This window comes from Podarcis gaigeae (assembly GCF_964106915.1).
Source record: "Podarcis gaigeae genome assembly, chromosome: 2".
Lineage (NCBI taxonomy): Eukaryota > Metazoa > Chordata > Lepidosauria > Squamata > Lacertidae > Podarcis > Podarcis gaigeae.
Genome location: NC_139679.1, coordinates 125144622 through 125215413, shown reverse-complemented (window position 1 = coordinate 125215413; position 70792 = coordinate 125144622). Strand labels below are relative to the sequence as shown.

The 70792-nt window shown below is 47.0% G+C and overlaps 3 protein-coding genes and 1 long non-coding RNA gene across 8 annotated transcripts in view; all 4 read left to right on the top strand.

The window, feature by feature from the left end:
* LOC310837570 (uncharacterized protein) overlaps positions 1 to 10881 on the top strand; it is a 47215-nt gene extending 36334 nt beyond the window's left edge. Inside the window, exons 1-3 of one of the 2 annotated variants that reach the window (XR_014560579.1) lie at positions 6731 to 6858; positions 8847 to 8916; positions 10627 to 10881. The gene's annotated coding sequence lies outside the window, so the exon portion shown is untranslated. Of the gene's footprint in view, positions 1 to 6730; positions 6859 to 8846; positions 8917 to 10626 lie in introns of those variants that run through there. The other variant, XR_014560580.1, reaches the window with a different exon arrangement.
* Positions 10882 to 21834: 10953 nt separating this feature from the next.
* Positions 21835 to 28921, top strand: LOC310837970 (uncharacterized protein). Its single transcript, XM_083725246.1, has 2 exons — positions 21835 to 22128; positions 27850 to 28921. The coding sequence occupies exon 2, from the start codon at positions 27881 to 27883 to the stop codon at positions 28622 to 28624; it is 744 nt and encodes a 247-aa protein (XP_083581372.1). The 5' UTR covers positions 21835 to 22128; positions 27850 to 27880; the 3' UTR covers positions 28625 to 28921.
* A 6620-nt stretch (positions 28922 to 35541) lies between these two features.
* On the top strand, positions 35542 to 61889 carry LOC310837277 (uncharacterized protein). Of its 4 annotated transcripts, none has more exons than XM_083723578.1 (6): positions 35542 to 36047; positions 38048 to 38747; positions 39842 to 39956; positions 40103 to 40182; positions 41455 to 41581; positions 43129 to 45110. In XM_083723578.1, the coding sequence occupies exons 2-6, from the start codon at positions 38265 to 38267 to the stop codon at positions 44331 to 44333; spliced, it is 2010 nt and encodes a 669-aa protein (XP_083579704.1). In that variant the 5' UTR covers positions 35542 to 36047; positions 38048 to 38264; the 3' UTR covers positions 44334 to 45110. The 4 variants fall into 4 exon arrangements, with proteins under 4 accessions (XP_083579704.1, XP_083579703.1, XP_083579702.1 ...); XM_083723577.1 differs by lacking the exon at positions 35542 to 36047 and adding an exon at positions 36784 to 37060; XM_083723576.1 differs by lacking the exons at positions 35542 to 36047; positions 39842 to 39956; positions 40103 to 40182; positions 41455 to 41581; positions 43129 to 45110 and adding exons at positions 36821 to 37060; positions 57993 to 58430; positions 59095 to 59221; positions 60168 to 61888.
* On the top strand, positions 47674 to 48070 carry LOC310836237. The gene is made up of 2 exons (XR_014559949.1): positions 47674 to 47841; positions 47950 to 48070. It is a non-coding gene; the product is annotated as an uncharacterized lncRNA (long non-coding RNA).
* Positions 61890 to 70792: the final 8903 nt, after the last annotated feature.

Here is a 70792-nt window from a genome sequence, read left to right as displayed (position 1 = left end):
ATTGGTTAAGAAAGTGAAATAGTTAGGGGTTAATATGACAGCTAAAAATGTGAATTCAAGGATAACTATGAAAAATGTTGGACGGAAGTGAAAAAGGATTTAGAAATATGGTCAAATTGAAGTTATCAATGCTGGGCCGAATTGCTGCGATAAAAATGAATGTATTGCCTAGAATGCTGTTTTTGTTTCAAGCATTGCAAATTATTGATAAAATGGATTGTTTCAAGAAGTGGCAGAGAGATATTTCTAGATTTGTCTGGCAGGGCAAGAAACCTCAAATAAAATTTAAGATATTAACAGATGCTAAAGAAAGAGGTGGATTTGCCCTGCCAGACTTTAAACTTTATTATGAATCAGCCGCTTTTTGCTGGCTGGGAGAATGGTTGCTTCTTGAAAACACTGACGTGCTGGGCTTAGAAGGTTTCAATAATGTATTTGGATGGCATGCATATTTGTGGTATGATAAAGTCAAAGCACATAAAGCATTTAAAAATCATATTGTCAGGAAAGCTTTGTTTAATGTTTGGACAAGATATAAGGATTTGCTTGAAAATAAAACTCCAAGGTGGCTGTCTCCAATGGAAGCGAAGGCTCAGAAAAAACTCAATATGGAGGCCGAATGGTTAAAATATTGGGAAATATTGGAACAAGAGGGAGATAGATTGAAACTACAGAGTTTTGAAAAACTAAAAAACAAAGTGTGTGATTGGCTCCATTATTATCAAATAATGGAGGCATATAATCTGGATAAAAAAATTGGTTTTCAGGTGGAAAAATCAAAATTGGAAACACAGCTGTTAGACCCCAAAAGTAAGAATTTGTCAAGAATGTATAACTTGCTGTTGAAATGGAACACCCAGGATGAGACGGTGAAATCAGCTATGATTAAATGGGCACAGGATGTTGGACATAATATTATGATGGCTGACTGGGAACAGTTATGTAACACAGGTATCAAATTCACGGCATGTAATGCCTTAAGAGAGAATATAATGAAAATGATCTATAGGTAGTACATGACACCAGTCAAGCTTGCAAAAATTTACCACTTGCCTGATAATAAATGTTGGAAATGTAAAGAGACTGAAGGTACATTCTTTCACCTTTGGTGGACATGCCCAAGGACCAAGACCTTCTGGGAAATGATCTATAATGAAATAAAAAAAGGTATTTAAATATACTTTTCTAAAGAAACCAGAGGCCTTCCTCCTGGGCATGGTCGGCCAATTGGTGCCAAAGAAGGACAGAACTTTCTTTATGTATGCCACAACAGCAGCAAGAATACTCATCACAAAGTATTGGAAGACACAAGATCTACCCACTCGGGAAGAATGGCAGATGAAGGTGATGGACCTCATGGAAATGGCGGAAATGACTGGCAGAATCTGAGACCAGGGAGAAGAGTTGGTGGAAGAAATTTAAAGTTTATTTACAGAAATATAGTAAAATTAAGGAATGTTAGAAGGAGGCTGGAATGAAGTTATGTGACTTTAGCAGAATATTAGAAAGGATTTAAGTAAAAATAGATTGTTGAAGGAAAGAAGGAAAGGTAAAGTTATATTATGTTAAGATAAATTAATGGAAAAAAATATGGGAAAGATGGAAAGGATTTGCTGAAATAGCTAATTGAAGTAGAATACAAAAAAGGGAGGTGTGAGGAGGTCAAAGAAACAAGTAAATGAAAGTTAAGTTATGGAAGGTTTGTTGTATTTTTTTTTGTGTGTGTATTTTTTGTCTAATTGTTTTTATTTTTTCTGTTTTTCTGTTGTTGTTGTCTCTTTTCTCTATTGTATTGTTTAAAACTTTAACAATTTTTTTTTAAAAGAGGAAATGTTCATGTTTGAATTTGGGATGTGAGAGTTGTGAAAAGTGGAGTGTGAGACTTTTTGTGTTGCTTGGGATGTACAATTGTTTAATATATGAAGAGTCGCATCACTCCCATTCTTATAATTGCAATAAAGGAACAATTAAGACACAGAAATCTGAAAGCATCTTTTTACATGCAGATGGTAGTCTTGAAACCCTTGTATATAGTTCATATTGTACGAATTAAATGTGTTACTGCCCTCTCTCATTTTTGGCTACGTCAAGGGTGAAGTGTTGAAATAAAACATGATCTCTGGTGGCATCATATAGCTTGTAGTTGGGACCCAGATACGAAGGCTGCTTGCACCCGTGACTGGAACAAAGTGGTAGTCTAAATGTGGTTTGCCTTTTTAGTTTTATAAGATATGAAACTCGCTTATGCTTGCAATTGGAACCCATAGTGGTTAACACACAAAACTAGTCAAAACAAAAAAAATCCTTCCAGTAGCACCTTAAAGACCAACTAAGTCAGTTGTTGGTATGAGCTTTCGTGTGCATGCACACTTCTTCAGATACACATACCAAGAACTGACTTAGCTCATACCAAAAACTGGCTTAGTTGGTCTTTAAGGTGCTACTGGAAGGATTTTTTTTGTTTTGACTATGGCAGACCAACACGGCTACCTATCTGTAACACAAAACTAGGGCAGCTTTCGGTGTGCTGCTTTTGTCAATAGGTAAATTCTGGGGGTGGGACTTGGACCAAATAAGGGCAATAAGGAATGGGCATCGGGATCCTGGGAAATGAGTATAATCGGGCGGTCTGATAGGCTGTAACCTCTGCGCTGCCCTCCAGCCAATTGGAGGACAGAGGAGGGACATTTGCCCCCGGGGGGGAGGATAAACGCCTGTGTTGTTCTGACCTGGGTGTGCCTGAATAGCTCCCCCATGCTTGCAGAGATGCTTTTCTTTAAATAAACTTTGCTACTTCACCAATGGGCTCAGAATTCATATGAAAGGCTTCTAGGGCTTTCAGCTTTAGGAGCCAGTGTTTTATTCCTCAGAGCAGAGAGTGGGCACTGCCAGAGCCTCTGGCAGCAATGTCCCCGGCGGTGGCACAGGTGTGTGTTAAATGCTTCACTGTAAGCTCCTAGCCAATTATCCCCCAAATAAGAGACACAGGGGAGAAACCATACGGATGATTATAATGTGGAAAGGTGTTCAGGCAGGTCCCAAACTTGGAATGCTAAGGGACAATTGTGGGAATGTTAAGGATAGTAGGAAAGGATATATTGAATAAACGATATTCTTCCTTCACTCACGCTAGTGAATGATGCAGCAGAGCAGTTTCCCCTCAATATAGCAGGAAGATAGTTTGCAGATTCGTTGGAATCTCTTGAGTTAAGTCATCAAATCTGGCTTGCCCAGATGGATTATTCCTTGTGTCCCTTTTTGGTTAAAATAATATTTATTAAAGTTTCAAAAAAGTTACAAGAATAAGAGGGAAAAAAGAAAAAAATGAGAAAAAATACAGAAAAGTAAAAACAATTAAAAACAAATCCACCTTTCCATGTCTTCTAGTTCAATTAGTTATTTCAGCAAGTCCTCCCCATTTTTACTTTTATCTTAGTAGTTTATCTTAATCTACTATAACTTTACTGTAACATTACTGCTAAAACCACATAACTTCATCCCAACATCCTTCTAACATTCCTTAATATTGCAATATTTCTGTAGATAGTCTTTAAACTTCTTCCAATCTTCTTCTACTGACTCTTCTCCCAGGTCTCAGATTCTGCCAGTCATTTCCGCCAGTTCCATGTACTCCATCACCTTCATCTGCCATTCTTCCCGGGTGGGTAGATCTTGTGTCTTCCAATACTTTGCAATAAGTATTCTTGCTGCTGTTTATTCCTCGTGTCCCCTTTTATCCCTCTTAAAAGACACAAGAGTCTTTTCTTAAACAAAATTTTTACTCACATTCCAGTTTACAATTTGATCCCTGAAAGGCCGGCTTTACTTTAGCGTTAACATTAAGCATTAACATTAAGCGTTGTTAGGTGTCAGCTTCGTTCTGGAGCTGACAGAGGCTGGGAATCTAAAGCAGGCAAAGAGAGATAAGGACACTGTAATGCGAGTTGGAATGGGAGGGGGAGGAGGGGCAGCAGAGTGGCATAGCTTCAGAGAACAGAGAGCAAGCAGCAGATACCAATCTTAGCTCAGAGACAGAAGGAGAGAGGCCAGGAATGTTGTTGATGTTTAGTCGTTTAGTCGTGTCCGACTCTTCGTGACCCCATGGACCAGAGCACGCCAGGCACTCCTGTCTTCCGCTGCCTCCTGCAGTTTGGTCAAACTCATGCTGGTAGCTTCGAGAACACTGTCCAGCCATCTCGTCCTCTGTCGTCCCCTTCTCCTTGTGCCCTCCACCTTCCCCACCATCAGGGTCTTTTCCAGGGAGTCTTCTCTTCTCATGAGGTGGCCAAAGTCTTGGAGTCTCAGCTTCAAGATCTGTCCTTCCAGTGAGCACTCAGGGCTGATTTCCTTCAGAATGGATAGGTTTGATCTTGCAGTCCATATGACTCGCAAGAGTCTCCTCCAGCACCATAATTCAATTCTTGGGCAATCAGCCTTCTTTATGGTCCAGCTCTCACTTCCATACATCACTACTGGGAAAACCATAGCTTTTACTATACAGACCTTTGTTGGCAAGGTGATGTCTCTGCTTTTTAAGATGCTGTCCAGGTTTGTCATTACTTTTCTCCCAAGAAGCAGGCGTCTTTTAATTTTGTGGCTGCTGTCACCATCTGCAGTGATCATGGAGCCCAAGAAAGTAAAATCTCTCACTGCCTCCATTTCTTCCCCTTCTATTTCCCAGGGGGTTATGGGACCAGTGGTCATGATCTTTGTTTTTTTGATGTTGAGCTTCAGACCATATTTTTGCGCTCTCCTCTTTCACCCGCAATAAAAAGTTCTGCTGGATTTCTCAGAGGCCTTTAATACCACGTGTAGAGAAGCTGGGACCTGGCGGCACTGTTATGCAGTGGGTCCGCTCCTTTCTCCTGGCTCGTATCCAAAAGGTGGTGTTGGGGGATGAGTGTTGGACCCCTGGGCTCTCACTTGTGGGGTGCCACAGGGTTCCATCCTCTTCCACATGCTGCTGGGAGAGATCTTCAAGGGGGTGGGGTGGGTGTTCATAAATATGTGGATGATACCCAGTTCTACCTCTCTTTCAAATCGGAACCAGTGAAGGTGGTGAAAGTCCTGTGTGAGTGTCTGGAGGCAGTTGCAGGATATATAGCGGATAACGGATTGAGGTTGAATCCTGACAAGACAGATTTCCTGTTTTGGGGATGGGGCAGGCAAGATTGGAGAATTCCTGATCCTGAAAGGGGTAACTGTGCCCCTGAAGGACCAGGTGTGCAGCCTGGGAGTCATTTTGGACTCACAGCTGTGCATGGAGGCACAGGTCAATTCTGTGTCCATGGCAGTGTCTACCAGCTGCCTCTGGTATGCAGGCTCAGACCCTACCTGCCCGCAGACTGTCGCTCCAGAGTGGTGCATGCTCTAGTTATCTCCTGCTTGGACTACTGCAATGCATTCTACATGGGGCTACCTTTGAAGGTGACCTGGAAACGACAACTAATCCAGAATGCGGCAGCTAGACAGGTGACTGGGAGCGGCCAAGACCACATAACAACACCAGTCTTGAAAGACCTACACTGGCTCCCAGTATGTTTTTGAGCACAATTCACAGTGTTGGTGCTGACCTTTAAACCCTTAAAGGCCTCAGCCCAGTAGACCTGAAGGAGCATCTCCACCCCCATCTTTTGCCTGGACAATGAGGTCCAGCTCCGAGGGCCTTCTGGCGGTTCCCTCCCTGCGAGAAGAGAAGTTACAGGGAATCAGGCAGAGGGCTGTCTCAGTAGTGGCGCCCGCTCTGTGGAAAGCCCTCCCATCATATATCAAAGAAATAAACAACTATCTGACGTTTAGAAGACATCTGAAGGCAGCTCTGTTTAAGGAAGGTTTTAATGATTGATGTTTGCATGTATTTTTTAAATATTCTGTTGGAAGCCACCCAGAATGGCTGGGGTTAATAATAATAATAATAATAATAATTTTGAACTAATTCTTCAGTCATGCTTCTGGGGAGTCTTCCTGCAAGCAGACCACTGCGTACACAAGGGTTTCACAAACCTGGGTTTCCATCTCTTTTTGGAAGATAACTGCTAAAGACATAGGAAAAACAAACATTGGAAAACAAACAAACAAACAAACAAATTTATTTATTTATTTAAATATATATTTATGAAGACAACCCAGTTTAGGGAAGTTTTTTATGTTGATGTTTCATCGTGTAAATAAATAATAATAGTCACACATACGTATATACGTATATTATTTAAACTACACAAATAATTGTAATAAATCAGCACGGCCCCTGCGTCTTATGACTGCCTCCTTATTACCTAACCCAGTCTTAAGCAGACATGGATTATGTCCTTCTTCTTCTTCTGGCCTTTTTGGGGAGCCAGGAAGAGTCTCCGTAAGACCCCCAACTTAACTCTATTAAAATGATACAATAACAAAAGTAAATAAGGAAAAATAAGTGTGCAGCTGCCACCCTGCTGTGGAGGGAAACGTAAATCCATCAGCTCATACACAACTAGGAAGCCCCCCACTCCCGTCCCCATTTCCACTCTCCGCTGGGGGGAGAGAGAGGCGACTTGGGGGCAGGTGGGGCCAAGAGCAGGAGGCCAGAGGCAGCGCCATCTCTTCCTGTTTCCATCCCAACACAGGCAAGGGCTGCTCTGCGAACGTAGCTCTAGAGGCGCGCGCCTTCGACAAGGAACCCGAAGTGTCTGTAGGTCGGAAGTTTCCAGGGGGCCCAAAGAACCCCTGGGAAAGTGGGAGGTATTCCGAAGGGGAGGAGGGGTGTGGGTTGACTCGTTCCCCTCACCCCCTACATAACACCCCTATTCCGCTTTATTTTGGGGGGAAGGACACCGGAACAGCGAGCAAGGGAGGCGGAGGTCCAGAGAGGACAAAGAGGTAAGGAGGCTGCGTGGGGAAAGGGGGCGATTTAGGGGGAAGGGAAAGAGGAAAAGACAGAGACCCCTCCCGGGAACAGAGCCATAGCTATGGGGGTGGCCAGCCGGGGGTGGTGGTTGTTTTTTGCACCAGGTGACGCCTCCAGCAGGGCGCCGTTGAGGATGTCTTTGTGGGGACGCAAATATCCCCAATTTGGTCTTTGACTCGGGGGAAATCCAGCCTAGTTTCACTCCTGCATGCAAAAAAGCCCCTCTCCTGGCACTCATAAGCAGGGGCTCCGATCCCCGCAATCCTGCTGCGAAGTGGGGGCCCAACACCTGCAGGGATTGCGTGGCAGGATCTCCTTTGGAGCCCCCCCAACCCATGTTTCTTTTTCCTGGGGGTCCAGGAGGTGCTCAAGGCCCCCGATCCATGCACTCCAGCTGCCATCTCCTTTACAGCGCCCTCCCCTCCACACGCGTCTCTTTTTCCCGGGGGCTCAAGCGATGCTGAACTGCCCCGCACCCCCTGGGCTCTCTTGCCTGAACTGAAACGTGATGCCCACCAAGGGGGTCCCTACGAGGACCTCCTATCCCCAAGCAGCCCTGGATTTGATCCCAGGACCCAAACATGACGCCCTCTGCCGTTCCCCCCTGGCAGGAATCCCTCGAAGTACTCCTGCGCCTTGAGGGAGAGACGGAGTCCACGAAAGGGTTAAAGGAAGTGAAATAGGGCTGGATAGAGACCCCCCTCCCTCTCCCGCCTCCCTGCCCGTCTTGCAAGGTCCCTCCGGATGGAGAGGTTGGTGCGCAGAGGGCGAGGGGTGAGCGGTGCCAAGGGGAGACTGTGGGACGGAGGGAGGAGGGCAGAGGAAGTTGGGGGGCTGAGGGAGGAATGGCAGCATCCCTGGGAGATAGAAGGCCAGCAGAGCAGGGAGGGAGGGAGGGAGAGTCTTCCTTTTGGAGAGATGTCTCCATCTTTGGGCGCTGGAGGAGGAATCTCCGGTGGTGGGTCTGCCTTGGCTTCTCCATCCTGCCCAGGAATCTGCCACTCCTTCAAGTCAACCGGAGAGAGAGAGTTTTCCCTGATGGTGGGGTTTTTTCCACTGATCCCCCCCCCCCATTTCCCCCATGGAAGCTCCATCCTCTCCCCACTGATCCTGGAAAGCTACTGCATGGCTGGCTGTGGGCTGCCTTATACCAAGTCAAACCCTTGGTCCACCTTGGAGAGCAGAAGAGAGAAAAAGCTGGAAGGTCCTGAGAGGCAGGAGGGAGGCCTTCTCCAAAGCAGCTCTTTGCTTCTGGAAGCCCCGCCCAGGAAGTAGCCAGAGACCTCTTCCTCTCTCAGGCTCCCATCCTTAAGTGTTTCCACTGCATGGTTCATCAGTGGTGCTGGTGCTGATGATGTATATATACCAATTCAACAATGTGGGAGAAGGATGCTATAGAAAGGCTTTCAGGGTTTATATATAAGTACATCCAGAAGGCATTTCTTATTAGTTTTATTTATTGTAGGCAATGTCAGAGTGAGATACGATCTGTCAGCATCCAAAGATCCATAATCCGTCCCAGTCTGGGGCATTTCCATGATAGACGATATCTGTGGCTGGAGGCTCTACACTCAGGGCTGTACATCTGCAGGCCTGGAATTGCCAGTATTATAGGAAAGGGTTGGGAACTTGCCAAATTTACAGACTGTATGTGAGTTTGTGTGTGGGGTGATAGTTTACAGCAAGCGTGTAAGTTTCTCCATCTGTAACTTTTCATGAACCGATAATGCGGTAGGAATTCCAAAATAACTACGCAAAATCGACAAAGAGACTCTGAGGATAATGGAGATTGCGAGTCTTCCTGGTCCACAGTTCAGCCCACACATGCTGAGCTCATAAACGTTTTATTAGCCCTTAACGGGACACCAGCTACTTTGTTATACTTTCTTCAACACATGAATATTTTTGAATACTTTTCCAGTGACGTAAATAGCACTTCCGTTTTACTTGTTCCGCACAGGAGAGAATCTGATCTGCAAGTCTGAGCTCAACTCCTTCCTTGAAACAGAAAAATACAGAGACTTTGAGAGGTAAGTCCTTCCTCTTGCCTGGGAGACTGTACCTTTGTAGGTCTCGTTTCAGTTTGTGGGAACATGAGAAAAGTCCTGCTGGATCAGGGCCCACCTCATCCAGCATCCTCTTCTCACAAGGACCAGCCAAGGAGAACTCCCCCCCCCCCCAGCACGGCCAACAGCTGTCTCCCCACTCAGGATTCCCAGCCCCTAGGATTCAGATGAATAATTCCTCCGTAGGGGGAGGGGGACTAATAGTTGGGAACTGAAGGACTGCTACTGAAATGGTGGGTGGACACAATGAGAAGGAGGACACAATGGAGCTGCCTCAGGAAGTAAATGGTGCAGGATTAGGGAATGTGTGCAGTTGCTTGGAGTATATCAGGAAGATGTTAGACATCACGGAGGAAGGAGGGAACAATACATCTGGAGGGCCAGAGGTGTCCCACCTCAGCATAGATGGTTCCTCTAGGAGCTCAGACTCACTTGGGAGGTCCAGGTGGGTATAGATACCAAGGGTTACTGAGACACATTTTCAGGGATTATGTTTGATGCCTAGGCTCCAAATCCAAGGTGCCCACACTAAATGAAGGTCTGGATGATACCCTCAAAGAGGTCTGGTTTATATTCCAGAAGACGGCCAACCAGGGAATAGATGTGAAGGTTCTGAACTGAGTTACAATCGAGATTCTGAGTTACAGTTCAGGCTGAGAAATGGAGGCAGGGATCCTAAATGGTGGTTTTCCCCCTCACGCTCTCTTCTGGCAGAAGCATCTCTGACTGCACCTCCTTTCTCTAAAGTCAGATTCTTTCCTTCCACCCCCTTTTGTTGACATCCATCTGCCTCGAGACACAATGTAGAGTCTCCATGAGGTTGAAGTGAAACAGGGGTGTTAGAAGCACAGACGTGACCCCCGCACAATACAAGCCTGGGCAGTGTGTGTGGAGGTCCTGGGCTGCCTACACGACAAGGCCATCGTCTCCAGCAGGGTGGCCCCGTTTAAAAATGCAAAAATCTGGACAGAGTTGTTGAGCTTTTTAAAAATACAAATTCTCCCCAAAAGAAGCAGCTTTTGAGATTTCCTGATGTTTCCCACCAAAAAAAGGGTGGACCTTTTGCCAATCTTGTGAAAATCCTCCTCGATTCCTGGGGGGGGGGATGGAACAGACCTATGGCAGCCCTACCTTCTCAATCTTCTTGATATGGTCCAAAGGGAAGCAGAGCAATATTTTTGGCCCCAGCTTGGCCCCAGGAGTTACCGGAAGGAGGCGTACAAGGACTCCACCCAACATGTTGCAATGTATTTGGACCGATAGACGCTCCATATAAAGCACTCAGGAGTCCAGCTGTGTTGCAAGGAGGGCTTTATTCCAGCTGCAGTCCTGCACAATCATAAAGTACCATAAATCAGCCTTCCTACATACAGGGGAGAAGCCAGTGTGGAGAAGTCAAGCATACCTCTGTATACTAGCTGGCTATAGATCTATTATGCAGCATCCCATCTCTTGGGATGCTGACTCACCACATGAAACTGAGTCAGCATTTCCACTTAGCATAGTGTTAACTCCTTGATACCCACAACACTCCAACACAATCGTCTTAAGGACTCCACTCCCGATTCGTGTAGGGTTTACTGCTTAGCCTCTTCTTTTCCTGAAGATACTCACGCAAGGCTGCAGAGGTTTAGGATCAGAGTTCTTCGTCTGCTTCTTGGCCTCCCTTCCCAGGTTGATGAGCCCCTCCCTTCCCTCTACGGCACTTGCATAAAACACATGCTTGACTGTTGGAGTCACTGTTGGTCTCGTCTGCTCAATGTGCCAGAGCCTGTCATCGCATGCAATGAAAGTCCCTGACTCACCAAGGGATTGAGACCCATCAATTATCCTCAACTGGTTTAGTTGGCCTGTCGAAGCTTTTCCTGGGTTGTGTGTGCTGTTGCATGATGACAGCTTCTAGGACCCACAGGTGAGAGTACAGGTTGGGGATTAATGGTGGACCAATCACCCCAGAAGGAGCCCCAAATTGTCTCCCACGAGAGGTACTATCACAGCTGCAACACCCCATGACATAATACTATTAATGTATTTGATGTCTCAGAAATAAATTTATGTCTCCAGCAATAAACCTAACAGCTTCATCCTATGAATGAAATCAGTGCTAAATATCCAAGGCTGAAGTTTCCATTAAGTACAGTTATATATTGATGTTTAATATGGAGCTTCTTCAGTGTGACACAGATTCCACATTGAAATAGAGGAGGTACGTCCAGGAGTGAGGCAAATGGAGAAAGGACAGTGAGAGAGGCCTGGGCAGAGAATTTACACTAGGATAGTCCTGTGTCAGAAAACGGGAACGAGGTCAGGTGGCACATCATAATTATAAATACTAATTGGGATGAGTGCCAATTGAACTTGATGTGTGTCATATTCCTTTGTTCTCTCCCTTGCAACACCAACAGGATTTTGTCTCCCTGCACTCTGAAGCAGACGATGGAGAAGACAGGCAAGAATTCTGGGGGGCCATCTGTAAATTCAAAAGGAATAACGAAGAAACCATTTGAATGTATAGAATGTGGAAAGAGCTTCTCTCATAGTGGGAAACTTCAACGACATCATCTAACTCACACAGGGGAGAAACCATTCAGATGCATAGAGTGTGGAAAGAGCTTCAGTGATAGTGGGAAACTTCAACTACATCATCGAACTCACACAGGGGAGAAACCATTTGAATGTATAGGGTGTGGAAAGAGCTTCAGTCAAAGGGGACACTTAAGACAACATCAACGAACTCACACAGGGGAAAAACCATTTGAATGTATAGAGTGTGGAGAGAGCTTCAGTCAAAGGGGAAACCTTAGAAAACATCAGCAAACTCACACAGGGGAGAAACCATTCATATGTATAGAGTGTGGAAAGAGCTTCTCTAATAGTTGGAAACTTCGACTACATCATCTAACTCACACAGGGGAGAAACCATTCAGATGCATGGAGTGTGGAAAGAGCTTCAGTGATAGTGGACACTTAAGACAACATCAACGAACTCACACAGGGGAAAAACCATTTGAATGTATAGAGTGTGGAAAGAGATTCAATCATAGTGGACACTGTAAACGACATCAACAAACACACGGGAAAAACCATTTGACTGCATAGACTGTGGAAAGAGCTTCAGTTGAAGTGAAAACTGTTGCTTATTTGCTGTTTAGTAGCGCTGCAGAGAGCTTGCTGGGGAGACCATGCATTAAAAAGGGACTAAAAAATAAATTAAACAAGGTTTTAATAACAAAAACAAAAACTCCTCATACACTAAATACATCAATAACAAACCAGACCCAACCACCAACCTATCCCCCAGGGTATTGAGGGAGCTAGTTGCTGCTCATTATATACTATGCCCAAATGCTGACACAGCTTGATTAACACAACTCAGCAGCACCTGCTGTGTTTCACAGCTGTAAGACTGGGTCTCGTTATTTGCCCTGGCTCAGGCCCTTAAAGACATACACAACTTGTGAAACAATAATGAACTTTCACATTTTGAAGTGACCATTCAACATTTCCCCTGCGTTTCATTATGGTGGAACAAAAACATAAAGCATATTTTGTACATGTCTTTCATGTGTAACCTTTGCAAGAGCGTTAGTAAAAATGTCTGCAATTTGATTGTCACCTGGAACATATTGAAATACAATCGTTTCATCAGCAATTAGTTTTTTTGCAAACTGTAAACGTATCCTTCAGACTCTAGTGCGCTGTGTATTGTGGAGTGTGGAAAGAGCTTCAGTCAAAGTGAGAAACTTCGACGACATCATCTAACACACAGGGGAGAAACCATTTAAATGTATAGAGTGTGAAAAGAGCTTCAGTGATAGTGGACACTATAGAGTACATCATCAAACTCACACAGGGGAAAAACCATTTGAATGCATTGAGTGTGGAAAGAGCTTCAGTCATAGTCAAACTCTTAAAATGCATCATTGAACTCACACAGGGGAAAAACCATTTAAATGTATAGAGTGTGAAAAGAGCTTCAGTGATAGTGGACACGATAGAGTACATCATCAAACTCACACAGGGGGGAAACCATTTGAATGCATTGAGTGTGGAAAGAGCTTCAGTCGAAGTGGACAATATAGACAACATCAACGAACTCACACAGGGGAAAAACCATTTGATTGTATAGAGTGTGGAAAGAGATTGTCAAAGTGGACACTGTAAAAGACATCAACGAACACACACGGGAAAAACCATTTGAATGTATAGTGTGGAAAGAGCTTCAGTTGAAGTGAAAACCTTATAATACATCATCAAACTCACACAGGGGAGAAACCATTTGAATGTACAGAGTGTGGAAAGAGCTTCAGTCGAAGTGGACACTATAAAATTCATCTACAAATTCACATGGGTGAAACGCTTTAAATGTAAGGAGTACGGAAAGTAATGCGGGTAACATCTTAAAATAGTAGAATACAAGATGCAGTGTAATGTTAGGGAGGGGTGTGTCATCTGAAGAGCTGGTGGTGAATAATGGTGGGCTGAGTGTCACATGGTTTTTGGTCTTTGGTGGAGAGATTGGAAATGTTCATGTTTGAGGTTGGGATGTGAGAGTTGTGAAAAGTGGAGTGTGAGACTTTTTGTGTTGCTTTGGATGTGCAGTTGTTTAATATACGAAGAGGCGCATCACTCCCATTCTTATAATTGCAATAAAGGAACAATTAAGATACAGAAATCTGAAAGCTTCTTCCTACATGCAGACGGTAGTCTTGAAACCCTTGTATCGCTGCTGCTGCTGCACTGTGAGTTGGGAAGGCCGCTCCCTCCTCAGGCTAATTCCACCTGGCCCAGGGGGCGGGGCCTAGACTGACTCCAACCGCCATAGCTTACTTACCCTCCTCTGGCAATCTGCACAGAATTTTGCTTATTGGTTGCCATAAATTTGATTTTAATTAATTTTTATAATGAAATGTTTTTAGAATCATTGGATTATTTTGATTGTTGTTAGCCGCCCTGAGCCCAGCTTCGGCTGGGGAGGGCGGGATATAAATAAATTTTATTATTATTGTTGTTGTTGTTGTTGTTGTTGTTGTTGTTGTATATAGTTTATATTGTACGAATTAAATGTGTTACTGCCCTCTCTCATTTTTGGCTACGTCAAGCGTGAAGTGTTGAAATAAAACATGATCTCTGGTGGCATCATATAGCTTGTAGCTGGGACCCAGATACGAAGGCTGCTTGCACCCGTGACTGGAACAAAGTGGTAGTCTAAATGTGGTTTGCCTTTTTAGTTTTATAAGATATGAAACTCGCTTATGCTTGCAATTGGAACCCATAGTGGTTAACACACAAAACTAGGGCAGCTTTCGGTGTGCTGCTTTTGTCAATAGGTAAATTCTGGGGGTGGGGCTTTGACCAAATAAGGGCAATAAGGAATGGGCATCGGGATCCTGGGAAATGAGTATAATCGGGCGGTCTGATAGGCTGTAACCTTTCTTTAAATAAACTTTGCTACTTCACCAGTGGGCTCAGAATTTATATGAAAGGCTTCTAGGGCTTTCAGCTTTAGTGTTTTATTCCTCACACAGAGCAGAGAGTGGGCACCGCCAGAGCCTCTGGCAGCAATGTGCCCGGCGGTGGCACAGGTGTGTGTTAAATGCTTCACTGTAAGCTCCTAGCCAATTATCCCCCAAATAAGAGACACAGGGGAGAAACCATACGGATGATTATAATGTGGAAAGATGTTCGGGCAGGTCCCAAACTTGGAATGCTAAGGGACAATTGTGGGAATGTTAAGGATAGTAGGAAAGGATATGTTGAATAAGTGATATTCTTCCTTCACTCACGCTAGTGAATGATGCAGCAGAGCAGTTTCCCCTCAATATAGCAGGAAGATAGTTTTCAGATTCGTTTGAATCTCTTTAGTTAAGTCATCCAATCTGGCTTGCCCAGCTGGATTATTCCTCGTGTCCCCTTTTATCCCTCCTAAAAGACACAAGAGTCTTTCCTTTAAAAGTAACAAAATTTTTACTCACATTCCAGTTCACAATTTGATCCCTGAAAGGCCCGCTTTACTTTAGCGTTAACATTAAGCATTAACATTAAGCGTTGTTAGGTGTCAGCTTCGTTCCGGAGCTGACAGAGGCTGGGAATCTACAGCAGGCAAAGGGAGATAAGGACACGAATGCGAGCTGGAATGGGAGAGGGAGGGGGGGAAGCCGAGTGGCATAGCTTCAGAGAACAGAGAGCAAGCAGCAGATACCAATCTTAGCTCAGAGACAGAAGGAGAGAGGCCAGGAATGTTGTTGTTATTTAGGTGTGTCCGACTCTTTGTGACCCCCCCGGACCAGAGCACGCCAGGCACTCCTGTCTTCCACTGCCTCCCGCAGTTTGGTCAAACTCATGTTTGTAGCTTCGAGAACACTGTCCCACCATCTCATCCTCCGTCATCCCCTTCTCCTTGTGCCCTCCATCTTTCCCAACATCAGGGTCTTTTCCAGGGAGTCTTCTCTTCTCATGAGGTGGCCAAAGTCTTGGAGTCTCAGCTTCAGGATCTGTCCTTCCAATGAGCACTCAGGGCTGATTTCCCTCAGAATGGATAGGTTTGATCTTCTTGCAGTCTGATATGGAAGGAGAGGGGGGGTACCTCTTCTCGCCCCTCTCCCTCCCACCAAAGGGTCCATGGCGACGATCTCGACGGCGCCCACCTCTGCCCGGACCCCTCGAACCCCACACCGTTACACAAGCACCACACTATACCCCTTGCCTCATAAATAAAAGGGTTTTCCCTCCTCCCATACGGGTGAAATAAGCCCACCATCTTTTCCTGACCGGACCCAAACCATCTGCCCGGTCTTAATGTTATCCTCCAAAGACCCAAAAAGGAAACGAAATGGATACATTGTAGCAAGAGTTTGACAGTTTTACAAGGTCACTGGTTTCGGTTCCATTGTTCTCGCAGCGGGGAGCCGTCAGCAGCTTGTCAAGAGGTTAAATGAGGCGTGCAGGAGCTCGCTGAGCTAGCCTCTGCAGGGAGAATGCATGGTTCTGATTGGATAAAGCGCGGCCATTACAGTGAATGGGAACACAATTTGATCCGGTCTACCCACGTTAGAAATAAAGCGGAAGGGAGGCCAAAGGAAAAGATGGTGTGCTTATTTCGCCCGTATGAGAGGAGGGAAAACCCTTTTATTTATGAGGCAAGGGGTATAGTGTGGTGCTTGTGTAACGGTGTGGGGTTCAAGGGGTCCGGGCAGAGCTGGGCACCATCGAGATCGTCGCCACGGACCCTTTGGTGGGAGGGAGAGGGGCGAGAAGAGGTACCCCCCTCTCCTTCCGTATCAAGTCCATGGGACTCTCAAGAGTCTCCTCCAGCACCATAATTCAAAAGCATCCATTCTTGGGCAATCTGCCTTCTTTATGGTCCAACTCTCATTTCCATACATTACTACTAGGAAAACCATAGCTTTTAAAAATACGGACCTTTGTTGGCAAGGTGATGTCTCTGCTTTTTAAGATGCTGTCTAGGTTTGTCATTGCTTTTCTCCCAAGAAGCAGGCGTATTTTAATTTTGTGGCTGCTGTCACCATCTGCAGTGATCATGGCGCCCAAGAAAGTAAAATCTCTCACTGCCCCCATTTCTTCCCCTTCTATTTGCCAGGAGGTGATGGGACCACTGGTCATGATCTTCGTTTTTTTGATGTTGAGCTTCAGACCATATTTTTGCACTTTCCTCTTTCACCCTCAATAAAAAGTTCTGCTGGATTTCTCAGAGGCCTTTAATACCATTAACCACAACAACCTCCTGGAACGTGTAGAGGAGCTGAGACCTGGCGGCACTGTTATGCAGTGGGTCTGCTCCTTTCTCCTGGGTCGTATCCAAAAGGTGGTGTTGGGGGATGAGTGTTGGACCCCTGGACTCTCACTTGTGGGGTGCCACAGGGTTCCATCCTCTTCCACATGCTGCTGGGAGAGATCTTCAAGGGGGTGGGGTGGGTGTTCATCAATATGTGGATGATACCCAGTTCTACCTCTCTTTCAAATCGGAACCAGTGAAGGTGGTGAAAGTCCTATGTGAGTGTCTGGAGGCAGTTGCAGGATATATAGCGGCTAACGGATTGAGGTTGAATCCTGACAAGACAGATGTACTGTTTTGGGGGACGGGGCAGGCAAGATTGGAGAATTCCTGGTCCTGAAAGGGGTAACTGTGCCCCTGAGGGACCAGGTGTGCAGCCTGGGAGTCATTTTGGACTCACAGCTGTGCATGGAGGCACAGGTCAATTCTGTGTCCATGGCAGTGTCTACCAGCTGCCTCTGGTATGCAGGCTGAGACCCTACCTGCCCGCAGACTGTCTCGCCAGAGTGGTGCATGCTCTAGTTATCTCCCGCTTGGACTACTGCAATGCGCTCTACGTGGGGCTACCTTTGAAGGTGACCTGGAAATGACAACTAATCCAGAATGCGGCAGCTATACAGGTGACTGGGAGCGGCCAAGACCACATAACAACACCAGTCTTGAAAGACCTACACTGGCGGACTTCCGGGTTGGCGCCTCCAGGCAATGGTGGAGTTCCTCCGATCGGGAGGAATTTGCGCCGTGGAAACTAGGGTCTGACCACCACGGCGAAGGCGGAGACCCATTGAAATCACAGGCTGGAGAAGCTTGTGAACTTGGGATTCGGCTGGCACCTTTTGCGCCTCCCCTACTCGCGGGGAAACCCTGATTTGGGGATCCGGAACGAAGTGGGGTGAGTGGCGCGGTGCTTTGAATCGACTGCTTCTTTCACGGAGTGAAGCCGCATCGCTGTTGCCGGAGAGCGCTGACTTTTTCCTGTGGACAATCTGACTTTAAACAACTACCTGTGAGTAGAACGGAAAATTGGATCTTTAAATTCATTTATTTGGCATCGAAGCGGGAAGGTTTCAAACAGGAAGTCCGCCTTCCTTTTTTGTAAATAGATTGAAGCAAAGACGTTGCAAGTTAAAGCCTTGGAAAGTATTTTGTAAAGGATTAAATCTCCATTGGTTAAAACTGTTAACCCCCCCCCCTTGGAAGCAGGAGAAGAGGGGGGAAATTTTTGACTTAGTGAGCCTGCAGGAGAGAGTGAAAAATTAAATTACCACTGCTCTGAACTGGAAAAGGGCTGCCAGCAGAATTAATGTTTTGGGAGAGTTCATTGACTGAACGGATAGCATGTTGACAGATGGCTAAATAAGAGAAATATATTGTTTCCATTGTCCTCTTCTGCGTTCACAAAGGAGGAAAAGTAATTGAAAATTGAAACTAACTTTATATTTTAAAATGCGCATGAAAGGATCGATACAAGTGGAGACTGTTTCCCTCTAGAGGGAGCTTTTGAAACTGTTACAAGAGTGGAGCTGGGTTTTTTCCAGCTGCAAAATAAGAGCTGTGAGAACCTTGGACTTTAAGAATGTTGACAGAAGGAGCTTTAGTGACTGTTTTATGTAAAAAGAAAATAAAAAAATTCCTTCCAGTAGCACTTTAAAGACCAACTAAGTTAGTTCTTGGTATGAGCTTTCGTGTGCATGCACACTTCTTCAGATACACTGAAACAGAAGTCACCAGACCCTTCTATATAGTGAGAAGGTGGGGAGGGGTATTACTCAGAAGGGTGGTGGGATTGGGTGAGCTATCTGCCAATCACCCAATCCCACCACCCTTCTGAACTTGGAACAAAAAGTGATAAATTTGGGACAAAAAGTGACCATCAATACAGAAATTGTTCAGGACCTGATACAGGAAATTACTTTGACAGGACAAACTGGGGAGAAGAAGGAGAAAGTTGTGGTTGTTGAACCTAAACTAATACAAGTGGAAGACCCAGCCTCTCAGAGGCAAATCGAGGACTATAAGTGGAGGCCTCTTATGAATGAATATAGAAAAAGTCAGAATTTGAAGATTGGAGCCCCGCCTAGACTGGAGAAGGAAGGTTGGATAGACTCTTTCATGCAGGGATTTATTGACTTTTGGGTCCTGAATCTGGGTCAGGAGGGGATTGGAGTTGTGGGGGTCTTTGGATCTGGAGGTGTTTTGAAACATGATTTGAGATATTGTGTGGACCTTGGTTCTAGCTGTAGAGAGTTGGTTGGCCTGTCAAGAGGGAATGGGGGCATGGCTGGGTTGGGGCGTCCCCAAGATTTGCTCTTCAGCATTTTTGTCATCAATGAATACGAAGAAGAATTGCAGAAGGGACTTGGAAAAGATTTAAGAGCCTCGGACAGAAGATCTCCAGGTTGATGAACTATATGGAATGGACGGAAATGACTGGCAGAATCCGAGACCAGGGAGAAGAGATGGTGGTAGAAGATTGGGAAAGCTTAATGTTTGTATATAGAAATATTGTAAAATTAATGAGTGTTTGAAAATTGTTGGAATGAAACTTTATGGCTTTAGGAGAAATGCTATAAGGAGATAAGTATAAATAAGTACTTTAGTATTATTGGAAAATAAGGTTAAAAATATGTTAAGACATTCATAATGATAAAAATAGAGAAAGGTGGAAAGGATTTGCTGAAACAAGTAACAGAAGTGGAATACAAAAAGGGAGGTGAGAGGAAGTCAATGAAATAAGGGAATGAAAGATAGATTAATGAAATGGTATGCTATATGTTTTTAAATTGTGGTTGTTTTGTTTTGTTTAATTTAGTGTTAAGGTTGTGTTTTGTACTGTTTATTGTATTGTTTATTCTTTTGTTCTTTTTTCTTGTCTGCCGTAAGTTTGAAAAGTAATAAAGATTATTTTAAAAAAGAAAGAAAGAAAGAAAGAAAGAAAGAAAGAAAGAAAGAAAGAAAGACCTACACTGGCTCCCAGTATGTTTTCAAGCACAATTCAAAGTGTTGGTGCTGACCTTTACACCCTAAGCGGCCTCGGCCCAGTAGACCTGAAGGAGCATCTCCACCCCATCGTTTTGCCTGGACAATGAGGCCCAGCTCCGAGGGCCTTCTGGCGGTTCCCTCACTGTGAGAAGCGAAGTTACAGGGAGCCAGGCAGAGGGCCGTCTCAGTAGTGGCGCCCGCTCTGTGGAAAGCCCTCCCATCATATATCAAAGAAATAAACAACTACCTGATGTTTAGAAGACATCTGAAGGCAGCTCTGTTTAAGGAAGGTTTTAATGATTGATGTTTTCATGTATTTTTAATATTCTGTTGGAAGCCACCCAGAATGGCTGGGGTTAATAATAATAATAATAATAATAATAATAATAATAATAATAATAATTTTGAACTAATTCTTCTGGGGAGTCTTCCTGCAAGCAGACCACTGCGTACACAAGGGTTTCACAAACCTGGGTTTCCATCTCTTTTTGGAAGATAACTGCTAAAGACATAGGAAAAACATTCATTGGAAAACAAATATATATATTTATATAAATAAATAATAATATACCTTTATGAAGACAACCCAGTTTAGGGAAGTTTTTTATGTTGATGTTTCATCGTTTAAATAAATAATAATAGTCACACATACGTATATACGTATATTATTTAAACTATACAAATAATTGCATGGCCCCTGCATCTTATTAAAGGTACCCCTGCCCGTACGGGCCAGTCTTGGCAGAGTCTAGGGTTGTGCGCTCATCTCACTCTAGAGGCTGGGAGCCAGCGCTGTCCGCAGACACTTCCGGGTCACGTGGCCAGCGTGACAAAGCTGCTCTGGCGAGCCAGTGCAGCACACACGGAAACGCTGTTTACCTTCCCGCTAGTAAGCGGTCCACCCGGGGGTGCTTTCGAACTGCTAGGCTGGCAGGCGCTGGGACAGAACAAGGGGAGCGCACCCCGCCGCGGGGATTCGAACCACCGACCATGCGATCCGCAAGCCCTAGGCGCTGATGTTTTACCCACAGCGCCACCCGTCTCCCTCCTGCATCTTATTAAAGGTAAAGGTAAAGGTACCCCTGCCCGTAGGGGCCAGTCTTGCCAGACTCTGGGGTTGTGCGCCCATCTCACTCAAGAGGCCAGGGGCCAGCGCTGTCCGGAGACACTTCCGGGTCACGTGGCCAGCGTGACATCGCTGCTCTGGCGAGCCAGAGCCGCACACGGAAACGCCGTTTACCTTCCCGCTGGTAAGCGGTCCCTATTTATCTACTTGCACCCGGAGGTGCTTTCGAACTGCTAGGTTGGCAGGCGCTGGGACCGAGCAGCGGGAGCGCACCCCACCGCAGGGATTCGAACCGCCGACCTTTCGATCGGCAAGTCCTAGGCGCTGAGGCTTTAACCCACAGCGCCACCTGCGTCCCATCCCTGCATCTTATTACTGCCTCCTTATTACCTAGCCCAGTCTTAAGCAGACATGGATTATGCCCTTGTTCTTCTTCTGGCCTTTTTGAGGATCCAGGAAGAGTCTCCGTAAGACCCTCAACTTAACTCTATTAAAGGTAAAGGTAAAGGTAAAGGTACCCCTGCCCGTACGGGCCAGTCTTGCCAGACTCTAGGGTTGTGCGCCCATCTCACTCAAGAGGCCGGGGGCCAGCGCTGTCCGGAGACACTTCCGGGTCACGTGGCCAGCGTGACATCGCTGCTCTGGTGAGCCAGAGCCGCACACGGAAACGCCGTTTACCTTCCTGCCAGTAAGCGGTCCCTATTTATCTACTTGCACCCGGGGGTGCTTTCGAACTGCTAGGTTGGCAGGCGCTGGGACCAAGCAACGGGAGCGCACCCCGCCGCGGTGGTTCGAACCGCCAACCTTTCGATCGGCAACCCCTAGGCGCTGAGGCTTTTACCCACAGTGCCACCCGCGTCCCTTAACTCTATTAAAATGATACAATAACAAAAGTAAATAAGGGGAAATAAGTGTGCAGCTGCCACCCTGCTGTGGAGGGAAACATAAATCCATCAGCTCATACACAACTAGGAAGACCCCCAGTCCCGGCCCCATTTCCACTCTCCGCTGTGGGGAGAGAGGCGACTTGGGGGCAGGAGGGGCCAAGAGCAGGAGGCCAGAGGCAGCGCCATCTCTTCCTGTTTCCATCCCAACACAGGCAAGGGCTGCTCTGCGAACGTAGCTCTAGAGGCGCGCGCCTTCGACAAGGAACCCGAAGTGTCTATAGGTCGGAAGTTTCCAGGGGGCCCAAAGTGAAAAGTGGGAGGTATTCCGAAGGGGAGGAGGGGTGTGGGTTGACTCGTTCCCCTCACCCCCCTACTCCGCTTTATTTTGGGGGGAAGGACACCGGAACAGCGAGCAAGGGAGGCGGAGGTCCAGAGAGGACAAAGAGGTAAGGAGGCTGCGTAGGGAAAGGGGGCGATTTAGGGGGAAGGGAAAGAGGAAAAGACAGAGACCCCTCCCGGGAACAGAGCCATAGCTAGGGGGGGTGGCCAGCCGGGGGTGGTGGTTGTTTTTTGCACCAGGTGACGCCTCCAGCAGGGCGCCGTTGAGGATGTCTTTGTGGGGACGTAAATATCCCCAGTCTGGTCTTTGACTCGGGGGAAATCCAGCCTAGTTTCACTCCTGCATGCAAAAAAAGCTCCTGCGCCTCGATGGAGTGGCGGAGTCCACGAAAGGGTTAAAGGAAGTGAAATAGGGCTGGATAGAGACCCCCCCTCCCTCTCCCGCCTCCCTGCCCGTCTTGGGAGGCTCCTCCGGATGGAGAGGTTGGTGCGCAGAGGGCGAGGGGTGAGCGGTGCCAAGGGGGTCTCTGGGCGCAGGGGAGACTGTGGGACGGAGGGAGGTGGGCAGAGGAAGTTGGGGGGCTGAGGGAGGAATGGCAGCATTCCTGGAGGATAGAAGGCCAGCCGAGCAGAGAGGGAGGGAGGGAGACTCTTCCTTTTGGAGAGATGTCTCCATCTTTGGGCGCTGGAGGAGGAATCTCTGGTCATGGGTCTGCCTTGGCTTCTCCTTCCTGCCCACTCGTTCAAATTGACCAGAGGGAGATGCCTGATAAAGGGGGGGGGGTCCACTGATTCCCCCACTCTTTCCTCCCTGGAAGCTCAATCCTCTCCCCACTGATCCTCAGCTGCATTGTTGTGTTTAGTCGTGTCTGACTCTTCTGGCACTTCTGTCTTCCACTGCCTCCCACAGTTTGGTCAAACTCATGTTGGTAGCTTTGAGAACATTGTCCAACCATCTCGTCCTCTGTCGTCCCCTTCTTCTTCTGCCCTCAATCTTTCCCAACATCAGGGTCTTTTCCAGGGAATCTTCTCTTCTCATGAGGTGGCCAAAGTATTGGAGCCTCAGCTTCACGATCTGTCCTTCCAGTGAGCACTCAGGGCTGATTTCCTTCAGAATGGCTCGGTTTGATCTTCTTGCAGTCCATGGGACTCTCAAGAGTCTTCTCCAGCACCATAATTCAAAAGCATCCATTCTTCGGCGATCAGCCTTCTTGATGGTCCAGCTATCACTTCCATACATCACTACTGGGAAAACCATGGCTTTAACTATACGGACCTTTGTTGGCAAGGTGATGTCTCTGCTTTTTAAGATGCTGTCTAGGTTTGTCATTGCTTTTCTCCCAAGAAGCAGGCGTCTTTTAATTTCATGACTGCTGTCACCATCTGCAGTGATCATGGAGCCCAAGAAAGTAAAATCTCTCACTGCCTCCATTTTGTCCCCTTCTATTTGCCGGAAGGTGATGGGACCAGTGGCCATGATCTTCGTTTTTTTGATGTTGAGCTTCAGACCATATTTTGCGCTCTCCACTTTCACCCTCAATAAAAGGTTCTTTAATTTCTCCTCACTTTCTGCCATCAAGGTTGTGTCATCTGCATATCTGAGGTTGTTGATATTTCTTCTGGCAATCTTAATTCCGGCTAGGGATTCATCCAGCCCAGCCTTTTGCATGATGAATTCTGCATATAAGTTAAATAAGCAGGGAGACAATATACAGCCTTGTCATACTCCTTTCCCAATTTTGAACCAGTCAGTTGTTCCATATCCAGTTCTAACTGTAGCTTCTTGTCCCACGTAGAGATTTCTCAGGAGACAGATGAGGTGATCAGGCACTCCCATTTCTTTAAGAACTTGCCATAGTTTGCTGTGGTTGACACAGTCAAAGGCTTTCACATAGTCAATGAAGCAGAAGTAGATGTCTTTCTGGAACTCTCTAGCTTTCTCCATAATCCAGCGCATGTTTGCAATTTGGTCTCTGGTTCCTCTGCCCCTTTGAAATCCAGCTTGCACTTTGGGGAATTCTCGATCCACATACTGATTGAGCCTGCCTTGTAGAATTTTAAGCATATCCTTGCTAGCATGTGAAATGAGTGCAATTGTGTGGTAGTTGGAGCATTCTTTGGCACTGCCCTTCTTTGGGATTGGGATGTAGACTGATCTTCTCCAGTCCTCTGGTCACTGCTGAGTTTTCCAAACTTGCTGGCGTATTGAGTGTAGCACCTTAACAGCATCCTCTTTTAAAAATTTTAATAGTTCACCTGGAATACCATCACTTCCACTGGCCTTGTTATTTGCAGTGCTTTCTAAGGCCCATTTGACTTCACTCTCCAGGATGTCTGGCTCAGTGGTGGAATTAGGCATAGCTAAAAATTACTTATCCATGCAAATTGAGAAGGGCAAAAATGGATCTTTTCTGGTTCATCAAACTGCAAAAATTGATAATCTTGTTGAAATGCTATGTTTAGAAAATGCAAATTGGAAGGAAACACCACTGCTGAGTTTTCCAAATAGTCAAACCGTTGGTCCACCTTGGAGAGCAGAAGAGAGAAAAAGGTGGAAGGTCCTGAGGAGGGAGGGAGGAGGAGGCCTTCTCCAAAGCAGCTCTTTGCTTCTGGAAGCCCCGCCCAGGAAGTAGGCAGAGACCTCTTCCTCTCTCTCAGCCTCCCAATCCACTGCTTGGTTAATCAATGATAGTGCTGCTGCTGTATATATACACGAATCGAGGAATATGGGAGAAGGATGCTATAGAAAGGAGAAAAAGCTGGTTAGTTGGTGCTGGTGCTGATGATGTATATATACCAATCCAGGAATATGCGAGAAGGATGCTATAGAAAGGTTTTCAGGGTTTATCCGCAAGTATATCCTGAAAGCATTTCTATTACTCTTATTTTTTGTAGGCAATGTAAGAGTACAATCTATCAGCATACAAAGATCCATAATCCGTCCCAGTCTGGGGCATTTCCATGATAGACAATACCTGTGGCTGGAGGCTCTACACCCAGGGCTGTACATCTGCAGGCCTGGAATTGCCAGTATTACAGGAAAGGGGTGTGGGCTTGCCAAATTTACAGACTGTATGTGAGTGAGAGTTTGTGGGGGGGGTGATAGTTTACAGAAACCGTGTAATTTACTCCATCCGTAACTTTTCATGAGCCGATATTGCAGTAGGAATTCCAAAATAACTACGCAAAATCTACAAAGAGACTCGCAGGTTAATGGTGGCGTGAGCTTTCCTGGTCCACATCCTCAGCCTGCAGCCCACAAATGCTGAGCTCATAAACCTTTTATTAGCCCTTAACGGGACACCAGCTACTTTGTTATAACTTTCTTCAACAGAATACTTTTACAGTGACATAAATGGCACTTCCATTTTACTCATTCCGAACAGGAGAGACTCTGGTCTGCAAGTCTGAGATCAACTCCTCGCTTGAAACAGAAAAATACAGAGATCTTTTTCCTTGACCAATTGAGAGGTAAGTCCTTCCTCTTGCCTGGGAGACTGTATCTTGTAGGTCTCGTTTCAGTTTGTGGGAACATGAGAAAAGTCCTGCTGGATTAGGATCAGGGCCCACCTCGTCCAGCATCCTCCTCTCACGAGGACCAGCCAAGGAGAAACCCCCTAGCAGGGCCAACAGCTGTCTCCCCACTCAGGATTCCCAGCCCCTAGGATTCAGATAAATAATTCCTCTGTAGGTGGAGGGGTAACATGGCCAGAAGGTGGGAGAACCGAAGGACTCCTACTGAAATGGTGGGTGGTTCACAAGGCAGCAGCCTCAGGGCTTAAATGGTTTCAGGATTAGGGAATGTGTGCTGTTGGTTGGAGTGTACCTGGAATAATGTGCAGAAACCACTTTCTTGACCATTGGATCCACGCTTGGTGTCATCCGCTATATCCACCAGAACTTGTCTTCACATACAGAGGAAGGCCCTAACTCCCTAAGGGTTTGAGACCCATTGACTATCCTCAACAGGTTTAGTAAGCCAATCAAAACTATTCCCTGGGTTGTGTCCGCTGTTGCATGCTGCCAGCTTCTAGGGCTCACCGGAGAGAGCTGAGTGCAGGGTGGGAAGCCCTATATGTCCCCCACGAGAGGTACTACCCCTGCCCCAGCACCCAGTGACATAATACTATCAATGTATTTAAGACAGATTAGGAATAAATTTGTGCCTCCAGAAATAACAGTTAACAGTTTCATCCCATGAATGAATCAATCCTATATATCCAAGGTTGAAGTTTCCATTAAGTACAGTTATACAGGGTGAATCCTATAAAAGAGGCCCCATGGATACAGAGGACTCATGTTCCACGGGGTCTCCTTATATTGACATTTAATATCGAGGTTTTCCAGTGCCATACATATTCCCCATTGAACCATAGGTGGTTCATCCAGGAATCCTTGACCACTCACTCCAAAGGAAAAAGGAACGTGAGAGAGGCCTGCACAGAGAATTTCCACTGGGATATTCCAGTGTCACAAGATGAACATGAGATCAGGTGGCACATCATAATTATAAACAACAATTGGGGCGGGTGTTTCAGTTTCAGATTCCCTAAATTGAAACCCGCTTTCCTTCTGCATCTCCAGCAATTCCCATGCAATGCAAGGCTGACAAGGGGAGGTCCAGATCCAAGAATATTTTCCTTCCTGAGCACTCATTTAGCTGTCCCCAGGCACCAACCCTTACCACTATTTCACTGACAGACCCATACCACAGTCCCCAGAGGTGACTCAGACCTGGGTATCCCAAGATGGTTACTATGGACCTACAGTCACTATGGTTACTATGGACCTCTTGTCACGTTCGGTTTAGGTTACATCTTTTCAGGTGGCATCCCATGGTGACCCGGAAGTACCGGAAAGGGTTACTTCCGGGTTTCACCGCATGCGTATGTGCTCAAAATGATGCCACGCGCATGCGCAGAAGCGGCGAATCGCAACCCGCACAGACGCGGGTTGCGTTCTGTTCATGTTGCGAATGGGGCTCCGGGAACGGATCCCGTTCGCAATGAGAGGTGCCACTGTACTGAGGTGAAAGGGACTGTGCAGGTGATTAATAAACATCTAGGGGATAAAGGGGTTAAAATGTGGCCCAGGAGATGAAGGATTATCATGCAAGGCAGAGGATGAAAAATTGCATTAGGAACGCTGAAGCTGAGAAATAGGATTATGAAAGGTTGATGATGCATTACTATTATTTAACATTACCGTATTTTTCGCCCCATAGGGCGCCCCGGCCCATGGGACGCACCTAGTTTTGAGGGGGGAGTAAAGAAAAAAAAATTATCCCCCCCAGGCGTGTGGCTGGGGCAGGGGAAGCCCGAGCTTTCCCCGACCCCAGCCCCCAGAACAGGCAGCTCTCCGCAAGCTTTGGGAGAATGGCGCGACTTCCCGCCGGGCTCCCACGGCTTGCAGATATCTGCCTGAAGCCCAAACCAGGTCGTGGAACAGCGGGATGGCGGCACTGCGCCTCCCCGCTGTCCCCCGAGCTTGTGGGCTGGCGGCAGGGAGAAGCGCGTTTCTCCCCGCCACCAGCCTCCAAACCAGGTCCGGGGACAGCGGGATGGCGGCGTTCCGACCCCTCTTGCTCTCCAGGCTTCAGCGAAAGCCTGCATTCGCCCCATAGGACGCACACACATTTCCCCTTCATTTTTGGAGGGAAAAACTGTGTCCTATAGGGTGAAAAATATGGTAATCTCCTTTTCATTTCCTAAACATGTGGGACATAGGGAGGATGCGGGGGGATGTATAAGATGTTAAAATAAGACAATATGCTAATTGCACTTGATTTTTGTCACATTCCTTTGTTCTGTTCCTTAAAACACCTACAGGATTCTATTTTCCTGCACTCTAAAGCAGACGATGGAGAAGAAAGTCAGAATTCTACAGGGCCTCCTTACTCCAGATCAACAGACTCACACAGGGAAGAAACCATTCAAATGCATGGAGTGTGGAAAGCAGTTCACTTATAGTGGAAATCTTAGAAAACATAAACGAACTCACACAGGGGTTAAACCATTTAAATGTTTGGAGTGCGGAAAGAGCTTCAGTCAGAATGGAAACCTAAGACAACACCAACGAACTCACACAGGGGAGAAACCCTTTAAATGCATGGAGTGTGGAAAGAGCTTCGGTGAAAGTGGGACACTTAGAAAACATCAACAGATCCACACAGGGGAGAAACCATTTAAATGTATGGAGTGCGGGAAGTGCTTCATTGAAAGTGGGACACTTAGAAAACACCAGCGGACTCACACAGGGGAGAAACCATTTAAATGTACGGAGTGTGGAAAGAGCTTCAGTCAGAAGGGGAACCTTAGAGAACATCAACGAACTCACACCGGGGATAAACCATTTAAATGCGTGGATTGTGGGAAAAGCTTCACGTTTAGTTCAACATTCAGACAACACCAACGGACTCACACAAGGGAAAAACCATTGAAATGTGGAAAGAACTTCCCTGATACTGGAAATATTGGAGAACATCAACAAACTCACACAGGGGGAAAACCATTTAAATGTATGGAATGTGGAAAGACCTTCAGTCAAAAAAGAAACCTTAGACAACACAAGCAAACTCACATGGGAAAGAAACCATCCATATAGGGATAAAACCCTTTAAATACAGAGTGTGGACAAATCTTAACTTGGTGGAGCACTGTGAAAATATCAATGGACTCACAGAGAGGGGAAACCATTCAAATGTATGGAATGCAGAAGGGGCTTCACTTATAGTGGGACACTTAGAAAACATCAACAGACTCTCAGAGGCGCAAAATCATTTAGATATCTGGAGTGTAAAACATGTTTCCCTTAGAGTTCACTCTTCTTCACATCATTGAACCTAATTAGGGGGAAATAAATGTTATTTATTTAATGGTGGGACACGGGTGGCGCTGTGATCTAAACTTGCTGATCAGAAGGTTGGTGGTTCGAATTCCTGTGACGGGGTGAGCTCCCATTGCTTGGTCCCTCTCCTGCCCACCTAGCAGTTCGAAGGCACATCAAAGTGCAAGTAGATAAGTAGGTACCGCTCTGGTGGGAAGGTAAACGGCATTTCCGTGCGCTGCTCCAGAAGCGGCTTAGTCATACTGGCCACATGACCCGGAAGCTGTCTGCGGACAAACACCAGCTCCCTCAGCCTATAGAGCGAGATTAGCGCAGCAACCCCAGAGTCGTCCACGACTGGACCTAATGGTCAGGGGTACCTTTACCTTTAAATGTTAAATGCATAGAAGTCTATGTGATGTTCTGGTATTTGTATATAAACTTGTATTATTATTATTATTATTATTATTATTATTATTATTATATTTTAGTATTTATACCCTACCCATCTGCCTGGGTTCCCCCAGCCACTCTGGGCAGCTTACAGCATATTTAAAACGTGCAGATAACGTCTTACAATAGTAGGTATAATCTAAGATGCAATGTAATGTTAGGAAGGGGGAGAGTGTGAATCTGGAGTGCTGGTGGTGAGTGGGATACGATGAGAGTTAGATGATTTTTGGTCTTTGGAAGAGAGAGTTGGAAGCAGGGTTGGTTAGATTAGTATGATAGGAACAGCTGCATTACTCCCATTGTAATTGCAATAAAGGAACAAGGAAGACTCAGATCATCTTATATGCAGAATGTAATCTTGAAGCCCTCTTATACTGTTAATATTTCATAAATTAATTGTCTAATAAATAAAACAAGAATATTGGGCAGGGGTCCATCTCACTAGTGCTCTGTTATATAGTCATACCTCATGTTACGTCCACTTCATGTTACGTTCTTTCAGGTTACGTCCCGCGGTGACCCGGAAGTACTAGAAAGGATTACTTCCAGGTTTCGCCGCTTGTGCATGTGCAGATGCGCAAAATGACGGCATGTGCAGAAGCGGCGAATCACAACCCATGTGTGCGCAGACGCACCGCTGTGAGTTGAGTTCTTTTCATGTTGCAAACCAGCCTCTGGAATGGATCCCGTTCACAACCAGAGGTACCACTGTAACAGGTTCATGATAATCATGTTCGACTGGTGGAAAGTTGAGAGCTCTGGACACTTCCCCAGAAGCTGTGTGAGTCCCCTCATGGGTTTTTAGTGGAGGTAAAAGGTAAAGGTAAAGGATCCCTGGACGGTTAAGTCCAGTTGAATCTGACCATGGGGTGCAGAGCTCATCTCTGCTTTCAGGCTGAGGGAGCCGGCGTTTGCCCACAGACAGCTTTCCGGGTCATGTGACCAGCATGGCTAAAAAAAAAACCGTGACGGAAGCCAGAGCGCACGGAAACGCCATTTACCTTCCCACCACAGCAGAAGAACGACAGCTGGTGGGGGTCATCCCTGCATCCACCAATACACATCTTGGTAGAACCTGGGGACTTAGGAAGAAGGCCACCCCACGTACCCAAAAAAGGGGACAGCTCTCTAATCAGCACCCTGTTCCCTCTGCACATCTTGGGCACTGGACCTGGTGACTGAGGAGACCCGTACGGAAGCGAGAGGGGAAACCCTAGCAGCCTCTTGGGTAAGAGGACACTTCTAGTTCACACACACACACACACACACTCCACCCCTACAATGCCCAAAATAACTTTCTATCCTGTTCCTGCTCCTGCCTGAGGATGTTTCACTCCGCAATAGTCTGTTCGCCAGGGTGCTTTTTCTATTTTTCCCTTCTCTTCCCCCCCCCAATAATTTTCCAAGTACCACCCTCTACGTCCCTCCTCCCCCAACTTCCCCTCACTCATGTGAGATCTTATTGGTAATTGTATTATTGTTTCTTGTTGTGTTAGCAGTTATTTATACTTAATAGTCATATCCTTTATAATATCATCTTGTATCCTTGCGAGTCTTTCCTTTCATGTTTATGTTAAACTTAATTTCCATATCCATATTTTTTCATATATATCTCAACACACTCCCACTCTCTCTTAATTTTTTTGCTTGGGGCAGCCCCTAATGGATGCCATTAATTTTGCCATCTCCATAAATTCACAGATCTTAATTCACCATTCTGATAATTCTGGTATTTTTTCCTGTTTTCCAATTTTTTGCCACTAGTAATCTAGCCGCTGCTGTCACATAGAGGAATATATTCTTTTTATCTTTGGGGATGATACGGAAAGGGGGGGGGCATGTCTTCTTTACCTTCTTCTTCGCTACAATATATCCATTTATTCCAATTGTCAATGTCAAAAGGGACTAAAATCTATAAAATTCATAGAAAATCAGCGTGCCAGTTTGCTCAATTACTCTAGGACTCCATCACACCTCCCCTGTCCAGCATAATCCCTCAAGCAAGGTGTCAAGACCCTAATCCTTTCAAATTGCTCTGATCAGCCTTTCCTCCAGACAATGTCAGGTGGCAGACTATGCATATTTGGGACTATTGTTTTCTCATCCCCAGGAAGTGTTTATCTGTGCATATCTCCAGCTCTGCATATTCCCCCCTCCCTCCTCCTTATGTTAATCCGGTGTAGCTCTGCATATTCCCCCCTCCCTCCTCCATATGTTAATCTGTGTAACCCAACCTCCCTTTAATATATTCATGATGTAATCTGTGTAACCAAACCTCTCTTTAATGTATTCATGACGTGTTTTGCACTGTATTCTGGGACATGGAGGGAGTTTCAAAAACTCATGTCACCCCTTTCTCACTGTTCAATCTCGCCTTGAACCTGTTGCGCAATAAACTTGGATCTTCTGCAGTTTGCTCCTGTCTCCGGCTGAGCTCATTTTCCTCCGCAGGGACCCACGGACTTAGTCCGATGAGCTGGGTGGCAGAGCAGCCTCGCACCCAGATTTTTGCCGTAACAGGGATATCGTTGGTTATTAAGCTTAACGGATATGTTTCTGGCTTTTTGAGAATTGTGCTTTTAAATATTCCTTTTGACGCTTCATGTATCTTAGTCCAAAACTGTTTAATCGCCTTACACCCCCACCACATATGGTGCATTGTTCCCACCTCCGCTTTACATCTCCAACAAAGGTCTGAATATTTTTTATAGATCTTTGCCCATTTTACCAGGGTGCTTTTTCATTGGCAAGGATTTTTCTGTTCTGCCATGGCTGCCCACCATGGCACCCCAAGCAGGAACAGACTTTGGCAATATGGAGCCTGAAGGGAGGCAAATTTTGACACCCCCCCAAAAAAATATATTTCTTATTTCACAATAATTCCTTTTGGTACCGTTGTTTTTTAAATAGATCTCCTCAACAGGCACCGATCTCCTCCCCATTTCACTCTGCACATGCTCTCAAGTGCACCATGTCATAGTTGTGGGAACTCAATCACCTGTCTGCCCAGGGCTTAACTTTGAGTAGGCACACAAATAAATTGTTGTTGTTGGCCTCCGCCTGTCTCAAGAGGTGAAGCCCAACCGCAGTGTTGGCAGCCCCGAAGTGGCCTCCCCGGAGCGTAATCCTGGACAGTGTGTATTGAGGCCCTGGGCTGCCCAAATAAATATAGGTTTGCAGTGGTACTTTGGGTTACATACACTTCAGGTTACATACGTTTCAGCTTACGGACTCCGTTAACCAGAAATAGTACCTCGGGTTAAGAACTTTGCTTCAGGATGAGAACAGAAATCGTGCTCCGGCGGCGCGGCGGCAGCAGGAGGCCCCATTAGCTAAAGGGGTGCTTCAGGTTAAGAACAGTTTCAGGTTAAGAACAGACCCGAGGTATCACTGTATATACCTGAGGTATCACTGTATATATCACTGTATATATTATATATATATATTTTTCCTGTTTAGGGAAGTTTTAAATGTTTGATGTATTTATCGTGCTTTTAATACAGTGGATGCTCAGGTTGCGAACGTGATCCATGCGGGATACACGTTCGCAACCCGCAGCATTCGAAACCTGCAACGGCGTGTCTGCACTCACACAGGTTGCGATTCGGCTCTTATGCACAAAGCGCAATTTAGCACTTCTGTACATGCACGACCGCCAAAACCCGGAAGTAACCCGTTCCAGTACTTCCGGGTTTCGGCGGTCCGTAACCCGAAAAAACGCAACCTGAAGTGCCTGTACCCTGAGGTATGACTGTATTCTGTTAGGAGCCGCCATGAGTGGCTGGGGAAACAGCAGCCAGATGGGCGGGGTATAAATATTATTATTATTATTATTATGCGCCCTCTCAGCTTGTTGCCCTGTGTGGGGGAATCTCCTGCACCACCCTAAATCTGACGCTGTCCCCAAGCTACTTTGAGGCCAGCCAGGCAAGAGGAGCGGGCAGGGAAAGCCCTTCCTTGGGTCACCTCTTTGCCCTCCTCCGTTCCTCATCCCAGGAAGAGATGCTGAGATGGAGCCAAGAAGAGGGTCTGATGGGAGTTGTAGTCCCAAACATCTGGATGGCACCAGGCTGGGGAGGGAGGGCTGAGTTACAGGTTAGTTTTTTGTTACAGCTTACAAATTTCAGGCAACGTTTTACTTTTCTTGTGTATTTTGAACTCAAGTTTCTCAAAGCTCAAACTTCTAAAAGCATTGTTGCTAAAGAGATTCGTCGGCTTGGCAATTTCATCTGTTGAGCACACACACACACACACACAGCATCAGCACTGGATCTGAAGGAATTGGTGACAAAATCTGCAAAGGAACAGGCAGGCCGAGTGAGATTTGGATGTGCCTGAAACAGAAACTTTTTCAGTGCCTTGAATTTTAACACCACAGTTTGCAAGGTTATTCCAAATGATCTGTGCGCTAGAAGATTTGCTTTGGTATTTGCTGTGCTACTTACTCCGGCAATTTAAAATAAACTTGGCAATTTCAAGTTTTGTGCTCTTCATTTACTCGCTATAAGACACCTGTTTCTGAAAACTGAAGTTAGCAAATTTTGGGGGTGGGGTGTATGCGTGCGTGCAAGTAGTTAGCCTTGCCTAGGGTGCAAAATAGCCTGCCACCGGTGCTAGGAACATAAGAAATGAAGAAGAAGAAGAGGAAGAGCTTGGATTTGATATCCCGCTTTATCACTACCCGAAGGAGTCTCAAAGCGGCTAACATTCTCCTTTCCCTTCCTCCCCCACAACAAACACTCTGTGAGGTGAGTGGGGCTGAGAGACTTCAGAGAAGTGTGACTGGCCCAAGGTCACCCAGCAGCTGCATGTGGAGGAGCGGAGACTCGAACCCGGTTCCCCAGATTACGAGACTACCGCTCTTAACCACTACACCACACTGGCTCTGAGAACAGAAAAAGCGGTAAAGGCATAGCCAGGATTTTGGGATTGGGGCGGGGCAGGACACCCACCTGTCGTCATCCTCTCTCTGACTCTTGTCTAGCAGATTCAGAATGAAATGTCTCAACAACAGTTGTTTTATATTACTTTCTTTTGAACCTAAGTGCTCGGAAAAATAGGTCAAAATCTTTTTGCGTTTTCTACTTTTAGTTGAGCATTTTTATTTCTTTTTACTTGATTTAGGAGAGGGAGCTGCCTCCCCAGTGGTAGAGGAACCCTCTCCGGCACTCAGGGCAGGGCAGCCCATACGGAGTGCGCATGTGCGGCATCCCGTACGGATTGCGCATGCACAGTCTAGACAGGTTGCCACACATGTGCAGTCTGTAATAATAATAATAATAATAAATTTTATTTATATCCCGCCCTCCCCAGCCGAAGCTGGGCTCAGGGCGGCTAACAACAATCAAAATAATCCAACGATTCTAAAAACATTTCATTGTAAAAATTAATTAAAACCAAATTTATGGCAACCAATAAGCAATAAGCAAAATTCTGTGCAGATTGCCAGAGGAGGGGGGTCAGGCTGCGCCCTGACCAAAGGCCTGGTGGAACAGCTGTTTTGCAGGCCCTGTGGAAAGATGTCAAGTCCCGCAGGGCCCTGGTCTCTTGTGACAGAGTGTACAGGCTGCCGCTCAGGCACGGTGACCGTACAGGCTGCCATGCGAGTGGCATCCTGTACGGACTGCGCATGTGTGGCATTCCACATGGAGTGCGCGCACACGGCACACCATACGGTCGCTGTGTGAGAGGCAGCCTGTAAGGATGGCACGCACGAGCGGCAGCCCATATGGATGCCGTGCACCCTTGGCCGCTCTACAGCTGGGGGGAGGCAGGGGCAATATTGTCACCCCCCAAGAGTGGCACCCAGGGCGCACCGCCCCCTCTGTCCCCCACTTCCTACGCCCCTGTACCTCCCCACCCACCCCCGGCTACATCCATGGCGAAACGGGAAGCATAAATAATATCAACGACACTGTTTTCACATATTCCATGCGTCTACCGAGGCTGCTTTCAAGGTGTGTGTGGCAGATTTGCCCTGTTACTATATTAAATGAGATGTCTCGAAAACTTCTCAAAGGCTTCCGGCTTAGTCCTACCGGACAAGGGAATTCCATGCCCTGCAAGCCTTTTCTGTACATGGCATCCCCCAGACCTTACCCCACTATATCCCACTATCAGACTCCTGTAATTATTCTTAATAATAATAATAATAATAATAATAATAATAATAATAATTTTATTTATATCCCTCCCTCCCCAGCCGAAGCCGGGCTCAGAGCGGACAACAACAATAAAAGCAACACAGTTCACATAAAATCACATTGTCGTCTTCCACTACTGAACAGTGGTAGTTCATCAGTTTTGCTGAATTTAACGAAATAATTTAAATTGGATTTGGCACAAATACTGTATGCAATTCATTGCTGCTGCTGCTGCTCTTAAATCTCCTTGTGCTATTCTCTTGCAAATCGATTTCGGGGCACCCAGGCCAGTGGGAATGTTTTAGGAAACGCCGGCGTAACCCTTGGCTTGCACCTCCCAACCCCCCCACACGAAAAAAAGCTACCAGCAAAAGCACAAAATGAGGGTAATTTGCACAGGCGCCACTTGCTGCTCCCCCCTGCAAGGGTTAAAGCCACGTGCTGCAAAGTCCTAGAGAGGATTTGGGGGGGGGGAGGGAGAGGAGGAAATAAGATGGGGTTACGTCACTTCCTCCCTTCACTCCCCTGCCCTCCTCCCTCCCCAACTCAGAGAGATAGAAGCAGAGAGAGAGAGAGAGGAAGGAAGAGGTGGGGAGGGGTCTCGGGTGAGTTTGCAATGTGGGGTTTTTTTGGAGGGGGGTGGAAATGATGGGTTGAGGCGGGAGGGGGGGTGAGGAAGGGTTCCTTGGGAAGCAAGTTGAGAAGGGGAAAGTCTTTCCAGCTCTGCCTGACCCCCCTCCCGGGAAGAGAGCCGCCCCCGTCTCGCCGAAGCCCCCTCCCCTCCTTGACAAGGCCACTCTGCCAGGCAAGCCTTTGGGGGGAGCACCCGCTTTGCAGGGCGCCTCCTCCTTTGCGTGTTTTAAACCGCCCACAGAGCTGGAAGGGACCCCCAGGGGCTATCCAGCCCAACCCCCCGCAGGAACCCCAGGCGAGGAATCCCTGGCATGGGGGCGAAAGAGAGTTAGCCCCTTCCTCCCTCAAACAGCTCTTACTTGCTTGTTTTTGTTACAGATAGGTAGCCGTGTTGGTCTGCCATAGTCAAAACAAAAAATTCCTTCCAGTAGCACCTTAAAGACCAACTAAGTTAGTTCTAGGTATGAGCTTTCGTGTGCATGCACACTTCTTCAGATACCACTGAAAGCTCATACCTAGAACTAATTTAGTTGGTCTTTAAGGTGCTACTGGAAGGAATTTTTTGTTTTGCTTGTTTTAGTTGTTTTAGTCATGTCTGACTCTTCGTGACCCCAGAGCACGCCAGTTTGGTCTAAGCTCATGTTCGTAGCTTCTTCTTTTTTAAAAATAAGAATATTTTTTAAAACTATTTTCCTTATACAAATTTTGCAATACTATAAATTAAAATTATTATTTTTTCCTTACCTGAGCTGATGATAGCTTTTATCCATTTCCGCAGTCACACAATCAATCATTCAGTAGCTGAACTGGGTTCCACGCAGTCACAAAAACAAATTAACCGGAAAAGCCTCAAAACTGGTGCATGCGCCCCAGAAACAATAGCCGACAGCCACATTGGACGTTCAGCTTCCGAAAAATGTTCGAAAACCGGAACACTTACTTCTGGGTTTTTGGTGTTTGGGAACCAAGTCATTTGAGAACCAAGGTACCACTGTAGAAATAATTTTCTTGGACTTGGGAGAGTGCTCACATCGCACTGCTTGAGAAGCGGCGCAGAGTAGTGGTTAGTGTTCTGAACTAGGACATGGGAGGTCAGGATTCGAATCCCTGCTCACCCACGAAGCCCACTGGGTGACTTTGGGTCGGTCAGGCTGACCTACCCTGCAAGGTTGTTGTGAGGTGTGGCGTTTGCCCGTTCATTTGAAAATGTCTGTACAGGGGGAGGGAAAGAGTTAATATGTAGACCAATAGGAAAGCTGGAGGCGGAGCCTACCTGTTTATAAAAGGGCTTAGCCCAGCTTGGTTTTAGTGGGTTGGTTGGGAAAGGCAGTTGGGAAAGCAGTTGGCAGGCAGTTGGAAATAGACAGTTAGCGCACTTGGTTCTTGGGTGAGGGGAGGTAGAAGAGATGGAAGAGACAGGATAAAATAAGACTCAGAAGGTAAAGAGTAACAACGTTTTGAATGCAGTTAAAGTTTGTGTTTGCAATAAACTACACTCTTCTTTGTTAACTTAAGAACCTGAATGAGACTTAAGTGATTTACTGGGGAGGACCTGGTTGGTGGCAGCGGATTAGTCCGTGAGACGACCGGGGGCTCCGTACGAAAAAATTGTGAGGGGGCAAAGTGTATACACCCCCTTGAGCTCTTTGGAGAATAGGTGGGGTAGAAATGTAATAGCAATTTTTAAAAAAAATCGAGTTACTGACCTGTTAAATTGGTGGTAGGACTCTCAGGGCGGTCTAGAAGCGATCGTACAAGACACTTTCTTCTGAGTGGACTTGCCATTGTACAGATATATGGTGCGGCGGTGTTTGTAATCCTGTGTATCGTTCTGGCCACGCCTCACCTCCAAAAGGATATCGCAGAGTTGGGAAAGGTTCAGAAAAGGGCAAAGGGAATATTTATGAGTGAGGGAATACAACAGTACATCGATATGTGACACAATCTCTCATTCTTATTTTCTTTTCCAAAGGGAGAATCTTGAACTGACGGCTGAAAGCCTCCTGTTTTGCCTAAAACTCACCTGCTTGCCTGTAGACCAGCAGTGCATTTCCTGTGTGTGTCTACTCAGAAGTAAGCCCCGCTGATTTCAACAGGACTCTGCTCCCAGGTGAACACATATAGGATTGCACCCTTTTAGGTCTTTTGAGACTAATCAGGGGCCTCTTCACACAACCTTTGTCCTGGGAATGGAAGGAACTTTGCAGCAAAAAGACTTTTTTGTCTGGAAGGGAGCTGAGATGGATCTCGGAGGTAAAATGGGTCTTCCAGGCCCAGCAAGGGAGGCATCAGGAAAAGGCCCTGGCTCATTTTTGGCTGAGAACTCTGGGGAATTCCAAAAAAGAAGAGGGCAGAAGATCCTGGATGAAGGAGCCGTAAGTTCAAACACTCTCTGCCGGCGCTTCAGGCACTTCCGCTACCAGGAGGACGAGGGCCCCCGTGTGACCTGCACTCGACTCCACCGTCTCTGCCATCAGTGGCTGAAGCCAGAAAGGCACACCAAGGCCCAGATGCTGGACCTAGTGATCCTGGAGCAGTTCCTGGCTGTCCTCCCCCCGGAGATGGAGAACTGGGTCAGGGAGTGTGGGCCGGAGACCAGCTCCCAAGCAGTGGCCCTGGCCGAAGGTTTCCTCCTGAGCCAGGAGGAAGACAGAAAGCAGGAAGAGGATCAGGTGAGAAAGCTGAACACACTGATAGTTCTAGGAAGCTGGGTTTGTAACCAAGGTGGGGTTGTATTTTGTTTTTTTAAATAATTTTTATTAAGTTTTCCATTTTAACAATCCAATCAAATCACATTAAATATTCCAAATTATACATATACATATCAAATAATCCAAATATTCTGCCGAATTATAATTTTTTTGTTGGGGCTTCCCATGCTTCGAGTTCGGGGGGCGGGGCTCTGATTATCTCATATCTCTGCTGCTTTTGATAGTCATTTCTAATAGTTCCTTTAAATCTTCCTGTTGTTTTCCTCCTTTCACTGCCTCCGAGTTGTTTCCACAAGCGAGTTGAAGTACAACGATGTGTTTCTGTGTGGGTTTTATGTGTATGATACCCCTCTGTCCGTGCAGCATCTCCTCACACGCTGGTATTGCTGCCAAATCAACCCAAAAGTCTTTTCGCTGCTGGCAGCTGCCATCTTCTCTCAGTTCCGATGAAACAATTCCAGGCGTCTGCTCATGAATTTCCCCTGACCGGTTACATCAAACATTAGCCTTTCCAGGGGAGATTTACCAAATCGAACTTGAAATACAAATATAATGACATATTAAGGGCTCACCTCCCCCTATGACTATTTATAACTCTGTAGCTCGGTCTTATTCCATCATGGCGGATTTCCAGATTAAAAGGAGGGGTTGTATTTTGACATGCAGTTCCTTGCAACGGAGAGATTTTACTACCTCTAGAGGCCAATTGTTCCGCTGGTCAGGCAAGGCCATCTGACTTTGCCTGTGGCAAACCTGCAAGCAGGACAGGACAGGACATTACAAGAGCCCTCTCACCCCCTGAGCTTTCCAACAGCTGTTTTTCAGAAGCCCTGCTGGCTGCAACTGTGGAGAGCAGGGCATGGCCACCATGGATTGCCAGATAGTTATCCACGATGCGCTGGGTGGGGAGGCCCAAACATTCCGCCCTGCCCCATTGATTTCAGCAGGGTTTTGCAGAGACTTAGGGGAGGGAGGCGTGAATCCATCCCTCGGTCACTATTGCTTCTCTCAACTCCTCCCCATTTCCCTGCATGGGACCCTTGCTTCTGTTTCAGGTGCTGGAAGTGATCATCGATTCCCCCAAGGCAGTGTTTGGCCTGCCCAGTACCTGTCAGGTCCCGTTATTTGGGGTAATCAACCAAGAGGATCGTCCATGGAACATGTTACCGGGTGAGGGCGGATCCCTTCTTGGTGGGGGTGCAAAGTTCCCAGGAGAAAGTCCAGCTCCCCTTCTCCTCTTGGGGGGCCTGGAATTCACCCACAGTTCGCTGACGTACTACTGCTTTCCACATTTTGTCTCCACCACCTCTTCACAGGGAACGGGATGACATCACCGCCACCCCCTGAAATGTCTCTTAACGGCGGAGCAGAAACAGCTGCTGTGCAGCCGGCTCAGGTAAGGAAAGGATCATTGAAAAATATTTGCAAGGCAGGGAGAGACTGATTGATATCAAAACTGTGTGTACAGTATATCCGTCTCTATGTGGAACTTATTAGAGGAGTGGGCATCTTCACCTGCCCAGGTGAATGCTGGAGAAAGGGACTTGAGTGAGGAGACACCAGCCTTCAGCAACCTGGAGGGGAGTAATAATAATAATAATAATAATAATAATAATAATAATAATAATAATAAATTTATTTATACCATGACCATCTGGCTGGGTTTCCCCAGCCACTCTGGGCAGCTCCCAAGAGAACATTAAAAACACGAGAAAGCATCAAACATTAAAAACCTCCCTAAACAGGGCTGCCTTCAGATGTCTCCTTAAAGTCAGATAGTTGTTCATATCCTTGACATCTGGTGGGAGGGCGTTCCACGGGGTGGGTGCCACCACCGAGAAGGCCCTCTTCCTGATTCCCTGTAACTTGGCTTCTCGCAGTGAGGGAACCGCCAGAAGGCCCTCAGAGCTGGACCTCAGTGTCTAGGCTAGATGATGGGAGTGGAGACGCTCATTCAGGTATACTGGGAGAACTGCTCTTGTGCTCGGGTTCATTTGTGGGCTTCCCAACAGAGCAACTGGCCGGCCACTGTGAGAACAGGATGCTGGATCAGGTGGGCTCCCTTTGGCCTGATCCAGCAGGCTCTTCTTATGTTCAGGCTAGTGAAGGATGACTCATGGAAATCTGCTGTGCCTCTTAGTATGCCTAGGGCAGATTGCAGAAACTTTTTTTTTAACCTACCACATCTAAAACAGGAATAAATGTCACAGACCCAGAGAACCTACTTTGCTCCAGACATGTCCACCAAGCAGAAGCTAAAATCTCTCTTCATTTTCTCATTTTTGCTTTATTTATACCCTACTGTGTTTTTGCTTATAGTCACTGGGATGTTTGCTAATTTTAAGTGCTGTTTTTATTATTTTGTTGGGAGCCGCCCAGAGTGGCTGGAGAAACCCAGCCAGATGGGTGGGGTATAAATAAATTATAATTATTATTATTAATGAACTGCTTTGACACCAGCATTTATTGTTGAAAAAGCAGAATAATGTTTTTATATTATATTAAATCACCCCTGTAGGGAAATTACCTTCCCCTGCACACATCAAACATCTCTCTCCGCATTTGGGAGTGAAGGACAACCGTTCTCCTTTGACCTGCCTGTTAACAGGGGAACACCATGTACTTCTTCTTCCTCCTCCTCCACCACCTCCTCTTCTTCTTCTTCCAGGGTCCCCTGTCCTTTGAGGAGGTGGCTGTGTGTTTCACCAAGGATGAGTGGTCTCTGCTGGATCCAGGCCAAAGAACATTGTACAGAGAAGTCATGCTGGAGAATTCCCGGAACGTGGCCTTGCTGGGTAAAGGATTTCATATTATTATTTTACTTTAGCAGTTTATGTATTGCCTTGAGTGCATAAGCCTATAATCTGTGTACAAGAAATGCAGTTCAAGGAAGATTCAAATAATTAGTTAAAATGGTGAATTAAGAATTCACTTAAAGGATCAATCTTTGCTCCGAGTTTAGGTAGCCTCTGCCGTTTCCAGCAACTAGTACTTAGAAGCAGCAGCATAATGGCAAGTAGCCATTAATAGCCTTTACCTCCATAAAGCCATCCACATTGATGGGCATCACTGCCTCCCGTGGGAACAAGCTCCATAGTTCAACTATGTGTTGCATGAAGATCTACTTCTCATTTTATTAAAGCAATAATTTTAGTTTAAAGAGATAATTTTATTAAATGATAAAGAAGGGAGCACAGTCTAGAAACCCACAACACCTCTAAGGGCAGATCCATTGAAAAGGGGCATTCAGAACACACATTCAAAGCACAGGACCTCCCTCGAATCCTGAGAACAGCCGTTCCATTCTGACAGAGTTACAGTTGCCAGCCCCCTTGATCAGCTACGGTTCCCAAGATTCATTTGAGGAAGCTTGAATGTTGGAAAGGACCACAAGGGTTCTCTAGTCCAACCCCCTGCAATGCAGGAATCTCAGCCAAAGCATCCATGACAGATGGCCATCCAACTTCTACTTAAAAACCTCCAAGGAAGGAGAGAGCCCACAACCTCCTGAGGGAGACAGTTCCACAGTCAAACCACTCTTACTGTCAGAAAGCTCTTCCTGAGGTTTAGTCGGAATCTCCTTTCTAGCGTATCCAGAGGTACCACTGTACCTTGAATCCATTGGTTTGGATAAACCTGATGTGCCTTGACTAAACCACATATGTGCAGCCTCTTCTCTATGGGAGTGAATCTGGTTTGATGAAAATCTTTCTGCCCTTTCTTTTTAAAAAAAATATATATATTAACAATTTCAACATAACAAAATATCAATACATATCATATTCATTATTTTCCCCCTTTCCCCCCACTTCCCCAACAAACCCTCCCCCCAGAGACGTCCCTCAGCTCCTCTCTCTGATTTCTCAGCACATATTGTTCTCTGCATACTGTAAAATTGTATAAATCCTTATATTTATCTATCTACTATATTAACCATCAATAAATTTGTGTATGTTTATTCAAAACCTGCCAAGGAGTCCAGTTCATTTTGTTGTCTTTCTAGATAATTTGTAAAAAGTTCCCATTCTTCTTTGAAGTCACAGTTGTCCTTATCTCGCAGTTTGTATGTCAGTTTAGCCAGTTCTGCATAGTTCATCAATTTCTCTTGCCACTGTTCTTTTGTCGGGGTTTCCTCATTCTTCCATCCTTGTGCTATCAAGACTCTCATCGCTGCTGTAGCATACATAAACGAATTCTTTATTTTCCTTGGCAGGTGTTGTCCTACAGTCCCTAACAGAAACGCGTCTGGTTTTTTTTACAAATGTCATTTTAAACATTTTCTTCAATTCATTATATATCAGCTTTCCGCCCTTTCTAACCAGGCTCCTCTCCTTTATTCCAGAAGGTGATGGGTGGCCCAGTAAGGATGAGGAGGGACCATCCAGAGAGTCGTTGGAAAGGAGCAAGTATCAAGAGACAGAAGAGGAAATCAGGAATCACGAAGGGCCAAAAAATCAGGAGCGGAATCAGCTGGAGGTGTGGATGAACGAATCAGTTAATTGGCAGGGCAGCAGCTTCCCCAAAGTTCCTATTCAGCAAGAAAAGCAGAAAGGAGCAAAGAGGAACGTCTGCTCGGTGTGCGGGAAAGGGTTCAGCCACAAATCGGACCTTAACGTTCACTGGCGAATCCACACGGGGGAGAAGCCGTTCAAATGCCCGGAATGCGGCAAGAGCTTCACGCAGCGTGCAAACCTTGCGTCGCATCAGAGGATCCACACGGGGGAGCGGCCGTACAAATGCGCCGAGTGCGGAAAGGGCTTCTACGACAAATCGAGCCTCGCTATCCACCAAAGAATCCACACGGGCGAGAAGCCGTACCAGTGCTTGGTGTGTGGAAAGAGCTTCCACCAGAGCTTCGGCCTCACCTCTCACCAGAGGATCCACACGGGGGAGAAGCCCTACGTCTGCTCGTACTGCGGGAAGGGCTTCTACGACAAGCCACACCTCACCAGGCACCAAAGGGTTCACACCGGCGAGAAGCCGTACAAATGCTTGGTGTGCGGGAAGAGCTTCAGCCAGATCACAAGCTACACGTCCCACCAGAGAATCCACACGGGGGAGAGGCCCTTCATGTGCTCCCACTGCGGGAAGAGCTTCTACGACAAGTCCAACCTTCTCACCCACCAGAGAATCCACACGGGGGAGAAGCGGTATAAGTGCCTGGAGTGCGGGAAGAGCTTCAGCCAGAAGAAGAACCTGACTTGCCACCAGAGCATCCACACCGGCGAGAAACCTTACCAGTGCCTGGAGTGCGGGAAGTACTTCCGCCAGCACACGGACCTCACTTCCCATCAGAGAATCCACACGGGGGAGAAGCCGTACCAGTGCCTGGAATGTGGGAAGAGGTTCTATAGGAAAGCTGATCTAAACAGGCACCAGAGGATTCATGTCGGGGCGGGGAACCCCATTATTTCCTGGAACGTTGAGATGCCTTCGGAGGGGGTGTCGGTCTTGCGTCCCATCAGAGAATTCGCCCAGGAGAGCCAGTATGTCACCCCTGAGATGCTGCTGAATCACCCCTTGTTAGTCATTGAGGAATCCACATAGCAGAGTCTCCTCCTGTTGTTGTTTAATCGTTGAATTGTGTCTGACTCTTCGTGACCCCATGGACCAGAGCACACCAGGCACTCCTGTCTTCCACTGCCTCCCGCAGTTTGGTCAAACTCATGCTGGTAGCTTCGAGAACACTGTCCCACCACCTCGTCCTCTGTCGTCCCCTTCTCCTTGCGCCCTCCATCTTTCCCAACATCAGGGTCTTTTCCAGGGAGTCTTCTCTTCTCATGAGGTGGCCAAAGTCTTGGAGCCTCAGCTTCAGGATCTGTCCTTCCAGTGAACACTCAGGGCTGATTTCCTTCAGAATGGACAGGTTTGATCTTCTTCCATGGGACTCTCAAGAGGCTCCTCCTAGTTCCGCCAAATAAATATTTGGGATGTGGAAAGGAGCAAACTATATTAATATGCAGACTTTTTTAAACAAACCAAACATCAATGCAGACACAGACTGATGCTGGTAACTGTCACCCTTCTGGGGAAAAAGAAAACAGTAGGCCCCACATTTATTTACTTGGGTATATTCAACCTCTGAGGGAGGCTGCTATAATACATGTTTTTATGCCTTACTGGGTCCTGTTATTATTTCTTGACTGGTTTGCATGAAGCTTCCTTTTATTTCCCCTGTGCCTTAGTTTTTTTATTAAAAAATTATTATGATTAATATATATATATATATATACATTTGATGGAAACTATTTCTCTCCATTGGCCTGGAATTCTGACTGTGCCCTGCCTTTTGTAGTCAACGCACATTAAAACACGTTTAGCTAATTTTAGAGTCGCTGCTTCCTTGTTTGGGTCTGAGGAGTCCCAGGATTCTTGTGGGGTGTCTGGGCGTTCCGTGTCCGTTCCTGCTTTCCAGAATCTGGAAACAGTGCCTGAGTACAGATGTACATCAAACAGAAGCTTGTAGGATGTGGCTTTGATGCTACAGCCATCAATAATGCCAAAAATGGGAGGCACCAGGCAGATCCAACCCTGGCCTAGGCTACACCAGACGTGGTAGCCTACAATCCATAGAATCATAGAGCACATAGGGTACATCTAGTCCAACCCCCTGCAATGCAGGGATTGAAGAATCTCTGACAGGTGGCTGGGCAACCTCCATTTAAAAACCTTTGAGAAAGAAGAGCCCACCTTCTGAGGGAGTCATCCAAGCTCTCCAAAGTCCCAGGAAGACTTGGTGAAATTATTTGTGAGAATTGACTAGATGTGGTTTTGTTGACACTATCTCCCTCACTCACTGGGGGGTGGGGATCTATCTAGAAGAGCCCTTCTTAATGTGAAAGGTATCAAACTCCACATTCTGGGGAAGAATTAATTCACTGGCTCTTTGTTGCAGTCAGGTCTGGCATATGGGGACAAACTTCAGGGGCCTACAGCCCACAAGGCCTTCAAATGACCACCCATACAGCCCAGGGAAGTATAGTGGTTAAGAGTGGTGGACTCGTAATCTGGGGAACCAGGTTCGATTCCCCGCTCCTCCACATGCAGCTGCTGGGTGACCTTGGGCTAGTCACACTTCTCTGATGTCTCTCAGCCCCACTCACCTCACAGAGTGTTTGTTGTGGGGGAGGAAGGGAAAGGAGATTGTTAGCCGCTTTGAGGCTCCTTCGGGTAGTGATAAAGCGGGATATCAAATCCAAACAACTCTTCTTCTGTGTGGAAAACTGTTCCCTCAACTATCACCACAAAAAGGTTTCCTTCGGTCCCACCTTTTAATAAACCCTGCTGGATCAGGCTAGCATCCTGTTCTCACAGTGGCCAAATCCAGTATACCCAGCTAACACTGGAGACAACGAACCCATAACTAAGACTGTTTATTAAAGGCACATTAATGCCATCGAGAGGACACTGATACTGACTTGGTGGCTTTTGATGTGCTCAGTGACAGTTTCTTTTTTTTATAAATAATTTTTATTAATTTTCACAACAAACAAACAAAAAAAAAAACACAACACAAAAAACAAGTACAAATAAAACATGACTTCCCCATACCTCCCTTTCCCTGCATTCTTGTTTAAAAAAGATTTTTTCCTTAGCAACCCTTCAATCAATTTTCTGTAGATTCTCTTAAAATTTTCTTAACATTATTATTTACAGCTGTAATTCTCTGTTTCTTACCCCTTAACATCTTAACAGTCCACAATTTTACAGCATTTTTAAAGATATACTTTAAATTTTTTCCAGTCCTCTTCCACTGTCTCTTTCCTCTGGTCCCGGATTCTGCCGGTCATCTCTGCCAGTCCCATAAATTCAGTCACCTTTGTCTGCCATTCTTCCAGAGTGGGTAATTCTTTCATCTTCCAATACTTTGCCAAAAGAATCCTTGCTGCTGTAGTTGCATACATAAAAAATGTTCTATCCTTCTTTGATACCAATTGGCCGACCATGCCCAGAAGAAAAGCCTCCGGTTTCTTTGGAAATGTCCACTTAAGGACTTTCTTAATTTCATTATAGATCATTTCCCAGTAGACTTTAACCCTTGGGCAGGTCCACCAAAGGTGGTAGAAGGTTCCTTCAGACTCATTACATTTCCAGCAATTGTTATTGGGCAAATGGTAAATCTTTGCTAGCTTGACTGGGGTCATGTACCACCTATAGATCATTTTCAATATGTTCTCTTTTAAGGCACTGCATGCCGTAAACTTAATACCAGTGGTCCATAACTGTTCCCAGTCAGCAAACATAATATCATGACCAATATCCTGTGCCCATTTAATCATAGCTGATTTAACCGTTTCTTCCTGTGTGTTCCATTTCAGCAACAAGTTATACATTCTAGACAGATTCTTAGTATTGGGCTCTAACAGTTCTGTTTCTAACTTTGACCTCTCCTTCTGAAATCCTAATTTTCTGTCTTGCTTAAATGTCTCATTTATCTGATAATAGTGTAGCCAATCCCGAACTTTATGCTTTAGCTTATCGTAGCTCTGCAGTTTAAACTTTTCACCCTCTTGTTCCAGAATTTCCCAATATTTTGGCCAGTTAGGGTCCATATTAAGTTTTTTCACTGCCTTAGCTTCCATTGGTGACAGCCACCTGGGGGTTTTACTTTCCAACAAATCTTTATATCGAATCCATACATTATACAATGCTTTCCTAACAATATGGTTTTTAAAGCCTTTATGCACTTTTACCTTGTCATACCATAGATATGCATGCCAACCAAAATTATTGTCATACCCTTCCAGATCTAAAATGTCTGTATCCTCAAGAAGTAGCCATTGCTTCAACCAGCAAAATGCTGCTGATTCATAATAGAGCCTTAAGTCTGGCAGGGCAAAGCCCCCTCTATCTTTCGCATCAGTTAAAATCTTAAATTTTATTTCTGTGGACTTGAGTCGATGGCAGTTGCTGACAGCAGCCTCTAAAAGGCAAATTTACCTCAGGCCAAAGACCCTAAACCTTCACCTTGGCCATGTATGCTTACAACCTGGTTTAGCTACTGGGGACAATCTACCTCTGGCCATAGGTACTAACTCCCAGGGGCCCTGAGTGCGTGAGTACCCACAAAATTCCCCATGAAGGGGCTGGGCACCCACAAATTTCGGTGCCAGGGCCATGCACATTTCATGGCGACCACGACACCCATAGCCACTAGGCCAAGCTGGTCTCCTGCCTCTGACCGCCCCCCCAAAGCTCATCCAGTTGTACTTCTGGCTGCTTGGCCAGCTTAGCCAATCTCTGAAAAACCTGCTTTTTTGAAATCTTTAAGTTAAGGCTTTTTTTTTTTAAAGCAGGGCAGCTTCGGCCTGACACAGCTGCCAGCTCCCCTTTCCTGGCCCTAATGGCAGCTTCATATCCAGCCCTCAGCTTCCTCTCAGCGCTCTTTGCCTCACACCTCCCCTCACCAACTGACATTCCCAACTGTCACTGTTTCTGCCAGCTGTCAGTCAACTCCCTTTTCTTTGCTGGCCAATCAGAGTCTTGTTGCATTCCGTCCCAGACCAATCAGCTTCAACGTGACTGACTATCGTTTCTTGAAACTTTAGTTTTCTTGCAATTCACAGCCAGCTGTTCTCTTTGGCAGTATCCTCAGAATGCCCTCATCCATCTTTTTAGGCCTACTTTTGTTTGGGATAGAGTTACCACACCATCTGTGTATAATAATAAATAATAATTTTTTTATTTATACTCCACCCTTCCCAGTTCAGAAAACCGGGCTCAGGGCTGCTAACAACAAATTTAAAACAATTGATGCAACAAAACCCAGCATAAAATACAGTATAAAACGTGAATAACAATAAATTCAGAATTCAAAAATCAATTTCAGGGGAAATCCATCCGATAGTAATACAGAGATGGCTTTTGTGGCCAATTTCGAGGCATGATACTCTGGGGATGTTAAACTCTGGACAATATCATTTATACATAAATTAAACAGTGTGGGAGCTAGGATACAACCTTGCTTAACTCCCTTTGGGGCTGGTACTGAAGGGGAACAGTTAGTTAGTTTTGTGAATCCCCCCCCCCCCCAGCCAGGCCTTAAAGCCTCAAGCACTTTTCAAACTGCACTTCACAAAGTCCCCCCCCCCCCCTAAGGCTGAAAGCTTTTAGCTCAGCATCTTTCTATGTAACAACGTTAGAGCACAATGTCTTTTGCTTCTCAGGCTAGCTGACCTTGTCCAAGCACCTTTAGATTGTTGCAAACTCTTCCGGGAGCAGAGCCAGGGAACATTTTCTATGCAATTCTGTGAAGGGGGGGAGAGGGGAAAGGGGGGTTTGGGAAAAAGGATAAAAACCTGCTGTAAAATGTTTTTTTCTGTGGCCTGTTTTTGTGAATCCATCACAAAGGAATGGCAGAATAAAGCTCTTTCTCTGGATTTAACCCCTTGGTGTCGTTTGACTCTTTTCGTCCCTGCCCGGGTGCAACGCTTTCCTACCCATGGTTAAAAAGGCCTAGAAAGGCTACAGTACAGATCCTGTGAGCTGCCCATTTGTAGAGCAATGCACTTTCTCGGAACTATTAGAACCCAAAACTAAGATATTATCAAGAATGTATAACTTGCTGTTAAAATGGAATACGCAGGATGAAACGGTCAAATCAGCTATGATTAAATGGGCACAAGATATTGGTCATAATATTATGTTTGCGGGTTGGGAACAGTTGTGGACCACCGGTATGAAATTTACGGCATGTAATGCCTTAAGAGAGAATATTATGAAAATGATGTACAGGTGGTACATGACCCCGGTCAAGCTTGCAAAAATCTATCATCTGCCCGATAATAAATGTTGGAAATGTAAAGAGATTGAAGGTACATTCTTTCACCTTTGGTGGACGTGCCCAAAGATTATATATAAACATTTAATCAATAACAATAATATTTTATCTATACTTGAAGAGTTCAACTTATCCCACAGTCTTTCTCGAGAGACTGAATCGAATGCAGCTTTCAGATCAATGAAAGCTACATATAGAGCACACCACTTGGTTTCTTAACATACTTATCTATAAAATGGGCTAGTACAAAGCAATGGTCTGTGGTGGATCTGCCTTATCTAATTCTTGCTTGCTCTTTGGCAAGAATAGCTCCATCAGTTATCCAGTCAACTAGCTTATTGTAAAGATGCTTTGCAAATAATTTGCTAATCACAGACAGAAAACTAATTGGTCTATAACTAGCCGGATCGGATAGAAGGCCCTTTTTTGAATAAAGGGATGACTACAGCAGTGGCCCAAACTTCAGGAAATAACCCGGATGAATCGATAAATGAGAATATTACCGCCAGCAGGGAGGCCCACCAGCCGATGTTAGATTTCAACTTTTCTGGGGGCAAATAGCCTATGCTGGGTGCTTTATTATTTTTTAACTGAAATAAGGTTCTCAACCTTGGTTATAGATACTGGAGGCCAGTCTGGAAAGTTTTCCAAAGATTCTGTTATTTGGTTGACCTCACTATCCTGCCCATGATAGAGAGAATGAGAATATTGCATCCATTCATTGAGTCCGATAGTACACACATTGCAAGCATTCTCCAGCAGGCCTAATATTGTATGCCAGAAGGGGGAGGTGGGAGGCCTTTATTGAGATATGCCAAGCATGTTTTTCTGCATTCTGTTTTTTCCATCCTAGCAGAAGTTTATACAGTGGTGCCTCGCAAGACGAAAAGAATCCGTTCCGCGAAGCAAGCCCATTGACAGCTTAGCGGATTAGCGCTATTAGCGGTTTTATCGGCTTTTAGCGGATAAGCGGCTTAGCGGCTTAGAAAAAGGGGGGGGGGAGGAAATAAACCCCGCAGGAACTCGCAAGACATTTTCGTCTTGGGAAGCAAGCCCATAGGAAATTCGTTTTGCGAAGCACCTCCAAAACGGAAAACTCTTTCTAGTGAGTTTTCCGTCTTGTGAGGCATTCGTCTTGAGGGGCACCACTGTACTTCTGCCTGAGGGAAACATACTCACTAATTAAGAGGGGTTAGAGTTCATATATTTGCAGTAAGCTATGTGTGCTTGTGTGTCCCAGAACCTGGCATTGAAGCATCTACTGTTAAATTGGCCTAAAACACACAGGAAAGCACAAGACCTCAAACTGCAACAGCAATAGGCTTATTTTCCCCACTTTCAAAACGTAAATAATGATAATAGCAATTTGACCTTTTAAAACGTTCAGCTGCACACACTCTTTTTCTTAATCGAGGTTTGCAAATCCTTAAAAGTTTGCTTTTATTCACTCCTAACAGAGAAGGAATGTGGGAGCAAAGCATGGAATGGCTTTGGAGGGATGAGACTGGTTAGCGGGAGGGGAAATGCCGGTCCAGTTCAGGATCCAAAATTAGCTGTGTTTCCGGCCCTGCCGGGGGTTCGGACTAGATAATAATAATAATAATAATAATAATAATAATAATAATAAATTTTATTTATATCCCGCCCTCCCCAGCCGAAGCCGGGCTCAGGGCGGCTAACAACACTAAAAGAGTACAACATTATAAAACATTATAAAAATGAATTAAAATCAAAATTAATGGCAACCATAAACTAAAGTCTTGTAAAGATTGCCAAAGGAGGGAGTCAGGCTGCGCCCTGACCAAAGGCCAGGTGGAACAGCTCTGTCTTGCAGGCCCTGCGGAAAGATGTCAAGTCCTGCAGGGCCCTTGTCTCTTGTGACAGAGCGTTCCACCAGGTTGGAGCCGCAGCCGAAAAAGCCCTGGCTCTAGTTGAGGCCAGCCTAACCTCTCTGTGGCTTGGGACCTTCAAGGTGTTTTTATTTGAAGACCGTAAGTTCCTCTGTGGGGCATACCAGGAGAGGCGGTCCCGTAGGTACGAGGGCCCTAGGCCGTATAGGGCTTTGAAGGTTAAAACCAGCACCTTAAACCTGATCCTGTACTCCACCGGGAGCCAGTGCAGCTTGTATAGCACCGGATGAATGTGATCTCTAAGCGAAGACCCCGTAAGGAGTCTCGCTGCGGCATTCTGCACCCGCTGGAGTTTCTGGGTCAGTCTCAAGGGCAGCCCCACGTAGAGCGAGTTACAATAATCCAGTCTGGAGGTGACCGTCGCATGGATCACAGTGGCTAGGTCAGGGCGAGAGAGTTAAGGAGCCAACTGCTTAGCTTGGCGGAGATGAAAATATGCCGCCTTTGTTATAGCTGCAATCTGCGCCTCCATGGAGAGGGAGGTATCGAAGATTACACCCAAACTCTTGACGGACGGTGCTGGCACTAATTGCAGCCCCGCAAGAGATGGGAGTTGCCCCCTCAATCCCACATCGTCCCGTCCCAGCCAGAGGACCTCTGTCTTCGAAGGATTTAACTTCAACCGGCTCCCACGTAACCATCCAGCCACAGCCTCCAAGCATCTGATCAGTGTGTCTGGGGCCGAGTCCGGGTGGCCGTCCATCAACAGATAGAGTTGGGTGTCATCAGCATACTGATGGCAGCCCAGCCCAAAACTCCGGACAAGCTGGGCGAGGGGGTGCATAAAGATGTTAAAAAGCATCGGGGAGAGTATTGCACCCTGGGGCACACCACACACCAAGGAGTGGCGGGATGACAATTCCCCCCAAGCGCCACCCTCTGTCCCCGACCAGAGAGAAACGAGCACAGCCATTGAAGGACTGTGCCCTGGATCCCCACGTCGGCAAGGCGGTGGTCCAGGAGTTCGTGATCGACCATGTCGAAGGCTGCTGACAGGTCTAGAAGAATCAGCAGCCCCGACCCGCCTCGATCCAGCTGCCTGCGGAGATCATCTGTTAGGGCGACCAGAGCCGTCTCGGTCCCATGACCAGCGCGGAAGCCGGACTGGAATGGATCCAGAGCTGATGTTTCATCCAGAAACCTACCAAGCTGTTCAGCAACCGCTCTCTCAATCACCTTACCCAGGAATGGAAGATTCGAAACCGGGCGGTAATTGGATAGATCTAAAGGATCTAATGATGTTTTCTTTAAGAGCGGGCGCACCACTGCCTCCTTCAGTTCCCCTGGGAATGTCCCGGTGCCAAGGGACAGATTGATGATATCCCCCAGGGGGGCCCGCACCTCGTCTGGACACGCTCTAATCAGCCAGGACGGGCACGGGTTGAGAGGACAGGTGGTGGGCTTTCCAGCTCGGAGGAGTCTGTCCACATCGGCTGGGGATATCCAGTCAAAGTGGTCTAATACTGAACCCGAGGACAGTCGAGGGGCCTCCAGTTCCTTTATTGTATCCAAATTGGCAGGGAGGTCATGGCGGAGCAACAAGACCTTCTCCGCAAAAAAGCTCGCGAATGCCTCACAGCTGTGTGTCAAATTGTTATTTAAATTTGGCTGTCCTTCAAGGGACGTTAAAGACCGAATTATACTAAATAATTGCGCCGGGCGAGAGCTAGCGGATGCAATGGAGGCCGAGAAGTAGGACTTCTTAGCGGCCTTCACTGCCATCTCGTAGGTTTTCATAAAAACCCTATAAGATGTTCTTGAAGCTCCGTCACGGGCACCCCGCCATACTCGCTCTAGCCGTCTGAGGTCCCGCTTCATTTTCCGGAGCTCCTTGGTAAACCAGGGAGCCCAGTTTCTGCGGGGTCGCAGAGGGCGCTTAGGTGCGATCTCATTGATGGCTGCTAGGAGCTGGGTATTCCAGGCCTCGACAAGCTCAGTCAATGAGTCGCCAGGGGGAGAAAGGTCCCGCAAGGCTTGACAGAATCTATCAGGGTCCATCAGCCTCTGCGGACGAGCCCAAATTGGCTCGCCACCCAAGCAGGGTGGGGGTGGAACGTCAATCCTGGCTTTCAGAGCGTAGTGATCAGACCATGGCACCTTCATCGAAGGAGACATGATCACATCTATACCTACGCCAAAGATCAAATCCAGCGTGTGGCCTGCTTGATGTGTGGGGCCCGAAACAAACTGGGAGAGCCCTAGTGTCGCCATGGAAGACACCAGGTCCAGAGCCTGTGAGGAGGGAGTGGCATCAGCATGGATGTTGAAGTCCCCCAATACCAATAGGTTAGGGAACTCCAAGGCCCAGCCGGCCACCGCCTCCAGCAGGCCTGACAGGGTGGCTGCTGGTGTTTTAGGTGGCCGGTACACCAGCCAGACAGCCAAGCTCACCTCAGAGCCCCACACTAGGCCAACACATTCAATGCCGGGGATCGATGGCGATGGTAGAGCCCTGAAAGAACAATCTTCCCGGATTAATAACGCCACCCCTCCCCCCCGGCCCACAGTCCGTGACTGGTGAAGGACGGAGAAACCCGGGGGCGCCATCTCTCGTAAGGTAACAGTATCCCCTTTGCGCACCCAGGTCTCAGTCACACATGCCAGGTCAACCCCCTGCGAGGTGAAGAAATCTCGCAGGGTGGCGGTTTTGTTGCCTATAGACCTGGCATTGCACAACACCAGTGACGGAGGTGAGTAGTCCTTGCTCATCCTACCCTCGTCTCTCGGGAGGGGGCGCAGATTGGAAGGGGTACGAGCATATCCGTATCTTGATCCCCTTCGCCTATGACATCTGCCCCCACCGCCATACCTCCCTCGCCCCTCCACAGTAGGAATCCCAAGCCTAATATTCGCCTCCATTTACAGCATATAAAAGCAAACAAATAAAAAACAATTACATGAAAACAAAACCAATCCCCACCCCACTCCACAACCACCCAACCCCAACCCAAAATAAACCAAAACAAAATAAAAATACATGGATAAAAACCACCGCTTATGGTGGTACAACAAAGCAAAAAATAAAAACAGTTTAAAACATATAAAAACACTTCAAACAACCGCTGCAGCAGCACTAGTGTCCCCAAAGCTGCGGCAGTGGTGAGCGTGGGCCCCGCCCCCTGGCCTGATGGAGAGTGGGCCTGCAGGGGGAAGAGCCCTCCCCACAAACGCATGGCAAAGCGGCAGCAGCAATGTTCCGAGGCCTCCTTGGAGCCTTATATGCTGAGGTGGAGTCTGGGGCCTGCCCCCAGGCCCAAGGTGGAGAATGGGCTTGCAGGGGGAGCGGTCCTCCCCAAGACTCACCGGCAAAGCGGCAGCAGCAGTGTCCCGGGCCTCCTTGGAGTCTTTTATGCTGGGGTGGAGTATGGGGCCCGTCCCCAGGCCCAAGATGGAGAATGGGCTAGCAGGGGGAAGAGCCCTCCCCACAAACGCACGGCAAAGCGGTGTGACCGCTTTGTGTCCCCTTCTAACTCCCCGAATATTTGATTCTATGAAAATCGCACCGTGGGCGGCACCTGATTCCTGCGACTTGGCAGAAGGGCAGAATTGTTCCAAAAGCAGAGTTGGCTGTCCATCTGTCAGGGGTTCTTTAACTGTGACACCTGCATTCCAGGGGGTTGGACTAGATGACCCCCGGGACCCTTCCAACTCTACCATTCACAACCAAGAGCCCTCCTTCCACCTCCCTCTCTGCTCCCTTGCCGGGGCTGAACTTTTTCTCCCTGTCTTTTATTTTTTAACTGTGGCCATGTCCACACCGTACAGTGGTACCTTGGGTTAAGTACTTAATTCGTTCCAGAGGTCCGTTCTTAACCTGAAACTGTTCTTAACCTGAAGCACCACTTTAGCTAATGGGGCCTCCCGCTGCTGCCACCGCGCGATTTCTGTTCTCATCCTGAAGCAAAGTTCTTTTTCTGGGTTAGTGGAGTCTGTAACCTGAAGCGTATGTAACCAGAAGCGTTTGTAACCAGAGGTACCACCGTATACTTATTTTAGGGTGGCAGAACCGCCTTCTACCTGCTTCACTTGCGTCCTGGGCAGACAGAGCCTGCTCAGGACTTTAAGCGCCCCTCATCTGAAATTTGGGAGAGCTGCTGCCGCTGCCAGTCAGTGCAGGCAACAGGACTCAGCATAAGGCAGCTTCCTAGGCTCCAGCCTCCGACGTGGCTGCCCTGTCCTTCACGGGAGACTTTGAAGCAGAGGCTGGGTCATGTATGATCTAGCTGTGATCTCTGCATCAGAGGGGGTTGGGCTAGATGACCCCTCGGGGTCCCATGCAACTGATTCCATGGTCCCCTTTGCTCCCCCCCCCCGCCTTGAAAACCCCCCACCAGCACTGCAGGATTTCCTGCAAATCGCACCCACCCACACCCCTCCCTTTCCCACCAAGATTTGGGAGGAGGAAGTGACTATTCCCAGGGTCCTCTCTAGGGCTGCGAGCAATTGCTTTTTAACCCTTGAGGGGCGTGTATTTCCTTTGCAAAAAATAAATAAAGGCGGGGTGGGGGGAAAGCCACTGAGAAAGGGGCGGCCGGATGCCTAGAGAGGCAGCTGGCGGGGGGGGGGGGAGGAGGAGAGAAGCAGCTGAGCTTTGCAAGATTCGATTCCTCTCCTCTCTCCGCTTTGCACGTGGGAAAGAAAGAAAAGATCTTCCCACGGGTTGCATCCCTGGATGAGGTGAGTGACAGCTGCCCCCCCAATCCCACTTCCCCACAACTTGGGCTCGAGGGGGGCGCAAAGGGAGGGGGCGCAAAGGGGGGCGGGATTTAGATGCAAAGATCTGAACAGTGAATGGAGGCTTAACAAAAAGAAAGAAAGGCAAGGGAGGTCAAAAGCATATAAAAATATTCAAAGCATTTATACAGATACTCAAAGCATGTCTTTTCGATAGTCTCCAATATGACTGGGCTCAAAACAACTCTGCATAAGGGCACCAGTTTAAGAAGAGCAAGCCGGCTTCATCCTTTCATCTGTTTTCATCTCTTTTTTGGCCTGACTATAAATCTAAATTTTTATGTGAGCTCGCTCTTTCCCTCAAACAAAACAATGTGAGCCCAAGGCAAAAGTTAAGCAGATTTACCTATTTTTCTATTTACCTATTTTTCTTTCCCCTCATTTTCTCTTTCCCTTATTGATATGTGTTGTTACCTCTCCCCTCCCCCCACCTAGCTGTCAACGTTTTCCCCTTTTTAAGGGAAATTCCCTTATTCCGAATAGGATTCCTTGCAAGAAAAGGGAAAAGTTGACAGCTATGCCCCCACACCTTGAGAGTTATGGGTACATGTTCTGCAAGATGAGAGTTTTATATGGCGTCAGTTTTGCTGATAGAATTCTGCCTATCACTCTCGATCCTGTGCTCAGAAGCCCCTGCAGTCTTCTCCACTGAATCATGCCCCCCCCCAACCTGCTATTCTGCCTTCCCTTATTTCTGCTTTAAAAAGCCAAATACTTCACAACACCAACCACTCTGAATTGTCTGCCTCTTTCATTTTCCAGGTAACTGTTTACTGATGTCTGCAGGTGTTAATAATAACAATAACAATCATATACCACCCTTTATCCAAAGATTTCAAGGCATAAAATACAACACACACCCCACAAAATATATAATAAGAACAAAACAGGCCCATTAACAGAGTGTTAAGGAGCCCAAAGCCTGGCTGTAGAGAAAAGTTTTGCCTGGCACCTAAATGTGTATAGTGAAGGCACCAGCTGAACCTCCCCAAGGAGAGAATTCCACAAATGAGGAGCCACTGTAGAAAAGGCCCTTTCTCATGTTGCCACCCTCTGGACCTCTCAAGGAGGAGGCACATGAATCATAGAATCATAGAGTTGGAAGAGACCACAAGGGCCATCGAGTCCAACCCCCTGCCAATCAGGAAACACCATCAGAGTACTCCTGACATATGGTTGTCAAGCCTCTGCTTAAAGACCTCCAAAGAAGGAGACTCCACCACACTCCTTGGCAGCAAATTCCACTGTCGAACAGCTCTCACTGTCAGGAAGTTCTTCCTAATGTTTAGGTGGAATCTTCTTTCTTGTAATTTGGAACCATTGCTCCGTGTCCTCTTCTCTGGAGCAGCAGAAAACAACCTTTCTCCCTCCTCTATGTGACATCCTTTTATATATTTGAACATGGCTATCATATCACCCCTTAACCTCCTCTTCTCCAAGCTAAACATGCCCAGCTCCCTTAGCCGTTCCTCATAAGGCATCGTTTCCAGGCCTTTGACCATTTTGGTTGCCCTCCTCTGGACACGTTCCAGTTTGTCAGTGTCCGCCTGAACTGTGGTGCCCAGAACTGGACACAGTACTCCAGGTGTGCGCATGTGCGGCATCCCGTTATCCACGATGCGCTGGGTGGGGAGGCCCAGACATTCCGCCCTGCCCCATTGGTTTCAGCAGGGTTTTGCAGAGACTTGGGGGGGGTGGAAGGCGTGAATCCATCCCTCGGTCAGTATTGCTTCTCTCAACTCCTCCCCATTTCCCTGCATGGGACTCTTGCTTCTGTTTCAGGTGCTGGAAGTGATCATCGATTCCCCCAAGGCAGAGTTTGGCCTGCCCAGTACCTGTCAGGTCCCTTTATTTGGGGTAATCAACCAAGAGGATCGTCCATGGAACATGTTACCGGGTAAGGGAGGATCCCTTCTTGGTGGGAGTGCACATAGCTGTCAACGTTTCCCTTTTTTAAAGGGAAATTCCCTTATTCCGAATAGGATTCCCCGCAAGAAAAGGGAAAAGTTGACACTTATGGGTGCAAAGTTCCCAGGAGAAAGTCCAGCTCTCCTTCTCCTCTTGTGGGGGCCTGGAATTCACCCACAGTTTGCTGACGTACTACTGCTTTCCACATTTTGCCTCCACCACCTCTTCACAGGGAACAGGATGACATCACCGCCACCCCCTGAAATGTCTCTTAACGGCGGAGCAGAAGCAGCTGCTGTGCAGCCGCCTCAGGTAAGGAAAGGATCATTGAAAAATATTTGCAAGGCAGGGAGAGACTGATTGATATCAAAACTGTGTGTGTACAGTGAGGGGGATAAAGTGTTTGATCCCCTGCTAAATTTGCCCATTTGCCCTCTGACGAAGAAATGACTAGTCCATAATTTTAATGGTAGGTTTATTGTAGCTGTGAGAGACAGAATAACAACAGGAAAACCCCCAGAAACCCAGAAGGCAAAAGTCAGAGATTGATGTGCATTATAATCTCCACCAGCCAGATGTCAGGCTACCTGGTATCTTCATGTCCCAGTTTTTGATGTTTGATGTTTTATCATGTTTTTATTATTTTGTTGGGAGCCGCCCAGAGTGGCTGGGAAAACCCATCCAGATGGGTGGGGTATAAATTATTATTATTATTATTATTATTATTATTATTATTATTATTATTAATGAACTGCTTTGACACGAGCATTTATTGTTGGGAAAGCAGAATAATTTTTAAAAAATTTATATTAAATCACCCCTGTAGGGAAATTACCTTCCCCTGCACACATCAAACATCTCTCTCCGCATTTGGGAGTGAAGGTCAACCGTTCTCCTTTGACCTGCCTGTTAACAGGGGAACACCATGTACTTCTTCTTCCTCCTCCTCCTCCACCTCCTCTTCTTCTTCTTCCAGGGTCCCCTGTCCTTTGAGGAGGTGGCTGTGTGTTTCACCGAGGAGGAGTGGTCTCTGCTGGATCCAGGCCAAAGAACATTGTACAGAGAAGTCATGCTGGAGAATTCCCGGAACGTGGCCTTGCTGAGTAAAGGATTTCATATTATTATTTTACTTTAGCGGTTTCTGTATTGCCTTGAGTGCATAAGTCTATAATCTGTGTACAAGAAATGCAGTTCAAGGAAGATTCAAATAATTAGTTAAAATGGTGAATTAAGAATTCACTTGAAGGATCAATCTTTGCTCCGAGTTTAGGTAGCCTGTTTCCAGCAACTAGTACTTAGAAGCAGCAGCATCATGGCAAGTAGCCATTGGTAGCCTTTACCTCCATAAAGCCATCCACATTGATGGGCATCACTGCCTCCCGTGGGAACAAGCTCCATAGTTCAACTATGTGTTGCATGAAGATCTACTTCTCATTTTATTAAAGCAATAATTTTAGTTTAAAGAGATAATTTTATTAAATGATAAAGAAGGGAGCACAGTCTAGGAACCCACAACACCTCTAAGGGCAGATCCATTGAAAAGGGGCATTCAGAACACACATTCAAAGCACAGGATTTCCCTCGAATCCTGAGAACAGCCGTTCCATTCTGACAGAGTTACAGTTGCCAGCCCCCTTGGTCAGCTACGGTTCCCAGGATTCATTTGAGGAAGCTTGAATGTTGGAAAGGACCACAAGGGTTCTCTAGTCCAACCCCCAGCAGTGCAGGAATCTCAGCCAAAGCATCCATGACAGTTGGCCATCCAACTTCTACTTAAAAACCTCCAAGGAAGGAGAGCCCATCACCTCCCGAGGGAGACTGTTCCACAGTCAAACCACTCTTATTGTCAGACAGTTCTTCCTGAGGTTTAGTTGGAATCTCCTTTCTAGCGTATCCAGAGGTACCACTGTACCTTGAATCCATTGGTTTGGATAAACCTGATGTGCCTGGACTAAACCACATATGTGCAGCCTCTTCTCTATGGGAGTGAATTTGGTTTGATGAAAAGCTTTCCGCCCTTTCTAACCAGGCTCCTCTCGTTTCTTCCAGAAGGTGATGGGTGGCCCAGTAAGGATGAGGAGGGACCATCCACAGAGTCGTCGGAAAGGAACAAATATCAAGAGACAGAAGAGGAAATCAGAAATCACGAAGGGCCAAAAAATCAGGAGCAGAATCAGCTGGAGGTGTGGATGAACGAATCAGTTAATTGGCAGGGCAGCAGCTTCCCCAAAGTTCCTATTCAGCAAGAAAAGCAGAAAGGAGCAAAGAGGAACGTCTGCCCGGTGTGCGGGAAAGGCTTCAGTCACAAATCGGACCTTAACGTTCACTGGCGAATCCACACGGGAGAGAAGCCGTTCAAATGCCCGGAATGCGGCAAGAGCTTCACGCAGCGTGCAAACCTTGCGTCGCATCAGAGGATCCACACGGGGGAGAGGCCGTACAAATGCGCCGAGTGCGGAAAGGGCTTCTACGACAAGTCGAGCTTCGCTATCCACCAAAGAATCCACACGGGGGAAAAGCCGTACCAGTGCTTGGTGTGTGGAAAGAGCTTCCACCAGAGCTTCGGCCTCACCTCTCACCAGAGGATCCACACGGGGGAGAAGCCCTACGTCTGCTCGTACTGCGGGAAGGGCTTCTACGACAAGCCACACCTCACCAGGCACCAAAGGGTCCACACGGGGGAGAAGCCCTACGTCTGCTCGTACTGCGGGAAGGGCTTCTACGACAAGCAGCACCTCACCAGGCACCAAAGGGTCCACACCGGCGAGAAGCCGTACAAATGCTTGGTGTGCGGGAAGAGCTTCAGCCAGATCACGAGCTACACGTCCCACCAGAGAATCCACACGGGGGATAGGCCCTTCATGTGCTCCCACTGCGGGAAGAGCTTCTACGACAAGTCCAACCTTCTCACCCACCAAAGAATCCACACGGGGGAGAAGCGGTATAAGTGCCTGGAGTGCGGGAAGAGCTTCAGCCAGAAGAAGAACCTGACTTGCCACCAGAGCATCCACACCGGGGAGAAACCTTACCAGTGCCTGGAGTGCGGGAAGTACTTCCGCCAGCACACGGACCTCACTTCCCATCAGAGGATCCACACGGGGGAGAAGCCCTACGTCTGCTCGTACTGCGGGAAGGGCTTCTACGACAAGCCGCACCTCACCTCTCACCTGAGGATCCACACGGGGGAGAAGCCCTACGTCTGCTCGTACTGCGGGAAGGGCTTCTACGACAAGCCGCACCTCACCAGGCACCAAAGGGTCCACACCGGCGAGAAGCCGTACAAATGCTTGGTGTGCGGGAAGAGCTTCAGCCAGATCACGAGCTACACGTCCCACCAGAGAATCCACACGGGGGAGAAGCCGTACCAGTGCCTGGAATGCGGGAAGAGGTTCTACAGGAAAGCCGATCTAAACAGGCACCAGAGGATTCATGTCGGGGCGGGGAACCCCATAATTTCATGGAACGTTGAGATGCCTTCGGAGGGGGGTGTCGGTCTTGTGTCCCATCAGAGAATTCACCCAGGAGAGCCAGTATGTCACCCCTGAGATGCTGCTGAATCACCCCTTGTTAGTCATTGAGGAATCCACATAGCAGAGGCTCCTCCTGTTATTGTTTAGTTGTGTCCGACTCTTCGTGACCCCCTGGACCAGAGCACGCCAGGCACTCATGTCTTCCACTGCCTCCCGCAGTTTGGTCAAACTCACGCTGGTAGCTTCGAGAACACTGTCCAACCATCTCGTCCTCTGTCATCCCCTTCTCCTTGGGCCCTCCATCTTTCCCAACATCAGGGTCTTTTCCAGGGAGTCTTCTCTTCTCGGTGACCAAAGTCTTGGATCCTCCGCTTCAGGATCTGTCCTTCCAGTGAGCACTCAGGGCTGATTTCCTTAAGAATGGAGAGGGTGGATCTTCTTCCATGGGACTCTCAAGAGGCTCCTCCTAGTTCCGCCAAATAAATATTTGGGGTGTGGAAAGGAGCAAACTATATAAATATGCAGACTTTTTTAAACAAACCAAACATCAATGCAGACACAGACTGATGCTGGTAGCTGTCACCCTTCTGGGAAAAAGAAAAGAGTAGGCCCCACATTTATTTACTTGGGTATATTATAGCCTATGGCACCCTTCAGGTGACTTTGGAATACAGCACCCATCACCTGCACACTAGTACGGCCACTGCAGTCCAAAAACCTCTGAGGGAGGCTGCTATAATACATGTTTTTATGCCTTACTGGGTCCTGTTATTATTTCTTGACTGGTTTGCATGAAGCTTCCTTTTATTTCCCCTGTGCCTTAGTTTTTTTATTTAAAAAATTATTATGATTAATATATATATATATATACATTTGATGGAAACTATTTCTCTCCATTGGCCTGGAATTCTGACTGTGCCCTGCCTTTTGTAGTCAACGCACATTAAACACGTTTAGTTAATTTTAGAGTCGCTGCTTCCTTGTTTGGGTTTGAGGAGTCCCAGGATTCTTGTGGGGTGTCTGGGCGTTCCGTGTCCGTTCCTGCTTTCCAGAATCTGGAAACAGTGCCTGAGTACAGATGTACATCAAACAGAAGCTTGTAGGATGTGGCTTTGATGCTACAGCCATCAATAATGCCAAAAATGGGAGGCACCAGGCAGATCCAACCCTGGCCTAGGCTACACCAGACGTGGTAGCCTACAATCCATAGAATCATAGAGCACATAGGGTACATCTAGTCCAACCCCCTGCAATGCAGGGATTGAAGAATCTCTGACAGGTGGCTGGGCAACCTCCATTTAAAAACCTTTGAGAAAGAAGAGCCCACCTTCTGAGGGAGTCATCCAAGCTCTCCAAAGTCCCAGGAAGACTTGGTGAAATTATTTGTGAGAATTGACTAGATGTGGTTTTGTTGACACTATCTAAAGGGAAGCTTTTCTTCTGCATATATGTTTTCCCTTTGCACATAACTGTTGCATTATGGGGAAGCATTGCTTCTTTTCTCTTGCATTCTGGGAATGATCTTTTCCCTGTTTCTGCACACACTGTTCCAAACACCAAGACATTCTTTCCTTTGCTCAATTCATCTTAAGTTCATGTTGACCTGTTCTCCATGCATAGCCGAGCACATCTATAGAACTTGATTGTTATATTCTTTCATGTTATGATCAATCATTAGTAATTGTTTCATGCCATATTAATCTTTAGTTAGGAGGTTTCATGCTTGTCTGGTTCCAACCTCGTTTCCCAGCCTTTAATCTACCAGTGATTAATGTTCACATGTAATTCCCACCCCTCACATGTAATCCCCGCCTTGCATTTGCATTAACCAATAGGCAATGAGTTTCTTTGTGTTTGTATCAACCAATCAGCCACAACCACACCTGTGGCAATGCTTGTAATATTCAATAAAAGAGAGTTCCTGGGGCTTCCCCGGCAGACGCCTCTCACATGACACCTACTCGTCTCCCGTGATTTTCATTCCTACAACTATCTCCCTCACTCACCGGGGGGCGGGGATCTATCTAGAAAAGCCCTTCTTAATGTGAAATGTATCAAACTCCACATTCTGGGGAAGAATTACTTCACTGGCTCTTTGTTGCAGTCAGGTCTGGCATATGGGGACAAACTTCAGGGGCCTACAGCCCACAAGGCCTTCAAATGACCACCCATACAGCCCAGGGAAGTATAGTGGTTAAGAGCGGTGGACTCGTACTCTGGTGACCCGGGTTCGCATCTCCACTCCTCCACATGCAGCTGCTAGGTGACCTTGGGCGAGTCATACTTCTCTGAAGTCTCTCAGCCTCACTCACCTCACAGGGTGTTGTGGGGGAAGAAGGGAAAGGAGATTGTTAGTCGCTTTGAGGCTCCTTCGGGTAGTGATAAAGCGGGATATCAAATCCAAACAACACTTCTGTGTGGAAAACTGTTCCCTCAACTATCACCACAAAAAGGTTTCCTTCGGTCCCACCTTTTAATAAACCCTGCTGGATCAGGCCAGCATCCTGTTCTCACGGTGGCCAAATCCAGTATACCCAGCTAACACTGGAGACAACGAACCCATAACTAAGACTGTTTATTAAAGGCACATTAATGCCATCAAGAGGACACTGATACTGACTTGGTGGCTTTTGATGTGCTCACTGACAGTTTCTGTGGACTTGAGTCGATGGCAGTTGCTGACAGCAGCCTCTAAAAGGCAGATTTACCTCAGGCCAAAGACCCTAAACCTTCACCGTGACCATATATGCTCACAACCTGGTTTAGCTACTGGGGACAATCTACCTCTGGCCGTAGGTGCTAACTCCCAGGGGCCCTGGGTGCGTGAGTACCCACAAAATTCCCCATGAAGGGGCTGGGCACCCACAAATTTTGGTGCCAGGGCCATGCACATTTCATGGCGACCACGGCCCTGGCACCCACAGCCGCTAGGCCAAGCTGGTCTCCTGCCTCTGACCGCCCCCCAAAACTTATCCAGTTGTACTTCTGGCTGCTTGGCCAGTTTAGCCAATCTCTGAAAAACCTGCTTTTTTGAAATCTTTAAGTTAAGGCTTTTTTAAAAAAAGCAGGGCAGCTTCGGCCTGACACAGCTGCCAGCTCCCCTTTCCTGGCCCTAATGGCAGCTTCATATCCAGCCCTCAGCTTCCTCTCAGCTCTCTTTGCCTCACACCTCCCCTCACCAACTGACATTCCCAACTGTAACTATTTCTGCCAGCTGTCAGTCAACTCCCTTTTCTTTGCTGGCCAATCAGATTCTTGTTGCGTTCCGTCCCAGACCAATCAGCTTCAACGTGACTATCATTTCTTGAAACTTTAGTGTTCTTGCAATTCACAGCCAGCTGTTCTCTTTGGCAGTATCCTGAGAATGCCCTCACCCATCTTTTTAGGCCTACTTTTGTTTGGGATAGAGGTACCACACCACCTGCGTATAATAATAAATAATAATTTTTTTATATTTATACTCCACCCTTCCCAGTTCAGAAAACCGGGCTCAGGGCTGCTAACAACAAATTTAAAACACTTAATTGATGCAACAAAACCCAGCATAAAATACAGTATAAAACGTGAATAACAATAAATTCAGAATTCAAAAATCAATTTCAGGGGAAATCCATCCGATAGTAATACAGAGATGGCTTTTGTGGCCAATTTCGAGGCATGATACTCTGGGGATGTTAAACTCTGGACAATATCATTTATACATAAATTAAACAGTGTGGGAGCTAGGATACAACCTTGCTTAACTCCCTTTGGGGCTGGTACTGAAGGGGAACAGTTAGTTAGTTTTGTGAATCCCCCCCCCCCCCCAGCCAGGCCTCAAAGCCTCAAGCACTTTTCAAACTGCACTTCACAAAGTCCCCCCCCCCCTGTGCTCAGCATCTTTCTATGTAACAACTTTAGAGCACAATGTCTTTTGCTTCTCAGGCTAGCTGACCTTGTCCAAGCACCTTTAGATTGTTGCAAACTCTTCCGGGAGCAGAGCCAGGGAACAAGAGAGAAATATTTTCTATGCAATTCTGTGAAGGGGGAGAGGGAAAAAGGGGGTTTGGGAAAAAGGATAAAAACCTGCTGTAAAATGTTTTTTTCTGTGGCCTGTTTTTGTGAATCCATCACACAGGTCCTCTCCCCCCCCCCCCCAAGGAATGGCAGAATAAAGCTCTTTCTCTGGATTTAACCCCTTGGTGTCGTTTGACTCTTTTCGTCCCTGCCCGGGTGCAACGCTTTCCTACCCATGGTTAAAAAGGCCTAGAAAGGCTACAGTACAGATCCTGTGAGCTGCCCATTTGTAGAGCAATGCACTTTCAGCAGTTTTTATATAAACATTTAATCAATAACAATAATCTTTTATCTATACTTGAAGAGTTCAACTTATCCCACAGTCTTTCTCGAGAGACTGAATCGAATGCAGCTTTCAGATCAATGAAAGCTACATATAGAGCACACCACTTGGTTTCTTAACATACTTATCTATAAAATGGGCTAGTACAAAGCAATGGTCTGTGGTGGATCTGCCTTATCTAATTCCTGTTTGCTCTTTGGCAAGAATAGCTCCATCAGTTATCCAGTCAATTAGCTTATTGTAAAGATGCTTTGCATATAATTTGCTAATCACAGACAGAAAACTAATTGGTCTGTAACTAGCCAGATCGGATGGAAGGCCCTTTTTGAATAAAGGGATGACTACAGCAGTGGCCCGAACTTCAGGAAATAACCCGGATGAATCGATAAATGAGAATATTACCACCAGCAGGGAGGCCCACCAGCCGATGTTAGATGTCAACTTTTCTGGGGGCAAATAGCCTATGCTGGGTGCTTTATTATTTTTTAACTGAAATAAGGTTCTCAACCTTGGTTATAAATACTGGAGGCCAGTCTGGAAAGTTTTCCAAAGATTCTGTTATTTGGTTGACCTCACTACCCTGCCCATGATAGAGAGAATGAGAATATTGCATCCATTCATTGAGTCCGATAGTACACACATTGCAAGCATTCTCCAGCAGGCCTAATATTGTATGCCAGAAGGGGGAGGTGGGAGGCCTTTATTGAGATATGCCAAGCATGTTTTTCTGCATTCTGTTTTTTCCATCCTAGCAGAAGTTTATACAGTGGTGCCTCGCAAGACGAAAAGAATCCGTTCCGCGAAGCAAGCCCATTGACAGCTTAGCGGATTAGCGCTATTAGCGGTTTTATCGGCTTTTAGCGGATAAGCGGCTTAGCGGCTTAGAAAAAGGGGGGGGGAGGAAATAAACCCCGCAGGAACTCACAAGACATTTTCGTCTTGGGAAGCAAGCCCATAGGAAATTCGTTTTGCGAAGCACCTCCAAAACGGAAAACTCTTTCTAGTAAGTTTTCCGTCTTGTGAGGCATTCGTCTTGAGGGGCACCACTGTACTTCTGCCTGAGGGAAACATACTCACTAATTAAGAGGGGTTAGAGTTCATATATTTGCAGTAAGCTATGTGTGCTTGTGTGTCCCAGAACCTGGCATTGAAGCATCTACTGTTAAATTGGCCTAAAACACACAGGAAAGCACAAGACCTCAAACTGCGACAGCAATAGGCTTATTTTCCCCACTTTCAAAACGTAAATAATGATAATAGCAATTTGAGCTTTTAAAACGTTCAGCTGCACACACTCTTTTACTTAATCGAGGTTTGCAAATCCTTAAAAGTTTGCTTTTATTCACTCCTAACAGAGAAGGAATGTGGGAGCAAAGCATGGAATGGCTTTGGAGGGATGAGACTGGTTAGCGGGAGGGGAAATGCCGGTCCAGTTCAGGATCCAAAATTAGCTGTGTTTCCGGCCCTGCCGGGGGTTCGGACTAGATAATAATAATAATAATAATAATAATAATAATAATAATAATAATAAATTTTATTTATATCCCGCCCTCCCCAGCCGAAGCCGGGCTCAGGGCGGCTAACAACACTAAAAGAGTACAACATTATAAAACATTATAAAAATGAATTAAAATCAAAATTAATGGCAACCATAAACTAAAGTCTTGTAAAGATTGCCAAAGGAGGGAGTCAGGCTGCGCCCTGACCAAAGGCCAGGTGGAACAGCTCTGTCTTGCAGGCCCTGCAGAAAGATGTCAAGTCCTGCAGGGCCCTTGTCTCTTGTGACAGAGCGTTCCACCAGGTTGGAGCCGCAGCCGAAAAAGCCCTGGCTCTAGTTGAGGCCAGCCTAACCTCTCTGTGGCTTGGGACCTTCAAGGTGTTTTTATTTGAAGACCGTAAGTTCCTCTGTGGGGCATACCAGGAGAGGCGGTCCCGTAGGTACGAGGGCCCTAGGCCGTATAGGGCTTTGAAGGTTAAAACCAGCACCTTAAACCTGATCCTGTACTCCACCGGGAGCCAGTGCAGCTTGTATAGCACCGGATGAATGTGATCTCTAAGCGAAGACCCCGTAAGGAGTCTCGCTGCGGCATTCTGCACCCGCTGGAGTTTCTGGGTCAGTCTCAAGGGCAGCCCCACGTAGAGCGAGTTACAATAATCCAGTCTGGAGGTGACCGTCGCATGGATCACAGTGGCTAGGTCAGGGCGAGAGAGTTAAGGAGCCAACTGCTTAGCTTGGCGGAGATGAAAATATGCCGCCTTTGTTATAGCTGCAATCTGCGCCTCCATGGAGAGGGAGGTATCGAAGATTACACCCAAACTCTTGACGGACGGTGCTGGCACTAATTGCAGCCCCGCAAGAGATGGGAGTTGCCCCCTCAATCCCACATCATCCCGTCCCAGCCAGAGGACCTCTGTCTTCGAAGGATTTAACTTCAACCGGCTCCCACGTAACCATCCAGCCACAGCCTCCAAGCATCTGATCAGTGTGTCTGGGGCCGAGTCCGGGTGGCCGTCCATCAACAGATAGAGTTGGGTGTCATCAGCATACTGATGGCAGCCCAGCCCAAAACTCCGGACAAGCTGGGCGAGGGGGTGCATAAAGATGTTAAAAAGCATCGGGGAGAGTATTGCACCCTGGGGCACACCACACACCAAGGAGTGGCGGGATGACAATTCCCCCCCAAGCGCCACCCTCTGTCCCCGACCAGAGAGAAACGAGCGCAGCCATTGAAGGACTGTGCCCTGGATCCCCACGTCGGCAAGGCGGTGGTCCAGGAGTTCGTGATCGACCATGTCGAAGGCTGCTGACAGGTCTAGAAGAATCAGCAGCCCCGACCCGCCTCGATCCAGCTCCCTGCGGAGATCATCTGTTAGGGCGACCAGAGCCGTCTCGGTCCCATGACCAGCGCGGAAGTCGGACTGGAATGGATCCAGAGCTGATGTTTCATCCAGAAACCTACCAAGCTGTTCAGCAACCGCTCTCTCAATCACCTTACCCAGGAATGGAAGATTCGAAACCGGGCGGTAATTGGATAGATCTAAAGGATCTAATGATGTTTTCTTTAAGAGCGGACGCACCACTGCCTCCTTCAGTTCCCCTGGGAATGTCCCGGTGCCAAGGGACAGATTGATGATATCCCCCAGGGGGGCCCGCACCTCGTCTGGACACGCTCTAATCAGCCAGGACGGGCACGGGTCGAGAGGACAGGTGGTGGGCTTTCCAGCTCGGAGGAGTCTGTCCACATCGGCTGGGGATATCCAGTCAAAGTGGTCTAATACTGAACCCGAGGACAGTCGAGGGGCCTCCAGTTCCTTTATTGTATCCAAATTGGCAGGGAGGTCATGGCGGAGCAACAAGACCTTCTCCGCAAAAAAGCTCGCGAATGCCTCACAGCTGTGTGTCAAATTGTTATTTAAATTTGGCTGTCCTTCAAGGGACGTTAAAGACCGAATTATACTAAATAATTGCGCCGGGCGAGAGCTAGCGGATGCAATGGAGGCCGAGAAGTAGGACTTCTTAGCGGCCTTCACTGCCATCTCGTAGGTTTTCATAAAAACCCTATAAGATGTTCTTGAAGCTCCGTCACGGGCACCCCGCCATACTCGCTCTAGCCGTCTGAGGTCCCGCTTCATTTTCCGGAGCTCCTTGGTAAACCAGGGAGCCCAGTTTCTGCGGGGTCGCAGAGGGCGCTTAGGTGCGATCTCATTGATGGCTGCTAGGAGCTGGGTATTCCAGGCCTCGACAAGCTCAGTCAATGAGTCGCCAGGGGGAGAAAGGTCCCGCAAGGCTTGACGGAATCTATCAGGGTCCATCAGCCTCTGCGGACGAGCCCAAATTGGCTCGCCACCCAAGCAGGGTGGGGGTGGAACGTCAATCCTGGCTTTCAGAGCATAGTGATCAGACCATGGCACCTTCATCGAAGGAAACATGATCACATCTATACCGATGCCAAAGATCAAATCCAGCGTGTGGCCTGCTTGATGTGTGGGGCCCGAAACAAACTGGGAGAGCCCTAGTGTCGCCATGGAAGACACCAGGTCCAGAGCCTGTGAGGAGGGAGTGGCATCAGCATGGATGTTGAAGTCCCCCAATACCAATAGGTTAGGGAACTCCAAGGCCCAGCTGGCCACCGCCTCCAGTAGGCCTGACAGGGTGGCTGCTGGTGTTTTAGGTGGCCGGTACACCAGCCAGACAGCCAAGCTCACCTCAGAGCCCCACACTAGGCCAACACATTCAATGCCGGGGATCGATGGCGATGGTAGAGCCCTGAAAGAACAATCTTCCCGGATTAATAACGCCACCCCTCCCCCCCGGCCCACAGTCCGTGACTGGTGAAGGACGGAGAAACCCGGGGGCGCCATCTCTCGTAAGGTAACAGTATCCCCTTTGCGCACCCAGGTCTCAGTCACACATGCCAGGTCAACCCCCTGCGAGGTGAAGAAATCTCGCAGGGTGGCGGTTTTGTTGCCTATAGACCTGGCATTGCACAACACCAGTGACGGAGGTGAGTAGTCCTTGCTCATCCTACCCTCGTCTCTCGGGAGGGGGCGCAGATTGGAAGGGGTACGAGCATATCTGTATCTCGATCCCCTTCGCCTATGACATCTGCCCCCACCGCCATACCTCCCTCGCCCCTCCACAGTAGGAATCCCAAGCCTAATATTCGCCTCCATTTACAGCATATAAAAGCAAACAAATAAAAAACAATTACATGAAAACAAAACCAATCCCCACCCCACTCCACAACCACCCAACCCCAACCCAAAATAAACCAAAACAAAATAAAAATACATGGATAAAAACCACCGCTTATGGTGGTACAACAAAGCAAAAAATAAAAACAGTTTAAAACATATAAAAACAC

What these genes read in the sequence shown, in the direction of transcription:
- LOC310837277 (XM_083723576.1), top strand. Translation starts at nt 38,265, where the DNA reads ATGGAAGGAACTTTGCAGCAAAAAGACTTTTTTGTCTGGAAGGGAGCT. An exon ending in GAAAGCAGGAAGAGGATCAG is followed by an intron (nt 38,748 to 57,992) that starts GTGAGAAAGCTG and finishes CTTCTGTTTCAG; the next exon opens with GTGCTGGAAGTGATCATCGA. An exon ending in CCGGAACGTGGCCTTGCTGA is followed by an intron (nt 59,222 to 60,167) that starts GTAAAGGATTTC and finishes CGTTTCTTCCAG; the next exon opens with AAGGTGATGGGTGGCCCAGT.
- LOC310837970 (XM_083725246.1), top strand. Translation starts at nt 27,881, where the DNA reads ATGGAGAAGAAAGTCAGAATTCTACAGGGCCTCCTTACTCCAGATCAA.